Below are 72,089 nucleotides of genomic sequence, written 5' to 3' on the forward strand. Positions count from 1 at the left end.
AAATAGTGCCCAGCATTCAAGAGCCACCCACTGAGTGGGAGAATCTATTCACCCAATACCCATCAGACAAAGGGCTAATTTCCAAAATATACAAGGCACTGACAGAAATTTACAAGAAAAAAACATCTAATCCCATCAAAAAATGGGGAGAAGAAATGAACAGACACTTTGACAAAGAAGAAATACAAATGGCCAAAAGACACATGAAGAAATGCTCCACATCACTAATCATCAGAGAGATGCAAATCAAAACAACAATGAGATACCACCTCACACCACAGACAATGGCACACATCACAAAGAATGAGAACAAACAGTGCTGGCGGGGATGTGGAGAGAAAGGAACCCTTATCCACTGCTGGTGGGAATGCCGTCTAGTTCAACCTTTATGGAAAGCAATATGGAGATTCCTCCAAAAACTGGAAATCGAGCTCCCATAAGATCCAGCTATACCACTCCTAGGAATATACCCTAAGAACACAAAAATACAATACAAAAATCCCTTCCTTACACCTATATTCATTGCAGCACTATTTACCATAGCAAGACTCTGGAAACAACCAAGATGCCCTTCAACAGACGAATGGCTAAAGAAACTGTGGTACATATACACAATGGAATATTATGCAGCTGTCAGGAGGGATGAAGTCATGAAATTTTCCTATACATGGATGTACACAGAATCTATTATGCTGAGTGAAATAAGTCAGAGAGAGAGAGAGAGAAAAACGCAGAATGGTCTCACTCATCTATGGGTTTTAAGAAAAATGAAAGACATTCTTGCAATAATAAATTTCAGACACAAAAGAGAAAAGAGCTGGAAGTTCCAGCTCACCTCAGGAAGCTCACCACAAAGAGTGATGAGTTTAGTTAGAGAAATAACTACATTTTGAACTGTCCTAATATTGAGAATGTATGAGGGAAATGTAGAGCCTGTTTAGGGCACAGGCGGGGGTTGGGTGGGGAGGAGGGAGATTTGGGACTTGGGTGATGGGAATGTTGCACTGGTGATGGGTGGTGTTCCTTTTATGACTGAAACCCAAATACAATCATGTATGTAATCAAGGTGTTTAAATAAAAAAAAATAAATTAGACACAGAGCAAGAGTATATAAATAGAAGATAATAATTAAATAATAATTTATTACAATACTGTTGCAACAACATAATTATGTAAAATTATGATAATAAAATATAATATCAATTAAAAAAAAAAGAAAATTATAGGGGGGGCGAGGTGGCGCTAGAGGTAAGGTGTCTGCCTTGCAAGCCCTAGCCAAGGAAGGACCGTGGTTCAATCCCCCGGCATCCCATATGGTCCCCCCAAGTCAGGGGCAATTTCTGAGCCCTTTGCCAGGAGTAACCCCTGAGCATCAAACGGGTGTGGCCCGAAAAACAAAACAAAACAAAGCAAAACAAAGATTTGTTTGGGGCCGGAGAGAGCATGGAGGTATGGCGTTTGCCTTTCATGCAGAAAGTCATCAGTTCGAATCCCGGCGTCTCATATGGTCCCTCATGCCTGCCAGGAGCAATTTCTGAGCTTGGAGCCAGGAGTAACCCCTGAGCACTGCCGGGTGTGACCCAAAAACCACAAAAAAACAAACAAAAAAAAGAAAGAAAGAAGGAAGGAAGGAAGGAAGGAAGGAAGGAAGGAAGGAAGGAAGGAAGGAAGGAAGGAGGGAGGGAGGAGGGAGGGAGGGAGGATGGAAAGAAGAAAGAAAGAAAGAAAGAAAGAAAGAAAGAAAGAAAGAAAGAAAGAAAGAAAGAAAGAAAGAAAGAAAGAAAGAAAGAAAGAAAGAAAGAAAGAAAGAAAGAAAGAAAGAAAGAAAGAAAGAAAGGAAGAAAGGAAGGAAGGAAGGAAGGAAGGAAGAAAGGAAGGAAGGAAGGAAGGAAGGAGGGAAGGAGGAAGGAGGGAAGGAAGGAAGGAGGGAAGGAAAGAAAGAAGAAAGAAAGAAAGAAAGAAAGAAAGAAAGAAAGAAAGAAAGAAAGAAAGAAAGAGAGAGAGAGAGGAAGGAAGGAAGGAAGGAAGGAAGGAAGGAAGGAAAGGAAGGAAGGAAGGAAAGAAAGGAAGGGAAGGAAGGAAGGGAAGGAAGGAAGAAAGAAAGAAGAAGGAAGGAAGGAAGAAAGAAAAAAGAAAGAGAAGGAAAGAAAGAAAGAGAAAGAAAGAAAAGAAAGATAAAAAGAAAGAAAGAAAGAAAGAAGAGAAAGAAATAAAAAGAAAGAAAGAAGAAAGAAAGAAGAAAGAAAGAAAGAAAGAAAGAAAGAAAGAAAGAAAGGAAGGAAGGAAGGAAGGAAGGAAGGAAGGAAGAAAGAAAGGAAGGAAGGAAGGAAGGAGGAAGGAGGGAAGGAAGGAAGGAGGGAAGGAAGGAGGGAAGGAAGGAGGGAAGGAAGGAGGGAAGGAAGGAGGGAGGCGGGAGGGAGGGAGGAAGGAAAGAAGAAAGAAAGAAAGAAAGAAAGAAAGAAAGAAAGAAGAAAGAAAGAAAGAAAGAAAGAAAGAAAGAAAGAGAGAGAGAGGAAGGAAGGAAGGAAGGAAGGAAGGAAGGAAAGGAAGGAACGAAAGAAAGGAAGGGAAGGAAGGAAGGGAAGGAAGGAAGAAAGAAAGAAGAAGGAAGGAAGGAAGAAAGAAAAAAGAAAGAGAAGGAAAGAAAGAAAGAGAAAGAAAGAAAAGAAAGATAAAAAGAAAGAAAGAAAGAAAGAAGAGAAAGAAATAAAAAGAAAGAAAGAAGAAAGAAAGAAAGAAAGAAAGAAAGAAAGAAAGAAAGAAAGAAAGAAAGAAAGAAAGAAAGAAAGAAAGAAAGAAAGAAAGAAAGAAAGAAAGAAAGAAAGAAAGAAAAAGAAAGAAAATTGTATAGGGGTCTTTGGGAAGGCAGGAACCAACAACAAACAGGGCTCATAAGCAAGATGCCTGGCTTAATCTAACATCTGCTTTGCTTATATGTGCATTGAAGGAATATGGAAATATGCTTTGAATAGGCAAGCTGAAAATGAATAAATTGTATGCCTGTCCCATACTCAGGTCTCCAAGTCTCTCTGTCTTGCAGGCTCTCATCACTGAGTCTTAATAAACCTTTCTGTCCTCTTTACTCTGTCCTCTTTTCTACACAGCAACTGGCCACCTAACATTTGGAGGTCCCACCAAGACTGCTGGGCCACTTTGTCATGCACCTGTTAGCTCTGTCTATCTCTGTTCTGGCTTGCATAAGGACTGTTTGGGTAAGTGAATGAGTGAATGCTTAACAATCTGAGTAAGCTCCAATATTGTTTCCCATTCATATATATGCTCCTCTGTCTCCGTATCTCTGTCCTCTGTTCTGCGTGGCAACTGGCTACCTAACAATAGGTTGAATCTTCACAACTTCACAGGTCAGTCAAATTCATGTGTGTTTAGGTTTGCAGATAAGATAGAATGTTCCAGAGTGGCCACCTCAGTCTACAGCCTACCCTTCTGTTATCTAAGGAGAGAGCATACAAGGTCAAGAAATACCCAATGGACAAACCATCTCACTGCCCCTGAGATGGACCTTCTTTGTGTTGACCTGGGAGTTAGACCATACAGAGAACACAATCAGGTAGGTACTAAAAATGAGTTTCAGAGAAAAAAACAAGATGTGCTCTGGAAGGAGTTAGCTGAGATATGTCTGGAAAGGGGTTGGTTGAATCTGTACCCCACCCACCACAACCATTCAGGACTCAAATGATCAACACCATCACCATCAGCCCCTACTAACGACAAGACTGAGGCTCCAAATAAAGATAATCTAGGATCTAGCTCCCAGTCCTGACCCACATTCTCAGGAGATAATTTAATGGTGTTTAGGTCTGAATCTAAATGCAGAAGGTCACTAGACTCAAATTTCTCTCTCCTGTTTGTTTGTTTGTTTGTTTGGGGCCACACCCAGTGATGCTTAGGAGTTATTCCTGGCTATGTGCTCATAAATTGCTCCTGGCTAGGGTGACCATATGGGACGCCAGGGATCAAACCAGGTCTGTCCTGGATCTGCCATGTGCAAGGCAAACGCTCTACCACTATCACTCCAGCCCCAAATTTTTCTCTTCTGAATAAGTATTTACTTACAGAGAAAGCCCCAAGCTAGGGTGTTAGAGGCCGGAGTCAAAGGATGAGACCACACAATTGAAGTAAAGTAAAACAAAACTTTAATTGTCAGCCACAAGCCCCAAACTGACCAGTCAGGGCCATCTCTCAGAGGAGAGATGACCTGCCAAGGTCACATGACAATTAATATAGGGAGATGAGGAGGTTCTAGCTTCTGATAATCTTTAAGACAATTGGCTGTTGTCTAGAGTACCTTCCTACCACTCCCTCGTGTCCTTTCCAGATAGACTACCTGGCCAGGTAGCTTGGGGCAGTGTTAAAAGAAACTTCAGCTTGAGAAAGACAAGCCTAATATGTGGCCCCTTACAAAATAGCATCCCTCCTTGTTCAGAACCCAGGGCCCCACATTCTCTCCTCTTCTTATGGACCTGAGTCAAATCCTTGACTCTCCTTGAGATTCTTTGGTACCCATCCCTGCTTATGGACACATACTGGGACCTTAGCACAAGCATCTTAACTGTACCACATAATAAATAATAAAGTAGATTAGAAAATTAATTATGCAAGGACCTACTAAGAGCATCATAAAAATAATAAACAGTGGCCTAGTCAGGGAAGTTATCCAGGGTGATTGAATGAAACACTATTCATACCAAGAGGTGAAATCTTTCTGCTCCTGCAATCTGGCCTTCAACTGATGCAGCATTCCCCTAGATGACCCCTGATCTGTTCCCCTTGGGCCATACACCGTCCACTTTGTTTTAAGAACCTTAAGTCCAAACTCCTCCTGTTCTGCAGGGCCATTTCTATTAAGATGTCCCAAAGTGCTCTAAATGTATGCACAATCAACAATCTTTGGCAATTTCTGAGGAAGTCTGATCCTAGGCTCTATGCTACTCCATGCTTGATAGTGGGGCTTACACTGGCACCTTATGCAGTATAAATTGCTGGCTTGCTCCCCTTATTTGCCGTAACTGATGTTTCCCTACTAGGAAATAAGTCTGAATGCATTGTATTAAAAATCCTACTAGTCCTATTTGGGCTAAGATATCTCTGGTTTTCTGTAAAGTAAACAGCACTCCCAAAACTCCACCTGAGATCGTCAGCCTTAGCCTTGGGGTCAGGCTCTCCCAGTGCTGCTAGATGACTTCCCTGACATATTCCTACACCCTGCAGTGAAAGCCCACCACTCCGGCATATTTTATTTTATATATTTAAAATAATATCTTTAGGAGCCGAAGCAATAGCACAGTGGTAGGGTGTTTGCCTTATAAGTGGCTCACCCAGGACAGACCTGGGTTCTATCCCTGGCATTCCATATGGTCCCCCAAGCCAGGAGTGATTTCTGAGTGCATAGCCATGAGGCCTGAGTGCCACCAGGTGTGGCCCCAAACCTCAAAAAACAACAACTTTAATATCTTTATTGAAGAACCATGATTACAAACATGTTTGTAGCAGGGTTTCAGTCATAAAAAAGAACACTTCCCTTCACCAGCACATTTCCACCACCAATGCCCCCATCTCCCTCTTCCCTAACCCCTGCCTATATTCAGTAGAATTCTACTTCTACTCACTTCTACTACTTTTTTTTTTTTTGGTTTTTTGTTTTTGTTTTTGGGTCACACCCGGTGGTGTTCAGGGGTTACTCCTGGCTGTCTGCTCAGAAATAGCTCCTGGCAGGCATGGGGGGACCATATGGGACACCGGGATTTGAACCAACCACCTTTGGTCCTGGATCGGCTGCTTGCAAGGCAAACACCGCTGTGCTATCTCTCCGGGCCCACTTCTACTACTTCTACTTCTACTTCTCTCACTCATTGTCATGAGTTATTAGTGTAGTTTTTGTTTTTGTTTTTTTTTTTTTTTTTTTGGTTTTTGGGCCACATCTGGCGATGCTCAGGGGTTACTCCTGGCTGTCTGCTCAGAAATAGTTCCTGGCAGGCACGGGGGACCATATTTGAACCAACCACCTTTGGTTCTGGATCGGTTGCTTGCAAGGCACATGCCGCTGTGCTATCTCTCTGGGCCCTAGTGTAGTTATTTCTCTAACTGCACTGACCATTCTTTGTGGTAAGTTTTCTCTCTTCTGGACATGCATAAAATGAGAATGCTCTCAGGGCAACTTCCCTATTCCAAGACCCATAATTATGGGGTGGTATCCACTTTTTTTCTTAACGCTTACACCTTGGTAGCAGGAGATCTTGTAGAGCATAATCAGAAACACCAAACACATCGCATAAGTCAAAATTTAGGGGAGGGATCCCCGGAGTAACAATTTGACCTATAAACCCTTCATCCACAGTCTGGGTAAGAGTCCAAGTATAGTCTACAAGCAAATCAGGTGTCTATTCTTGCCTGTCGTTTCGCAATCACTGCCTTCAGCAGGAAGATCAGGACAATCTGCATTATGTCCTGGTTCTGAGGGCTGAGTCAGTCAAATCTGCAGGGGGTCCTTTTCATTCAGGCTGTGACTCTCCACCACATGGAACAAGGAGGTTCCTGTATCTTCTTCAATCCAGCAATTTATACAGCTATTGGGGTGGAGAGAACAATATAGGACCCTAAAATCCAGTCTCTAGAGAGACAACTGAGAATTATTGCCTTTCCTGGTCAGACAGAAATGCCTCCTACACCTGGTGCGAATCCTTTTACCCTCAACATTACCACAATCTTTGCTTCTTTTTTCCTTTCACCACCCATCCTCTTTAAATGTTAGTGTCTAGTTCATTCTTTCCACTTGCCCAGACCTCTGAGGTAGATAGGCAGTATGTCAATGGCCTTGGCTAGTTGAGTTCCCACAGCCCCTCTTGCCTTTATTCCACTGGCAGCTTTCCTGACTTCCTGTTTCACATTTTCCCAAGAGATTTTTATCACCTTAGAAGCCATTATAGGAGAGTGTAGGCGAAGGCCCATCTTCTGTAATTTCTGTAACTTCAGGCTGGCAAAGGACTGCAGGCTCTAGCAAAAGACAGGGTGAAATCTCATGCTACCTCAGCTCTTAATGAGAGACCAAGAAATTGACCAGTTCAGGCTTGCAGTTATAAACATCTGAAAAAAAATTTTTTTTAAGGGCCGGAGAGATAGCACAGTGGTAGGGTGTTTGCCTTGCATGAAGCCGATCCAGGTCAAATTTGGGTTTGATTCCCAGCATCTCATATGATCCCATGAGCCTGCCAGGAGCGACTTCTGAGCACAGAGCCAGGAATAACCCTGAGCACGTCGGGTGTGGCCCCAAAGCAAACAAACAAAAAAAAAAAGATTTTTTAAAAATAAATACAAATTCAATGACTATTTTTTTCAGATTTTAAATAATATCTTTAAGCACCATGACTGAAAAGGTTGGATAAATTAGAGGAATATCATTTAAAACAATCAGGCCCTGGAGCAGTAAATGGTCTTCTCTATCCTTAGGATGACAGAGCAGTAGAAAATGTGCCTTCTGGGATGGTGACAGAAGTTAAAGCAACATATCATCATGGCATTATACCTGTTTCCTTAAGCATTTGATCATCTGTATGAGGTCATGTTGCTAGTCCTTCTCAGGATAAGCTCTCCTGGTTCTGTATAGGCGTTGCTGGGAGAGGAGACTGAGGATTCCCACTAGGTTCAATAACAGCACATCTACTTTCCCCATTGTTCTGCTCAACCTAAGTTCTCCCTAGTAAAGTTCTGGCAAGACTAATGGTCGCATGTACAGCTTTCAGTTCCTTATGAGCAGCCAACTGCATCCAGTAAGTACAATTTCATATAGGTTACCCAAAAGGAGTAGGCTTTAAGTTAAGTTCACTAGAATGCATTTAATTCATTCAGATACAGAAAAATAGTTTTTCTCTCCAACTTTACAGTGAACCTTGCCAGATGGCTGAATCAACTTGGCTTGTTTCTTTGCATAAAACTTGAAAGACTGGAGAAATCTCTGTTTGGGGCACCCCATTATTTACTGGAAATTTCTGGAGATTTCTGGAATTTCTGGAGATTGGTCAAGAACACTGCAGGAGGTTTACCAATAAAGGCATTGATACTTTACCTGTCATGTCAGGATTTCCCAGGCATGGCCAATGTAAAGATGTGAAGGTCAGGTCAACATGATGAGCCAAAGGTGACCTTGGGCCTCTCACCCTCTGTAGGAGAGTCCTGGAGGGAGTCTGTCCCATCTCTCTCCAGGGTTGCGAGAAATTCTGATCTCCAGAATTTTTCTCAATGCTGAGAGCAGGGCCCAGACTATGGCCAATTGCTGTAGATATAGATATTCCTAGATGATATCCAATTCTTCTAGGCCAATCCACCTCTATTGTCTCTCTGAGGTTAGCAGAGTAATAGTAACAGTACTGGATCTGCTTGTCACTTAACCTCAATCCCTTTCAACTACTGTATTTTCTGGTGTATAAGACAACTGGGCATATACGATGACCCCCCTACTTTTCCTGTTAAAATACAGGATTTGGGCTATATTCGCCTTATAAAACTACCACTCTTTTAATACACACCTAATGGAAATTAAAAAACGTAAGAGAAAAACAGTAGAACCCTCAAAGGTTAACAGTATATGTTTAATAAAGCTAGACTTTGGAGTGCCAACAATTACTTTACATTTATCATTTGTAGTGAGTGACTGTGATTTTTTTTATTGTGATCTACATTGAGAGCAGGGAGAGGGGACTCCTCCAAGAGCAGCTGGCTGGGTGCAGTGATTAATAGGACCGTTAGAGGGAGACAAAGTGCCTCCTCTGTATCCCATAAAAGCTGAATAGAAAGCCAGAACACCAGAAATCCACCATACTAACGATGACACCCGGCAGCTGGGTGGGATGCAGCTCTCGGTAACTCAGCTCCTCTGTGTGCCCTGAAAGATTAATCAGGACAAGCAGAGGATTGAGTGATGATGCTTGGCAGGTGGGTGGGATGTGGCAGTGAGAGGGGAGTGGACCACTCATCCCTGAAGCTGGAGTAAGATTCAGCATGCCATATACTAATGTATAAGACGAACCCCAACTTTTAAGAAGTTTTTCATGGGTTAAAAAGTCGTCTTATACATTGAAAAATATGGTATGTTTCCCTGAAAGAGAGCTCTGGGGTCCTCTAGCTGATCTTTAAGATTTCTGCATAAAGGGCCCGGAGATAGCACAGTGGCGTTTGCCTTGCAAGCAGCCGATCCAGGACCAAAGGTGGTTGGTTCGAATCCCGGTGTCCCATATGGTCCCCCGTGCCTGCCAGGAGCTATTTCTGAGCAGATAGCCAGGTGTAACCCCTGAGTACCGCCGGGTGTGGCCCAAAAACCAAAAAAAAAAAAAAAGATTTCTGCATAAAGACTTCTGCATAACCCGGGTTGGTTAAAAAAAAAAAAAAAAGAGTAATCCCCACTACAGAGAAAAAAAAACTTCCTGCCTATATTTATGCATAACAAAATAAAGCTATACATCATCAAAAATATTGAAGATGCCAAGAAAAAATAAAATGCAATGTTTCACAATTTACAGAACAATCATTATGCATATAATTTTAAATCCTATCTGGAAAAATCTTGATTTCCTATCATTTTTAAAGGTCCAATTTTATAAATGCACTGTAACATGAGTCTTGAGCATCTAAACTCCTTTTCCATAGAATTCTTTATAGAAAAACATTAGATCATTTCTAATTTAGACACATACTAATAATAATCCAGTTTGACCATACAGTTTTTTTCTATCACAACCCTCAAACCTTCTGCACATTCCTTTACTTGGTTCTTTTTTTAAACTTTCCTCCATTCCAATTTGCAACCAACAGATTACACTCTCACAGAATTATCTCCACTTTTTCCAACATTCATAACTCCATCATTATTTTTTTTGCATAAAACACATCTACAATCCTTTTTTTTTATTTAGGGGGGGTGTTTGGGGGCAACACTCAGCAGTGCTCAGGGGTTACTCCTGTGCTCAGAAATTGTTCTGTGCTCAAAAATTGCTCCTGGCAGGCTTGGGGACCCTATAGGATGCTGGGGATTGAACCCGAGTTCATCCCAGGTCGGCCACATGCAAGGCAAACTCCCTACTGCTGTGCTATCACTCTGACCCTTCACTCCTTTTTCTAACCTTCTCATCTCTCTTCATCCTCCGATGAGTGGTCTTGCTGCCCTGGCTGTCACAGGCACTGGAGAGGGCCATTCCTGGCTCTGTACTTCAGCCTCTTTCCATGCCTTTTTTGTATCCTCTCCTGCCCCAGGCATGCTCTCTTCCCGAGTTAGCAACCTAGAAGTCTTAGCAGCACTAAGGCTCTAGGAGGGAGACTTGAAACTGCCCACGGTCAATTTGGAACCAAATTGCTAAACAATCTTACACCTAGCAGGAGCAAATTGCCCTTTATAATGCTTATTAAAGATCTTTAAATTAGTTCTATAAATTTCCCATTTTGTGATATTCACAATCAAGGACCATTAAGATTTTCACACTATCTTAAACTCAACATTACGTTTGATGTGGCAAAATTAACATGGAATTAAATTACCTTAACAATATCATGCACTCACAAGATTAACAATATTGTCTAAAAAGGCCAACCACAATAATTTGCAACATTTCCAGAATGAATTTTTCATTCCTAGAAAACTCTAATGTTAGAGAAAGTTTCTCCAGTTGAAAGTTAATATGGCCCATATTTTTTTCAGGCATACTCATTGGAGCACACAGACAATGCTCTTCATGTAAGTCCCAATCTCCACTGGACTACACTCTGTATTCCTCCCACTTCTCCCCTCCACCAGTTCAGCTCCATTGTGTCAAAGATTGAATCCATGGCCAATAGCTCTAGTTCTTTTGTTTTCAGGTCATGCCTAGAAAGCCCCATGTGAGAAAGTTGGGAGAAATCCTATATAAACCAACCTGGAACAAATGAGACACACAAACGTGTGCTGCTGGTCATTGTACGTGTTATCTCTTTTCTCCCTCCCTCCCTGCCTCTCTGGTCTGATAAATCCCACAAATGACTGTTTTTCTTGCTCACAGTCCTAGAACTCCCCAGCTACTCCTAGGGTGGCCTGAGGTAGAGTGGAAGATTCCCTTTTTGAGTCTACTGCTTTTCTCCTTCCCACCTCACATATGCCACAGGGACTCCTCGTCGGCATCAGATCTATACCACAAAAATTAAGAGTTCTGGAACAATGTATAATAAAAGGCCTTCTTGATTCTAAAAATCCTTTATTCTATTCTATCCCCCATTTCTAGTGTGAAATAAAGCAAGCAAAGGGAGTAGGTGCATCACCACTGGAGTTTGAGTGTGTGGGTTTCCGAGAGGTTCAGCTCAGATAGCAGCTGCTGCAACATTCACCGCCAAACCAGCCCAACTACCCCGTGGGCATTGAGACTGGCTTTTTCCTGAACGGTCAAAATCTATTAGTGGAGTTCAGTTTTGGTGGCCAGAGCAGCTGCAAGGCAGGTATCCTTGTTTGTAATTCATTAAATAATTTGTATAATTATTTAACCAACCTAACCTTTTCTTCCTTCCCCTTCTTTTCCTTACTCATTAAAGAATCCTAATATATAACATATCTAATGCAGAGCATACCTAAAATCCATCCAAACTAGTAACTGCAGCCTGCCCAGCTAAGACCTGAGCAAACCAGTTTGACAGAGGAAAATTCAATAGCCTACTATTATCACAGCTAGGGTGACAACAGAGGAAGTCCTCTCTAGCACAGCAATTCAAGGCCAGGATGAAATGAAAAGGGGAAGTGGAGAAAAACTTTGGGATTACAAAGTCTTAGAAAATTGTGCTGCTGGGGCTGGAGCAATGGCACAGGGGGAGGGCATTTGCCTTGCACGTGGCCGACCTGGGATGAACCTAGGTTCGATTCCCAGAATCCCACATGATCCCCTGAGCCTGCCAGGAGCGATTTCTGAGCACAGATCCAGGAGTAACCCGAGTGCTGCTGGGTGTGTCCCCTCAAAAAAAACAACAACAACAACAACAACAAAATAAACCCCACTAATGTTAAAAAATAAAAATAAGTAAAAAAAGAAAATCATGCTCTTGCTTATATGTGTGGTTGAAGGATAGTGTGAGAAAAAGCTTTCTTTTAGCTTATTTAGAGGAAGTGAGGACTTTCTATCATTTATGGTCAACCAAGATGGTTCAAGGATTCCATGTAGTGTTAGGAATGTAACTAGAATTGGCAGGATGCCACCCTTGTCCATCTTCTAAACCGTTTCCTCAGTTCTGCCAACATGGTCAGTGAGGACTTTTCTCTAAGCTGAGAAGCAAGATTAGGCACACAGTTGGTACCTAATAAAAACTTACTGAGTGAAGAAATCAACAAGAGGCCAGAGCGACAGCACGGCGGTAGGGTGTTTGCTTTGCACACGGCCGAACCAGGACAGATCTTGGTTCGATCCCTGGCACCCCAAATGTTCTCCCAAGTAAGGAATGATTTCTGAGCACATAGCCAGAAGTAATTCCTGAGCATCACCAGATGTGGCCCAAAAAACCTTAAAAAAAATCAACAAATTACTGGGCAAATCTATTGTCTATTACCTTTGATAAATAACAGAAATTAAAGGTGAGAAGATGTGATATGGATGCAGTTCCTGACAGTGCTCACTCCAGACTTTTTAGGCAGTCAGAATGAGTAACATCACAGAGGTGACTTCCTTTAATCAAGAAGCAGTTACTGGGAACTTCCTATGTGCCATGGATCACGTGGCTTTGGACAACATATATATTAGACCATAGACACCAATTATATAAATAATAATCAACCTAATGTCATGTAGGGAGAACTACAACTGCAATTAGAATTTAAAGAGAGAGGATTAGGGCAGGAACATCTAGGAAGTATTGACGTGGGACTTGGTCTTGATGCAGATATGGATGTGTATTCACTGAACACTGATACCATCGGAGACATAGAGCTATTTCCCAAGGATCTCCTGAGCCCTCTTTCTCCCAGAATCAGCATAGCAGGTGAGAGGACCATGGGCATTAAGGGACTTCACAAAGAGAATGATTCTGAGTTGGTAACAGGTTTGAGCCTGAGCACAGTGGTTGCTGCCAGGCTGTAACCTAGACATATAAATGTGCTGCTTCAAATGTTCCATCAAGAGAAGTAACTGGGGAGTGCTAATCCTAAGTGAAACCGTCTTGATTACAAAAGAAACGACAACACATATCATTTAACTGCTGAATCTTACAAGAAACACAAGTTGGCTTTAAAGTTCCCTGCCTATAATGCCACAATCTAAGCAGTTAATCTTATTTTAACTGAATGACATGTTCCTTACAGCATATAAGAAGATAATGTGTGGGATTATTGAAAGGAAAGATAAATTAAACCAGGTATGGGCATCATGTTGATTTTTTTTTAACTGTTTGATATAACCCGGTATTTTTCAAGTCAGATCTAATATACACTCATTTAGCAAAAATTAAACAGATGGGACTATTGCCCAGAAAAAGTGTTAAGTAGGACTTAAGATGCTGGTTTTAATGGCAGCAATCCAGGAAACTCAACATTGACTCAGCCTGAAATTTTCATGCCCCACTTAAATTAGAGTATCTCTATATGGTAAGACAGCATGACTCTCTTTCCATTAAATCATTTTACTTTACTTTTGCCATTCTAACTTTTCATAGGCAACAAGGCTTTTCTCCGGTATCTTAAATAACCTATCAAGGTGAGCAGTTACAGAGGTATCTTCCAACACAATGTGAGATAGTCCAGGGATATATTTTGTCATCTCATGTTTTCCTCAAACAAGTATTATTCTTTTTTTGTTTGTTTGTTCTTGGGTCATACTAGGCAGTGCTGAGGGGTTACTCCTGGCTGTATGCTCAGAAATCGTTCCTGGCAGGCTCAGGGGACCATATGGGATGCCAAGATTCAAATCACCATCCTTCTGCATGAAAGGCAAACACCCTACCTCCATGCTATCTCTCCGGGGCCCAAACAAGTATTATTCTAACTCCAAACACAACTCATTAAATTTTTTTTTAATTTTATGACTTCGTCTCTCCTGATGGCTGCATAATATAATATTGTGTATATGTACCACAGTTTCTTTATCCATTCATCTGTTGAAGGGCATCTTGGTTGTTTCCAGAGTCTGGATATTACTGTAAATAGTGCTGCAATGAATACAGGTGTGCAGAAGGTACAAGAGCAAAGTACTGGCCAGAAAAATAGTACATACAGGATAAGGTGCTTACTTTGCACATAGCTGACACTATGATTCCCAGCACCGTGTATGTTCCCCTGATCACAGATGGAAATAACCCACGAGCATGGAACCAAAATAGCCCAATCCTGGTCTAGGGTTCTATGATCAGATGACCACTAAGATTTCTTTCTGGCACACTTATACTGTCTGAGAACATGGTACCTGAGCACATGTTGTCCACATCTCCCCTCTTGACATGTGTACTTTCCTACTGTCACAATGGGTTGTATACTGGGGTTCTCTCTGGCTCTAGAGAAGCCCACACTCTCTTCTGAATGCATTACTAGTTACTCTCTCTTTCTTATCCTCTCCTTCCTCTTCCTCTACTTATAAATAAAATCTGTTTTTACTTAAAAAGAAAAAAAATTCTGTCAATAATATATATGTACTTGAAACATACTATTTAGTTTTAAATTTCCTAGGTTACTATTACATTTTTGCTTTCACAGTTCATTGTGGGTTATGTCTATTATGTATGTAATATAACATCTTTGGTCCCAACTATAACATCGTTCTAAGGTTCACTTTGTAAGAAACATACTAGTTCAAACTAGAGCATAACCTTAAGAAAAAACTTAGAAAATAGTGGTCCCCTCTGAAATAATATTTATCAACTACACTCTACTGTCTACTGACATAAGAGTTATACTTGAGGGGCCCGGAGAGATAGCACAGCGGTGTTTGCCTTGCAAGCAGCCGATCCCGCACCAAAGGTGGTTGGTTCAAATCCCGGTGTCCCACCCCGTGCCTGCCAGGAGCTATTTCTGAGCAGACAGCTAGGAGTAACCCCTGAGCAAAAAAAAAAAAAAAAAAAAGAGTTATACTTGAAGATATGATTATATTTTGATTTCTCAAGTACAACAGTAAGTAAATAGCCCAAAAGTACATTTTTTATTTACAACAAAATTATAATTTACATTTAAATTCAGTACTTAAAAAACTGAAAGATGATATCAAATAACACCTGCAGTTTTTTAAATGTATTTATAAGTCAAATATGGTACTGTAATCTCCTTAAGCTATTTTATTTATTTCAAAGTACCAAAAAAAAGCCTACAGATGTTCTTTTTTTTGGCAGGGAGGCACACCCAGTAGTGCTCAGGTTACTCCTGGCTCTGTGTTCAGAAATCAACCCTGGCAGTCTGGGGAGACCATATGGGATGCTGGGAATCGAACCCAGTTCTGTCCCTGGTTGGCCTTGTGCAAGGCAAAACACCCTATAGCTGTGCCATCTCTCCAGCTCCCCTACAGATGTTCTTGTGCAAATACATATAAGCTTGGTCTCAGAACTAAGACCTAGGCAAAGAATTTTTCAATTGACTGAAAAAGAAATATACTTTAGTGTAGTGCTTAATACTTATTTTTTAAATCTATTGTTGTTGCTGCTTCTAAAGAGCACGAGTGGCAGAAAAATAGTAACACCTACCTTTTCTTTTTTAAAGTGCTTATTAGGAAACATATCCCAAAACAAAGGTTTTTAAAAATGCATAATATTGAAAGGTGCTCCAGAGTTACTACTTACAGAATCAAAGATTTCTTTTTTTTTGTTTTTGTTTTTGGGTCACACCCGGCAGCACTCAGGAGTTACTCCTGGCTCTATGCTCAGAAATTGCTCCTGGCAGGCTTGAGGGACCATATGGGATGCCGGGATTTGAACCACCGTCCTGCATGCAAGGCAAACGGTTTACCTCCATGCCATCTCTCCAGCGCCCAGAATCAAAGATTTCATCTTCTAACTTTTTACATGTAAACTAATTTTTATCTGTATTACTGAAAGATTGCTTTCAATGTCCTCAACCACATGCTTCAAATCAAGATAGTGTTATTAGTATCAGAGGCATGAACAAGTGATAGGAGAACAAACCCCAGTACATTTTGAGCAGATCATAGCAGATTAGAAAAATGCTACATATCCAAGGATGAGCCTCTGCTTTCACTTTGAGTATATGGTAAACATAAAGAGAAAACAAACACTTCATCTCTTGAGCATTACATAGTCTATAAAGAGATTCAAACTCTGATACCCTTTCACCAAACTCTTGTTTCTATATAGAGTAACCTTCACCTTCTGAATATTGAAAACAAATGATTTCCATCACAAAAGCTAGGGAAAAAATAGATAAAAAATTCTTAACACTGAAAACCCAAAAAATAAAACTGGACAATTTGGAACAAAGCTTTTACTTAACACAGAATTAATACAAACATTTTGAAACAGAATTTGTTTTCTGAGTAAAATATCTGATTTCATTTCAAGTCTATCACTTTAATCTAAGTAACAGGAAAAATAAGCTTCATCTAATCACATTCTCACTAATAGCCCTGCTTTGAACCATTCAGCAGCTATACCATGAGTATCGTCCAGGGCCCTATCTCTCTATGAAGCTTAAGTTTGTTCATTCCTCCTCACTCTCCCAGAAATCTTCACATATCCATGGGAAAAAAATTGCTATTTAAAATAAAGCCACAATTTATAGTGTGCCATGTTATATTTGCTTGAAGGTAGTAATAAATTATAAATTTCCAAATAAATTAATGTAACTCACAATGCATATCCTTGATATAAAATGGATCCATCTTGCCCTGAATATAAAGCAGTCCAATGATTTCCAACAACTTATGAGATATGGACAAAAATAATGTGTAAGGTATTATTTATAAAAGTCAAGTAAGAAACCAGTTACCATATCTCTTTTACAAAGATAATGTAATGTGCCTTATGATTCTAAAAATTGTTGGGGAGGCTTAAAATTACCAGTTCAAAAGTGATTTTTAAGGAAGCTAGAGATTGAATTGTGTATTTTATGTAACATCACATATTATATATGCAACAATAATACTGTAATGGTACTTTAATCTTTGGGAGCTGCTACTTTTTTGGCAAGTATGTTTATATTTCAAAGACTACTATAACTGATTCATTTTAAAATATTACTTTTCAAAACTTTTCTATTTTAGATATACATTCATAAAGAAATATTAGAAGTCTCAAACTGTAGCAATATGACTACCAAAAAACTGTTCTTTTATCTTATGTGGAGGAACAAATACACTTTAAAATAGACGATATCTCGATGCCTGGAATTAAAAATACCAAATCCTTAAAAGTGAAGTGGAAAGAAAAATGAAAATGGAAAACTCTTCTTAAAAAACAAATCCAAAGTCCATTTTAAGAACTTGATGTGTCAAATAATCACAGTTTGTTTTCTTTTGGACTGAGCTGTGTCTTCCATCATTCATATATGCTGTTACATTTCCAATTTTGTAGGATTCAGTTTGAATTTTCTTGAATGCTTGCAAAGCTGGTACTGGACTTGAGTCGTTTAGCTGGGTAAATAAAAATTATTTAAATAAAAATTAGTTTAACTCAAAATTAATTTTCTAAACATGAATAATTTTATCTAAACTGTGCTTCTTATGTAAACGATAGTATTTATGCTTGAATATAAATAGATTCAGTTTTGTTCTGTTTTGTTTTGGGTCCACACCTGGTGGAACTCAGGGGTTATTCCTGGCTCTGCATACAGAAGTCACTCCTGGAAGCCTCGAGAAACCATATGGGATGCTGAGGATTGAACCCGGTTAACTGAGTGCAAGGCAAGCACCCTGCCTGCTACACCATTAAATTAATTTTTTAAATCAATATATAAGTTTATCAAAAACCCTAACTTTATTGGAAGCTGCCTCTCAAAAAGAAAAAAATAACTAAATTAAGTTACTCTTCCTGGGTGGAGAGAGAGTACAAGGGTTAAAGGCCTTGCTTTAAGTGTGTGGTGGACCCAGTTAGATGGGTACTTAATGGCCCAAAACATCACTGGGATATGACTCTCTAGAAACAGAGCATGTTGCAAGGCCCAAGCTGTATCTCCTTTTTAGACTTGTAAGAGTTGTTGGGAGTTCCTAGTCACTAGGCTGCCTAAACTGCTTGAAAGGCAAAAAAAAAATTATGATGATGATGGGTTGCAAATGAGTTCAAAATTAGGCTCTTGAGAAAGACAGGCTCTGCCTGTGAAGTGAAAGGAATTACATAACTCAAGTTGGGACCATAGTGACATATCAAATAGGTCAATTTCAATAGTGACTAAATGCCATAAAAGAAAGATGATAAGGGGGCCAGAGCGATAGCAAAGAGGTAGAGTGTTTGCTTTGCATGCGGCTGTCCCGGGCTGGACCTGGGTTCAGACTCCAGCATCCCATATCATTCCATGAGCCTGCCAGGAGCGATTTCTGAGCACAGAGCCAGGAGTAACCTTTGAGCACCACTGGGTGTGGCCCAAAATACAAAAAAAAAATACTTAAGAATATTTAAAGGGTGTATGGTACCGGAGAGAGAGTACAGCAGAAGAGCACATACCTTGCATGTAGCTGACTGAGGTTCAATCCTTGTCATCCCATATGGCTCCCCAAGCTCGCAAGGAATAACCTGTGAGCACTGCCAGTTATAGACCAAAAAAGTCAAAAGAAAAAAAACTGGGAGGGATTGGGCTACACCCAACAGTGCTCAGAGGTTACTCCTGGCAAGCTTGGGGAGCCATATTGGATGATGAGGAATCAAACCACGGTCAGCTCCATGCAAGACAAACATCCTACTCTGTTTGCTTTTGTTCTGGCCCCAGAAAAAAAAAATTTTTAAGGATGTAAAAATATAAATTGTTTTGGGGGGGCCAGAGCAGTAGCACAGTAGTAGGGCATTTGCCTTGCATGCAAGCTGACCCAGGACAGATCTGGGTTGGATCCCCGGCATCCCATATGGTCCCCCAAGCCAGGAACGATTTCTGAGTGCATAAACAGGAGTAACCCCTGATTGTCACTCAATGTGGCCCAAAAACAAAACAAAACTAAATTGTGGGAATGCCATAAAATTTCTCTTTGTTAAATAATTTTGACTTAAAAGCTAGGTGGTAAGGAATCGACCAAAGGAAGGTAGGAAGATTAAGTATAAGAACAGTGAAATGGAGGTATTCAGGGCCAGAGAAATGGCTCAAAGGGTTGGAGTGCTCTGCATGTGAGAGTCCCATATTCAATCTCTGGTAACATGAATGTGACTGCCAAACACTAAGCTATGAGCAGCCCCTAAACAGCATTGTCCCAAATATATGGAAAAAAAATTTAAAAAGAGAAGAAAAGAATTAAGAGCAGGTTATCTCTCCAGCAGGGGCTGGAGAGATAGCATGGAGGTAAAGTGTTTGCCTTGTATGCAGAAATTCAGTAGTTCGAATCCCAGCATCCCATATGGTCCCTCGAGCCTGCCAGGAGCGATTTCTGAGCATAGAGCCAAGAGTAACTCCTGAGCTCTGCCGGGTGTGACCCCCCCAAAAAAAACAAAAAACAAAAACAAAAAAAAAGAATTAAGAGCAGGCAAGAAATTTGAGAGGTGCTATGAGAAGAGCAAAGTGCCTCCCAACAACATGATGAACAAAGAGAAATGGAAGTAATGAGTTTAGAAAGGGAGATGAGGATCAAATTACATACAATTTGGAGAGCAATCCTCAGAGTAGGTTTGGAAATTATTCTAAATATAACAGGAACACATAAAAGTTTCAAGTGGGAGAAGAGCATGCAAAAATAATCTTTACATAAAAAATTACTCTAGGTGGGCTGAAGCGATAGCACAGCAGGTAGGGCATTTGCTTGCACCTGGCTGATCCTGGTTCGATCCCCAGCATCCCAGATGCTGCCAACGGTGATCTCTGAGCACAAAGCCAGGAAGAGACCACTATGTCAATGATAGTGGAAATGATAACTATGGACAAGAACTAAGTGCTGAAAGGAGATAGATATATGCATGACACCCCTTCCGTAACAATATTACAAAAACACAGTATCTAAACAAAAAAAAGGAAGACAGAAAAAGAGAGCAGAAAAATATCTGCCAGAGGCAGTAGGGGGTGGGTTGGTGGGAAGGAAACAGGAACATTGGTAGCAAAAAGTGTGCACTACAGAAAGGCAAGATGTTGACATGGTATGACTAAAACTCAATCATGAACACTTATCTTACAGTGATTCAACCAAAAATATACCCCCCCCAAAAAAAAAGAAAAAAAAAAAAAAGAGATGACGCCGGAGTGATAGCACAGCACGCCTTACGTGCAGCCAACATAGACGGGCCTCAGTTCGAATCCCAGCATCCCATATGGTCCCCCAAGCCTGCAGGGAGCGACTTCTGAGCACAGAGCCAGGAGTAACCCCTGAGTGTCACTGGCTGTGACTCAAAAACTAACAAAAAAAAAAAAAAAAGAATTAAGGAAACAAAACAAACCTCCCTCTACATTTCTCCCATTAGGAGGCATAATTGTAGATATGGAAGCAGTAAGCTGTTTTAAGGGAAGAAACTTCAAGTTCTCAGAATACAGTACATTTTGTTATTGCTGTTGTCATTGTTTTAAGACCAGACCTGGCAATGCTCAAGGCTAACTTTTGGCTTTGAGTTCAAGGATCACTCCGGCAGGCTCAAGGGAACATATAGGATGCCAGCAGGGATCGAACCTGGGTCAGCTATGTACAGGGTAAGTGCCCTCCCACTTTTATTCTCCTTCCAGTCCAGAATACATCATGTTTAAAATAAGTCTCTAAGCATTAAGTGAGGTTTTTACTGAAATAAAAACAACTCTAGGCAGAAACTTACGAAGAATGAGTTTGCGCTTCTTTTGCTCCGAGTGAAGATAGCTACTCAGATAGAAGACCACAGGCAAGAAGAGAATGAACACAGATACAGCAATGACAGGAACTGTGTCATGGCAGAGGGCTGAGCAGTTGAAGGTCCGACTCCAAAGCTTTCGAGTAATGTTCATCTGGAAAAGTGGCAGATCATGTTATCCTATTCTACACTTTACTTTTCAGTTATTTTGTTAATAAGAGTCACTAAAATTTAAACTTAATATATAGGGGTGGAAACATAGTACAGTAGGTTGGGCACTTCCTTGTATGTGCCAGACCTGGGTTTGATCCCCAGACTCCCACATGGTCTACAAGCCCCGCTAGGAATAATTCCTAACTGCAGAGTCAGGAATGACTCCAGAACATTGCCAAGTATGTTCCAAAAACTACAAAGAAAAAAAAATTTTTTTTTGTGGTATTTGGGTCACACCCGGCAGTGCTCAGGGGTTATTCCTGGCTCCAGGCTCAGAAATTGCTCCTGGCAGGCACAGGGGACCATATGGGACGCCGGGATTCGAACCGATGACCTCCTGCATGAAAGGCAAACGGCTTACCTCCATGCTATCTCTCCGGCCCCGCAAAGAAAAAAAATTTTTTTTTTTTTTTTTTGGTTTTTGGGCCACACCCGGTAACGCTCAGGGGTTACTCCTGGCTATGCGCTCAGAAGTTGCTCCTGGCTTGGGGGACCATATGGGACACCGGGGGATCGAACCGCGGTCCATCTAAGGCTAGCGCAGGCAAGGCAGGCACCTTACCTCTAGCGCCACCGCCCGGCCCCGCAAAGAAAATTTTTGTTTGTTTGTTTTTTGTTTTTGGATCACACCAGCAGCACTCGGGTTATTCCTGGCAGGCTCGGGGGACCATATGGGATGCCAGGATTTGAACCACTGTCCTTTTGCATGCAAGGTAAACACCCTACCTCCATGCTATCTCTCCATTCCCCCCCCCAATTTTTTTAATTAAAAAAAAATCCTAATTTGGGGCTGGAGCAATAGCGCAGCAGTAGGGCATTTGTCTTTCATGCAGCTGATCCAGGGCGGACCTTGGTTCAATCTCCGGTGTCCCATATGGTCCCCCAAGCCAGGAGCAATTTCTGAGTGCATAGCCAGGAGTAATCCCTGAGCGTCACGGTTGTGGCCCAAAAATCCAAAAAAAAAAAAAAAAGAAAAGAAAAAAATCCTAATTTACATTAAAAAAGACTATTGAGAGTTAAGAACCATTTCTTCTGCCAGAAAAATAAGTTGGTTAAACATTAATCATTTTATAAACTTACACCAATATAGCAGGCTCATACGCATCTACCTTTAATAGACCTAGAGAAAGCTTACTTCAATAAGAATATAGTTTTGGGCTGGAGCAATAATACAGCAAGTAGGATGTTCGCGTTCACCTAGCATGTAGTCAACTCAAGTTCTATTCCTAGTATCCCAGATAGTCCCCTAAGCTTACCAGGAGGAAGTTCTGAGTGCAGAGCCAGGAATAATCTCTGAGCACTGCCAGGTGTGGCCCAAAAAGACCCTCCCTCCCAAAAAAAAAAGAATACATTGAGTTTATGCTTCACTAAAAAAATTCCAAGTTGATATGTCACTTAATTGTGGAACTCCTTTCATAATGTACATTTTATATCAAATCATTACATCATACACGCTAACTAAATGCATTACCATTTTTGCCAATGTCAGCCTCAGTAAAACTAGGAAGAAAGAACATGCAAATCAACTATGCAAACTATATAATTTTCACATATTATCTATAAAATCTCACTGGGTTTGTTGCAATGTTTTTAAAATGAAAATTAAAATATCAATTTTACAGAGGTTCTAATTCTGTGACTGATTCTCTGAGCTATTACGAAAGACTCAAATTTCTAGAAAACCAGCTTTAAGTAAAGATTTCCTATCAAGTGATGGGAAATAGAATGTTTTATTTATAAGTGTATACTAGGACTGTTAATATTAATAATGCAACACCTCACCTTTATTAAGCTGATTTCTGTCAAATAGGCTGTAATAAGGTGACTACCAAACTTAATGTAGAAAACGGTATTTTTCTAGATTTTGTATGAGGTATGGCTTGTAAAATGATGCCCTGTATGTTATATTTTTTTGTTTTTGTTTGTTTGGGGGCAATACTTAGCAGTGCTTAGGGTTTACTCCTACTCAAGAATCACTCCTGGCTCAAGGGACTATATGGGATACCAGGGTAAGCTGCATACAAGGCAAATGCCATATGTACTCTATTGCCTTAGCCTCTATATGTTACATTTTTCATGTCACAAGATATCCTAATACAGGCAAGTCACTTTGATTTCCTCTGAAATCCAACTATGCCACAGAAGTAATATTCTTCAAATGAAGTAGACTTGGGGCTGGGCTGCATGTTCTGCATGCAAGAGCTCCAGGCTTGACTTCTGGTATCTATTGTTCCTATAGACTGCAAGGAGTGACCCTAAAGTACTGTGCCAGATGTATATAGTACCTGCTAAAAGACAAGAGCCTGCTAAAAGACAAGAACCATTCTAGACATTAGGAATAAAAGGTAAAAAAGCAAACACCGATCTTTGTGATGCATTCATTTTAAGTACTTTTAATCAACTTGAACATTACTGATTTGCTATAGTTCACTTGAAGCTCCTACTCATATCCATCATTCTCAATCATTGAATTAGCTGATTTTGATCTCACATTCTCTACCTTTAGTCAGTAATTTGTTTCATGCCACACCTCAATATTCAGGCATGAAATTCCCATAGAGAAAAGATGTGATTTCCATCTAGAAATGTCCCCTGTAAAGGCAGGTTATAAAATAGATTTTTTTTTTAATTTTTCAGGCACACCCGGTGATGCTCAGGGGTTACTCCTGGCTATGCGCTCAGAAATCACTCTTGGCTTAGGGGACCATATGGGACTCCAGGGGATCGAACCATGATCTGTCCTAGGCTAGTGTGCACAAGGCAGATGCCTTACCGCTTGCGCCACCACTCCAGACCCATAAAATAGATTTTTAAAAGAACTTTTCTGTTGACAATTCTATCAAAACAGATTACTACGGGCCTACTATGAGCCAGTACTTATTATTACAAAATAAATATGTGGTTCCTTGTCCTCATACACTTACACTCTGGATGTATATGAATTCAAATACATAGCATAGATAGAATATAAAATATATCAAACATTTTTTATTTGTTTTGTTTGGAGGCTACACCCAGAAATACTTGGAATTGCTCTAAAATAAGATGCTGGAATCAAATCTGGAGCTCTTATGATTACAAATCATGTGCTTGAACCTCTGAGCCATCTCCCCAGTACTAGGGCAAATATTTCAGTAAGAGGAATCTGGATTAAAGATATATATAAAAATTACAAATCATAATAGGTGTAAAGAAATAATTACAGTAATAGGGTAAGAAGTGATAGAGGAATAGCTTCCAGAAATACATGCTACCAAAATCTAGACTTCTAGAATTAGCAACAAGTATACTGGAGACTGATATGCTAATATGTAGCAAAAGTCCATCCCTTTGAAAATAATGTTTCATTAGATAATTATATTATCAAAAACATTTTTTTTAAAGGAAGGCCTAGACAGGGCTGGAACAATAGCATAGCAAGCTGAATACTTGTCTTGTATGTAGCTAACCTAGGTTTAATTTCTGGCACCCAATATGGTCCCCTGAATCTGCCAGGAGTGATCCCTGAGCAGAGAGCCAGGAGTAAGGTTTAAGTACCCCTAGGTACAGCTCCAGAACAAAACCAATCAACCAACCAACCAGCCACAATAAAAAATGCATATGAAAGGATGCCTGGAAAGTGGTGAACCCTGAGTACTAAAAGTGTGGTCCCCACAATAGTAACTACTGAAATAAACAAAATACCTGTTTAACTTCCTTTTGGAACTTATTTCACTAAACATTTCTAAACTCTCAAGCTTGATGACTTTACAACTAGTTGTTTATATCTGAAGGCAATAAGTGCACAGGCTGGTATACTCTAAAAGGATACTTACTACTACTGAAGGTACATTCAACAACACTGGAACAAAGTACTTACTGCATCTTCCACATCAATGCATAAGTGTGTGCTGAACTCAGCTTTCTTCTCACGTTCATTCATTTTTTGCATTTCATTGTACAGATTACTGAGAGATTTGTATGTTTCAAGACAATTTTTGCAGACTGAATTATTTCTTAATGGCAGAAGGCTGTGTGAATTCCCCTAAAGGTTTAAAGCACAAGTAATATAAACAATAAATAATAAAACAAACAATAAATACAATAATACAAACAATAAATAAATAATAAAAACTGTGTCTGTTTAAAGTAAACAGAGGACCGGAGCAATAATTGGTGGTACTGGATATTACTAAAATTGGATATTGGTATTACAAATCATCCTGAGTCCTTTGGCCCCTTTATTATCTCCATCTACACTTTAAATACTATCCATACCTTGTGACTCCCAAGTCTATGTATACTCAGCCTATGTTTCTCCCTTGAACTCCAATATCACTCATAAAACCAATCTCAATTTGAATGTTTAATGGGAATTTTTCATATAGCATGTGCAAAACAGAATTGTTAATCCCCACTCCCTATAACCAGCTTTCCCCTTGATCCCACTCTCTCAGATACCCGGACCAAAAGACCTAGAGTGCTTTTGTTCTCTTTCCTCCAGCCACTGGCTTCTCTCAAAGTTATCCAAGTGATCAGCAAGGTTTATAGATATATTTATTAATTATGTCCGAAATCTCTATTTGTTTCTCTAATACTGCAGCCCATAACTTTTGCCTTTCTGTGAACCAAAATTTGTTACTTCAACCCCTAGCCACTTCAACTGAGCTTCTGCACAAGGAAGCCAAACTGATATTTTGAGTATGATAACATGACCCATTCCTGCTTTAAGTGTCCTTTTCTTATGCTTAGAATTCATTCCATACTCCTTGTTTTGGTCCACAAGGTTCTCCAGAAGCTCAGTCTATCAACCCAATCTTCTTCACATTTGCTCCTGGGCTCAGTACAAGGGGAACTCCTTCCTCCTCTTTGCACATATCAAGTTTGTTCTCCTCTCAGTATCCTTGTCTCTGTAGGAAATACTCTTCCTGGATCATCTCCATATCCACTTATTCAGAGAGCACTCCCTACAGCAACACATTCCCTTTCTAGGACTTATTTTATTTATTTGCCATTAGTCCCACCCTTATAGGACATAAGTTCAGAAAAACAGGAATCATATGTCTTGTTTGTTGCAATTTCTGAAGTAGCCAGCACATATGCAATGCCCAATAAATACTTGCTGAATGAATTTGTGAATGGCTATGGCCTGCCTCTAAGAAAGCTCCAAAAAAACTTGAACAGAAATTTTTCTTCCAGTTCTTCCAGCCAGCACAATCATCTTACAATACTATCCACAGGAAGTATTAGGAAGATATAAGTAACAATGGAAAAATTTTTTTAAATCCTTAGTCCCATAAAAACAAAACAACAAAATTACTCAAAGGGAAGACATTAAGCCAAGAAATCAGGACAAATGCCTTTATGAAAAAGAATCGATTCAGCAAAATGGAGAGTGTTTTTCAAGACATTGGGCTTTGACCAGAGAGATAGTAGAGCAGACAGGGTGTTCGCCTTGCACACTTTAAACATGGGTTTCAGCCTGGTACAATATATGGTCCCTTGAGTCTCACCAGGAATGACACTTGAGCATTAAGGCATAGTTCCCACCAGTTTTTGTTTGTTTTTTTTTTGTTTTTGTTTTTGGCCCACACCTGGCAGTACTCAGGGATTATTCCTCGCTCCAAATTCAGCAATTATTATTGGCGGTGCTTGGGGGACCATATGGGATGCCAGGGATTGAACCGAGGTCTGCAACATTCAAGGCAAATGCCCAACCCACTGTGCTATAACTCCAGAACACACACACCCCAATTTTTTTAATTTAGTCTCTAGTGTGGCATTAGGAGTCCTAGGTCACTGACACCACAGGCTCAGTTAGTGCTGGGAGTAGTGGATCTCCACTCTGCCCTCTCTACTCTGCCTCTCTAGCAAGTTCCAGTTCACCATTAGATAAGTTGAGCTAGCATCCAGGTGTGAGCAGAGGAACCTTTCATGAGCGGAGTATCTTGCTAGCTGCCAAAGAGGAGAGAGAAAGGGGGCATCTCATGCCTCTAGGACGCAAACATCACCCTTGGAACTTTACTATCTCTACAACTCTGCCTTATATTAAGTGCTATTTGACAATAGCATTCATCTGCCTTTTCCACTGCATCCCAGCATCTGAGACTTATTCAAGGACCTGGCAGGAACAACTTCCACAGGACCTCCATAAGAGGTCGACTAGTAATTTCCCATCTTTCTACACCTACACATTATAGCAGTCTGTGGGCTGCTGGTTGAAGACGACTGTTTTGAAATGTAAGAAAACCAAGTGATATGTCAAAACACCCAGAACTTACTTTCCAAAGCAGGGGTCTTCAAACTACGGCCCGTGGGCCACATATTGTATTTATTCCCATTTTGTTTCTTCACTTCTAAATAAGATATATGCAGTGTGCATAGAAATTTGTTCATAATTTTTGTTTTTACTATAATCTGGCCCTCCAACAGTCTGAAGGACAGTGAACTGGCCCCCTGTTTAAAAAGTTTGAGGACCCCTGTTCCAAAGCTTCAGTAAAAAGTAAAATATAGGGTGCACACTTGAGCACTATATGAAATACATGTATCGAGAAGAAACTTTTTAAAAAGGCTGATAACTATTGAAACCTAGATAGCAGATCTGAGTCTTCATTTTATTATTCTTCAACTTCTTTGCAAGTTTAAAATAAAAAAAATTTTAATATGGGGCTAGAGTGATAGCAAGTGGTAGGGTGTTTGTCTTGCTGACCAACCCAGGACGGACCAAGTTCAATCTTCAGCATCCCCTACGATCCTGCAAGCCTGCCAGGAGCGATTTCTGAGCACAGTGCCAGAAGTAACCCTTGAACAATCCTGGGTGTTGCCCAAAACAAAAACAAAAGATTTTAAAAGAAGATTTCATAACCAATATCCCAAGTGTCCTTCCTCCCCACCCCACACTGGCCTGTACTCTAGACAGACTTTCTACTTCCCTCGTTCAGTCACATTTTGTTATGATAGTTCTCAATGTAATTATTTCTGTGACTGCACTAAACGATCCCTGTGGTGATCCCTATTGGGAATGTTGCACTGGTGAAGGATTTATATATGTATATGTATATATTTAAAAATAAAAAAAAAAGGTAAGGCCTCCCAATTCTTACCACAGGCTGTGTTCTTTACACTGACTATATAAAGGAGGAGGTACAGTAAATGCACCCCATATACACCTCAACTCAAGCTCCTTGCCTGGTCTGTATTGTGAATTGGGGGACAAAAATAAAATAAAATAAAGTAAGATTTCATTTGTTAGAGGGAGAGGGAGACAGGGAGAAGGAGGGGGCTCTTTAAAAATATAGAGAAAAATAGTAAGATTAGGTCACCTCTTTTTGGTCTGTTTTGGGGCCACACCCACCAGTGCTCTTTTTGGTCTGTTTTGGGGCCACACCCACCAGTGCTCAGCGGTTACACCTGGCTCTGCACTCAGAAATCACTCTTGGCAGGCTGGGGAAACCATATGGGATGTCAGGGATCAAACCCGTCAGTAAGGCAAAAACACCCTATTGGCTATGCTATTGCTCTGGCCCCCAAGCCTACCACTTTTTTAAAAAATATCCCGAGAGACCAGAGCAATAGTGCCTTGGGTAGGATGCTTGTCTTATAAGCAGCTGACCTGAGTTTGATGCCTGCAACCCCAAGCCCACCAGGACAAAGTCAAGTGTAAGCCCTGAGGAGTGCCAGGTGTAGACAAAACAAAAGCAGAAAGTCTTCAAAAAGTGACACTATAAAAAATAAAGCTTAAAACTAGCATATATTTAATAGTAGTGACACACTAAGTATATGTGAAGAATATTTACAGGAGCCAGGCAGATAACTCAGGGACATATATCTGGCAATGAACAAGGCCTGATACTTATCTGGGGTGCTGGTGGCCTCCAGTAGAACTGCATCATTAAAACCAAGCTTTTTTAAATTAACCTTTATGTTGATTAAGGGGTGCCCCAAACTTGATGATCCTGAAGGACTATGTGGTACCAGGGATCAAAACCGGTACTCCAATATGCAAAGCATGTGCTCCAGTCCTCTGAGCCATCTCCCCTGCCCCAAGACCTAGGACAGCAAGGCACACATTCTACCACTGGAGTCACATCCTCACCATAGATTTCCAAAGTTTGCCCTGATTTTCAGAGCTAAACCATCAGACCTGATTGGCTGAGTGACAGAAAGTAGCCCCAATCACTTAATTTCCCAGTGGTTACTTACAAAAGAATAAGAAAATAGCAAGTTCACACTTAACACAGTAAGTAAAAAACAAAACAAAACAGCACTTTCTAGAGCAAAAAAAAAACTCTTGCAAACTAATAGACTCCTGACAAGAAATTCAGATGCAGTGAAAAGAAGCAATAAATAGCACCAAGGATATATACTCAACTAGTATTTTAGAAAAGGATCTCTCACCTACAACAAAAGGTAGAAAGTTTTTTGTTGTTGTTGTTTTGTTTGGGTTTGGTTTTTGGGTCACACCCGGCAGTGCTCAGGTGGGGGGGACCATATGGGATGGCAGGATTTGAACCACCACAGTCCTTCTGCATGTCAGGCAAATGCCTTACCTCCCTTACCTCCATGCTCTCTCTTCGGCCCCAAAAGGTAGGAAGTTTTAACAAAGAGAACAGGGACACAGAGGAATGGACCCAGGAGACACATTATCTCAAGCAAAAAAACTTTAGCATAAGGAGAGAAAGGAGCAAACTGGGCAGGGCTAGAAACACACACAATTAGGAATATTTTTTTGGTGGGGGCCCACACCTAGCCAGCTTTGTTCAAGGATTAACTATCAGCTCTACACTCAGGAACCACTCTTGGTGGTGTTCAGGGGATAATATGGGATGACGCAGATCAAACCCAAGTAGGCGGAATCAACCCAGATAGAATATCCAAGCCTGCCAGAGTGCTCCTTGAGCAAAGAGCCAGAAATAAGCCCTAAGCACAGTGAGATGTCCCCCTCTCACCTTCTCTATGCCTCATATTTTGTAGTAAAACAAATGTGGTAAAAGATGGTTAAATGTAAGGTCAAGATACAGCTTACTGGGTTAAGAATATGCTTTGCATGCAGGAGTCCAGGGATACCAGCCCTGGCACTAAACTGTTCTACTAGCACATCCAGGAGCAATTTCTGAGTACAAAGTGTGAGTAGCTACACACACAAGATTTAATTATAGAAAGCAAGCCAGGGATGTAATTTAGCAACAGAACAACTGCTTTGTACTTAGGAGACCCTAGGTATGATTCCTGGGACTACAAAAACAAAATGTATAGGAAAAAAACATCATAAAGTATTAAAATAAACCACAGGGGGAAATTTAAAAATAATTTCAAGGGGCAACTGAGAAAATATAAGGTACTTGTTTAAGGGCCAGAGAGATAGAAGAGTGGGTAGGGAATGCCTTGCATGCAACTGACACAGGTTTGGTCTCTAGCACCCCATCTGGATTCCTGAGCACTACCAGGAGTGATCCCTGACCTGGAACACAGAGTTAAGAGTAATCCCTGAGCAGTGCTGGATATGGTTTTAAAACAACAGCAACAACAATACATGAAACTTGCCTTTCATGCACCTGATCCCTGTCCACTCCCCAGAATCCTCAAGTGACAACTAACTTTAAAAATTGATTTTAGGGCCTGGAGAGATAGCACAGCGGCGTTTGCCTTGCAAGCAGCCGATCCAGGACCAAAGGTGGTTGGTTCGAATCCCGGTGTCCCATATGGTCCCCCGTGCCTGCCAGGAGCTATTTCTGAGCAGAAGCCAGGAGTAACCCCTGAGCAATGCCGGGTGTGGCCCAAAAACAAAAACAAAAAAAATTGATTTTAGGGCCAGAGAGATAGCATGGAGGTAAGGCATTTGCCTTTCATGCAGAAGGTCATTGGTTCGAATCCCGGCATCCCATATGGTCCCCCGAGCCTGCCAGGAGCTATTTCTGAGCGTGGAGCCAGGAGTAACACCTGAGTGCTACCGGGTTTGACCCAAAAAGAAAATTGATTTTAAGGGGGTTGACTGGGGTAGAGTCCTTGTCTTGCATGTAGTGGACCCAGGTTCAATTCGCAGTACCACATATGATCTCCCAAGCCCCATCAGGAATGACCTCTGAGCAAGACATGAGCAAGCGATAAGCACTGCCAGATGTGACCCAAAAATACAAACAAAAACTTCAAAGTGGAAAACAGTTTTCTAAGGTGACACAAAATTCAAAAACTCTGAGGGAAAAAATACTTTGATAAATCTAATAGCATAAACATTAGATTTTTCTTAATAACAAAAACACAGCGAGAAGACAAACAACTAGGAAGAATAATTGCAATCATCATCCCAGGAAAATGCTAGTTTCTTAAAATACATTTATCAGAAGGCAATTCCCTTCCACCCTATTTTTTAGAGGAACAATTTGGAGCCATTCCTGACAGCTGCTCAGGAGAGCTGTTATTTTACTTTGCTTTTAATTTTTTTGGTCATACCTATATGTGTTCAGAGCTTAATCCTAGCTCTGTACTTCAAAGTCACTCCTGGTGGAGTTCTGGAAACTGCTGAGTCAGCTGTATGTAAGGCTAGTGTCCTACCTAATGTACTATTTCTTCCTCCAGCTCCCACTCTCATCTGTGCTCTCTCTCCAACCCTGAAGGCAGAGCTCTCTGAGTTCCCTAGTATGTAGGTTTGGTAAATACTATATACAAAAATTACCATTTGAAGTTTACAAAGCATACCATTGTTTCCACAAAAATAAGACATCCTCTGAAAATAAGATTGACTTACAGGTTTCCTTCTGAATGAAATATAAGGCATCCCCTGAAAATAAAGCCCTGCTAGGCTCTGCTGGAAAGAATATTAATTTTTTGTAAACTGGTTGCTAGGACCACCCAGACTGGCGTCTGTAGGATTCAGTTTGTCTGGTTTGTATTGACAACTACTGTACTACCATACCATATAAAGGTAATGAATCTCCCTTATTTTCATTTAAAAATATGTGTGTACTGTATTCTTCTTCATAAAGAAAATAAGACATCCCCTGAAAATAAGACCTAGGGCATCTTTGGGAGCAAAAATTAATATAAGACACTGTCGTATTTTTGGGGAAACAAAGTCCACTAAAATTCTGAAGTTCTATAACCAAGTATTTCACAACCCTAGCACTAAACCCTTCTTAGGTACCACCTTATCTTGGAAAACATATTTTGGGACATCCTCAGAAAATTGTTTTTATTATTTCCATGGAAATTCTTAATTTTGTGTTGTCACATTTACTTAAAGAGTAAAGTATAGGGGCTGGAGAGATAGCACAGTGGTAGGGCATTTGCAGTCAATCCAAGATGGAAAGTGGTTTGAATCCTGGCGTTCCATATAGTCCCCCCGAGCCTGACAGGAACGATTTCTGACTGCAGAGCCAGAAGTATCCCGAGTGCCACCGGCTGTGACCCAAAAAGAAAAAAGAGTAAATTATACATGCCTATAAGCAAAACCTATTTTCAGCTTCTTGTGCCGATCTCTTACATGTTGATAAGAAAAAATTAAAGCCATAATTTTACCAGCATTCCAACTGCTTGTTAATAAGTTTCAAATCTAATGTTTTATCAGAGTTCCAATCTCCACCCTCATCAACAACAACAGTAGGGGTCAGGAGTGGAGAAAAATCAAAACCAAAAAGGTAGGTTTCTTTAAAAGTCTTTTATATACTGGGGCCGGAGCGATAGCACAGTGGTAAGGCATTTGTCTTGCATGCAACTGATCCGGGACAGCTCCGCGTTTAATCCCCGGGACCCCATATGGTCCCCCAAGCCTGCCAGGAGTGATTTCTAAGTCAGGAGGAAGTAACCTGAGTACCACTGGGTGTGGCTCAAAAACAAAACAAAACAAAAGTCTTTTATATTATTATCCAGTATTCAAAGTTATCATATCATATTAAACACTTTGACTATTTGTTTATTTCTGGACCACATCCAGTGATAATCAGCACTTACTCGGGGACTTTGCATTCAGGGACAACTGGCTATGATCAGAAAACCAAATGTGGCACAAAGGATTGAACCCACATGCAAGCAAGGCAGGCACCTTTCCCACTGTACCATCTCTCTGCCCTAGTAAATATCTTTTAAAGTAAGTAATATGTGCTTAAGCAATTATGAAGAGATATTTAGAAAAAAATAAGCTTCCCCTGGGCATAATAGTACCTCATTCCAAAACTTCTTGCATAATACAAAAGGAAAGGTTATGATACAGCATTTTAAATAACTGAAGGCCCTATAAATATATGCATACTCATTATCTGACTGGCTCCTTACTACGAAATACTTGTAAGTAGATCTTTACTATTCCACTTAAGAGAAAACTGAAGTTTTGAATGATTTACTTAAGAGTTAAATAAATGGAACGTAGGAGCAAAGTCCAAATTTACTAACTCTTTCACATTGTATAAAAAAATAACACTAATGACATATACAAATTGAATTATTATTCATCTGCACAAGGCAACATTTTAATTTCAAACATAAAAAAATACCTGAAGATTATTTTCAAAGCAGGTCAAGGTGTGATTAAATAGAGTGAGGAAGTAAATCGTTCTATTTGATAAGTCATCACTTGTGTTCGTTAAACAATCTGTCAAAAAAAAAGTATATTAATATGTCTCAAGCAGCAATGCTATGTCACCTCTTAAGTTGTATCTTTGGTTTCACACTATGATTCCTTATTCAATCAGTGTAAAGGTACACATAAGATTGTTTTTCAAACACACAAAGCTTATACCTTTGGTTTTGTATTTTTTTTTAAATCATGATCATTTCTTTCTTTTTTTTTTTTTTGCCACACCCAGTGATGCTCAGGGGTTACTCCTGACTATGCACTCAGGAATCGCTCCTGGCTTGAGGGACCTATGGGACACCAGGAAATCGAACCGCGGTTCACCCTAGGTTAGTGCATGCAAGGCAAACACCCTACTGCTTGTGCCACCACTCTGGCCCCATTTCTTTTCTTTTCTTTTGGTTAATTTAAGAATTTACATCTCAAGTGGCTCTCCCCCCCAATCATGAGAAACTAAGAATGTCAAATGCTAAGACCCTCAGACAAACATGGGATAACACAAAGACAGCCCACTAGGCCGGAGCACAGTGGGTAGGATGTTTGCCTTGCATGCGACTGAGCAGGAACTGAACAGTGTTTGATCCCTGGCATTCCATAAGGTTCCCCCATCCCCCCACCCAGAGCAATTTCTGAGCACAGGACCAGGAGTACCCCTGAGCACCACCAGGTGTGGCCCAAAAACCAAAGGGAAAAAACCAAAAACCAGACACTACCACAACAGGCCTCTCATCCAGATGTGTGGGTACAAATCTTTCCCAGCAGGCCCTTCTCACAGAGAAGGAGAGAAAAAGAAAAAGACAGTATAGATAGGATGGTGTCAGAAACTCCCATATACTCCACAAGAATAAAACTTACAACCCAGTTCATGAAAATCTTATACTATACTCCCCTCTCTTTATAAAACGAATTCACCAAATTAAAATTGACTTTTTTGTTTGGTTTGGTTTGATTTGGTTTGGTTTGGAGCAGAAGTCACTCCTGGCTCTGAGTTCATGGAAATCCCTGGAAGAACTCAGGAGACCATCTGAGATGCTGAGAATTAAACCCAAATTAGCTGTTGTATAGAACAAGCTCCCTAAGATTATACTATCTTTCCAACCACTAACAGTTGACTTTCGATGATGTCAAGAGCATAATTATAAACATGTTATCAATACCTCTCAGGCTTCGGCATGACTCCCTACATTCATTTTCCTAGATTTCTGTTATGTTTCCTCCTTTAATGTGTCATATTTGGTATATTTTTGTGTCTCTTCTATTTTTTCAAAGGGGTCATTCAGTGCTTCCAATAGTTTCCTTTTTTTCTTAAAAAAAATTTTTTTATTTACTCACTGAGATGTACAAAACTATTAATAGCAGTTTCAGGAACTCGAATCTTCTACTCCACACCCCTAACTAGTGTCAATATTCCTCTGGGTTATCTTTGTTCATTTCTCTTTCCTAATCTATTGAGAATTGGAACTGGAGAAATAAGATAGTGAGAAATTTGCCTAAATATTCAATAAAGCAGCTTCAAGAGAAGCCTGGAAACAAAATTATCTATCCAGTCCTATCATCAGATACTTATTAATCAGTGAAAACCCAGCATAAAACACCAACATGATTTATTCATTTCAAAGAAAATATCTCCCAGATAAATAGAAAATTGTGTCTATGACTTCTGCAAGAAGTTCACTTGCTGCAGCTTCATAGTGAAACATTACATTTAGAAGTCCAAACTTCTAGGAACTCAAGAGAGTACAGTGGATAGGACACTTGCCTTGCACACAGCTCACCCAAGTTCAATCCCTGGCATCAACATACATCCCCAAGCACTGCTAGAAGTGATTTCTGAGTGAAAAGCCAGGAGTAACCCTTAGTTATTGCCATGTGTTGCCCCAAAACAAAAATAAATCCAAAACAAAAACAAAAAAAGTCCAGATTTCTTTCTTCTTCTTCTTCTTTTTTTTTGTTTTGGTTTTTGGTTTTTGGGCCACACCCAGCGTTGCTCAGGAGTTACTCCTGGCTGTCTGCTCAGAAATAGCTCCTGGCAGGCACGGGGGACCATATGGGACACCGGGATTCGAACCAACCACCTTTGGTCCTGGATCAGCTACTTGCAAGGCAAACGCCGCTGTGCTATCTCTCCGGGCCCTTCTTTCTTTTGTAATCTATATTCAACAGACTTCTTTCTTCTGTTATAATCTATATTCATTGAGTAGAACTTGCATTGATCATTGAACCTAATTTATTCTAGGATTCCTCCTTATTCTTTCTGTCCGAATAAGCTTTGAAACTAAACAATGCCAAGCACCAGTCATGTTTCTTTTATCCTTTTGGTTTGTTTTGGGGGAGCCACACCCAGTGGCACTTAGGGGTTACTTCTGGCTCTATGCTCAGAAATCATTCCTGGCAGGCTCGGGTGACCATATGGGATGCCAGGGAGTGAACCTAGGTCTGTCAGGGGTTGGCTGCGTGCAAGGCAAATGTTCTCCCACTGTACAATTGCTCCGGCCCTGGACACGTTTTTGTTTTTCTTTTTAGCCACACCTGGCAGTGCTCAGGGGTTATTCATAGCTCTGCATTCAGGAAACACTCCTGGCAGGCTTGGGGGACCATATGGGATGCTGGAGATCAAACCCAGGTCAGCCACATACAAGGCAAACGCCCTAACCACTGTGCTATCACTCAGCCCGATATATGCTTCTTAAAAGAAAACGTTCATTTGTCGCAAGTCTCTTTTTTTTTTAACTTGATTGATTGATTGATTGGTTGGCTGTTGGACCACACCCAGCAGTGCTCAGGCATGACTCCTGGCTCAGCACTCAGAAATCACCTCTAGCAGGCTGAGGGACCAAATGGGATGCCAGGAATAGAACCAGGTCCCTCCCAGGTTGGCCACATGCAAGGCAAATGCTGTGCTATCTCTCTGGCCCAAAGGGTTCTCCTTTCTCAAGTAAAAAGAAGAGGAATCTTCACAACTCCCACCAACAGAGAAGGCTGTCACAGATGGTCTGCTTAATAAACCTTATCATGCAAACCATGTCAGCCACACTTTGCTGGGTCACCTTTCCATAACTTCTCTCCTCCATCCAGAGCCCTACATATCCCAAGCAGAATTAATTTTCTGTTTTGTGTATGGCTTTTCTCTCTTTTATTGCATTGCCTGGAACTGACTCCAAAGTTCATACATTAAAGGCATGCTATCTACCACTGAGACACCAATCTGGTCCATGTATTTCTCTTCTTAATCTGTCTTTGGCTGGTCTGATTTACTGGAGAGCATAAAAACAAGGAAGCCTTCAGTTCTATTCAGCACCTCACAAGGGCCCCTTTAAAGGCTGACCTGCACCTGGTATCCATGGGCCAGATGGACAAGCCTGTTTCTAGTCATCCCCTTGCAGAATGCATGCCCTCTACAATCCTTGCATTTCTCTCTTCTCCAGAATGTTAGACCCATTCTGACTTGTCATTTGAAATCTGAAGGAGCCCCTATAAATTAGGAATTAGGAATTTGAGAAAGTGATATATATATAAAATTTCCTTTCTAATTTCCCCAATGTTTACTGTGCTTATGCAAAAATAAACACAATCTTGTCACAACTGTCCCCCATTTTTGTGTTTTTTCTTTTAATTTTATTTATAGGGGCTTCTAGATAGGGGCTTCTGCCTTTTACATAGACCTTAGACCTTGAATCATTTTGTTCTGCCTCATATTTCTATATCTTTCTACAAATAAAGAAAAGAAAGGGAAAAAAATGTAGATGGGACCCAGGGGCCAAATGGTCTCAAGAGCATTAAGTTAAAAAAAAAATCTAACTACCCAAGCCATAGTCAATGACAATATAATTAAGAGACCCAAACAGTAACAAGCTAAACACAAAATAGACCAGTTACACTAGTAATTTAGGGGACTAAGTGGGGACATATGGGCATGCTGGGAACTATGGTGGAGGGAGGTCAACACTAGTAATGGGAACGGCCCTAATTCACTATCACTATAGGCCTGAAATACAACTGTAAAGACTTGTAATTCACAATGGTCTCAATAAAAAAAAAAAAAAAAAAAGATTCTGAATAAGCAAAGCTACCCTGAGGAAAAGAATAAAGGGGTTACATCCTCAACATCAAACTACACAAAGCCACCAGAATCAGAATGGTACTAAAATAAAAAAATATGTAAGGATCAAAGGAAAAGAACTGAAACCTATAAGCAACATTAAACATATAAGAAATTAATTTATAATCAAAAGTCAAGAGCATAAAATGGTGGAATAAAGTCTCTGCTCTAAATGATGCTGAAAAAACTGGGTCACCACATACAAAAAATTAGTATTTCACACCATGCAAAAAGGTCAACTCAGGATTGCCTGGTATGGTCCAAATCCCAGCCCCTCAATTTTTTGGTTTTGTTTTGGGGCCACCTCTGAGGGTGCTCAGGGCTTGTCCCTGTCTCTGTGTTCTGGGTAGGATCACTTCTGGCAGTATTCAGGAGACCATATGTTGTGCTGGGAATCAAATCCTGGTTGGTTGTGTGCAACCTACCTATGTTATTATCTCTCTAACACCCTCCAGAAAAATGTTTGAGTCCTTAAAAAAATGAAAAAAATCTGGGTCAGATCGATAATAAAGAGGGCAGGGCACTGCTTCCCTTGCCTGCAGCTGATCTGAGATCAACCCTGGCATCATACATGGTCCCCTGAGCCCACAGGTAGAGCCAGGAGTAAACCAATAGCACAGGCAGGTATGCGGTCCCCCAAAAAGAAAAAGGCAAACAAATGCACATATTACATTCATTTTAAAGTGTTTAATATTTATTTATATTCTATCTGGGGCTATTCCCAACAGTGTTCAAAGAATACTCTGAACTTGGTGTTCAGGGGATCATGCAGCGCTAAGGATCAACCTAGATCTCCTGCATGAAAAGAATGTGCTTCTGTTTGTTTTTTCCCTGCCTCACCCCAATTATTATTATTATTTTTAAATATATGGGGCCATGTGCTGCATTAATAGTTCAACATGCCCTGTGGACAAGAAAGAGGCCTGAGTTAAACTCCTGGCAGTTCACGGTCCCCCAAAAAACACCCAATTAGACCCCCAATCACTGAGCAGGGAGCATCTCCTGTGCACCTCTGGGTATGGCTCAAATTTTTTTAATAATGAAAACAAATTTGGGGACATAGAAATGTTTAGCAGGGAAATAGAAATAGAAATGCATAGAAATTCAGCTAAACTGGGTTCAATTTCTAGCATTCCATATGGTCCCCCAAATCTGACAGGATTAATTCCTGAGTGAAGCACACTACACTGACAAGCATAAACCCTGAGCATTGTTAAGTGAGGCTACAAAAAAAAAAAGAGAGAAAAAGAGATCTAAGTCCCTTTTAATCATGCTTTATTATTATTACTAACTAATCCTAAATTATTTTATTCATGAGATAATGCACAAAGAAAAACACAAATACAAATATGTAGGATATTGGGCTAACAAGATTAAACAGATTTACCTATATACTTGAGTATAAGCTGAGTTTTTCCGGCACAACATTTGTGTGGAAAACCCGAACTCAGCTCATACTCGGGTCCTATAGGTAGGTACCCGGGTCATACTCGAGTCATTCGGTACACACGCAGAGAATCAAATACACGTAGTCTGTCATATTCTGCCATCTGCTGGAGGGGGCGGTGCTTCAGCTCAGTCCACAAGTCCCGGCTAAACTGAACTGGATGCCACTGAACTATTTAACCCACAATATTCTGCGCTTTGTGTGAGACCAACAGCAGTGACGATGATATTTGCGAACTCAGTGATGATGACAATGTCTATGCTGATACCCTCCTATCAGATACAGCTGAAACTGTTTGGATATACAGATGAGGAGGAGGAGGAATCCAGTTCTAAAGTATTTTAACCTTTTTTTTTTTTTTTTTTTTTTTTTTTTTGGTTTTTGGGCCACACCCGGTAATGCTCAGGGGTTACTCCTGGCTATGTGCTCAGAAGTCACTCCTGGCTTGGGGAACCATATGGGACGCCGGGGGATCGAACCGCAGTCCATCCAAGGCTAGCGCAGGCAAGCCAGGCACCTTACCTCTAGTGCCACCGCCTGGCCACATATTTTAGCCTTTGTGTTGGCTTGATTACCTGTTAAGCTATGGTTTTCTGCACTTTATTTCAAGTTTTAAAGTTATTGTTGCTAGTTTATAGTTTTTCTTTAGTAAGATATATTGAAAAACTTTTAACCTACTGATTCCTCAATTATTGTAATTTTTGTGTGTATATATGTGTTGCATTATAGCCCTTCGGATGGGCTTGGATGGTGGCGGATGGTGAATGGAGGGGCCTTTCTCTGCCATCCCAGGCGTGGCTCCAAACCCCTCCAGCTGGCAGGTATTTGGGTTCAGGAGAGGGGAAGGCAGAAAACTCTCAGGCAGCTTTCAGGTTATACTATTTTTATTTTAGGCCCTGACCAACATGTGTGGCCTATGTCATAACCATTTACACATGCTATTCTCAGCTTGCCCTGTGTCTTAGCTTCTTTCAGCCATTTTTCTTCTGCCATTTTTCTGTTACAGCCTCCTCCCAATTTCTTCTCAATCCAAAATTCCTTTGCCCTTCTGGCCAAGCCTTTTGTTATCTACCAAAGATCCCTCCCAAAAATGGGAGGCCTATTAGTAGGTAAGGTTACAGAAAGAATGGTCGGTAGGGTAACAATCTATATATATGTATATATATATTTTATATTTTTGACCACACTCAGTAATGCTCAGGGGTTACTCCTGGCTATGTGCTCAGAAATCACTCCTGGCTTGGGGGACCATATGGGACGCTGGAGGAGCAAACCTTGGTCCGTCCTAGGCTAGCGTGTGCAAGGCAAACACCTTACCACTTGCACCACCACTCTGGCCCTGTACTTACATTTCTGAAATTTACCAGTAGCTACTGCATTTTCCACCTAGGCTTATATTCAAGTCACTAAGTTTTCCCAGTTTTTTAGGGTAAAATTAGGGGGGATTGGCTTATACTTGAGTATATATGATAAGCTTCTGAAATAAACATGCTGTAGGAAAGTAGAGGAAATATGCTTGGAGGAAGAAGCCTTACACCCAGCAGTACTAAGAAGCCATGTCTAGCAGTGCACATGGGGACCATATGAGATGCCTGGATTTGAACCAGGGTGACAGCTGCAGCTACATGTTAAGCAAGTATCTAAACCTTTGTACTCTCTACCCAAAAGGGAATATAATTTTATCCATAGATGTATAGGTATACATCTGTGCTATAACAAGCCATATTAGGGAATACAGGATATAATACAGAAATAAATGGGTGTGTGTGTCTCTCTACTATCTACAAATGAATATAGGAGAGCAATAGTTACTTCTCTACACAAAAAAGTAACTAAAATAGTTTGGTTTTATAGTGTCATGGATGGGACTCACCAGGGCCTTATACATACAAGGCAAGTGTACTGCTGAGTTAGTTGCATTCTCAGTCAATAACAGATATATTTCATTGCTTTACTTATTTTTTATATTGTTGCTATTGTTTTTCAGGATTGGGGGTTGGGAGCAGATCCAGCAGTACTCAGGGCTTATTCTGGCTCTGCATTCAGGGATCACTCCTAGCTTAGTTTGGGGGACTATATGGGGTGCCAGGAATTGAACAAGGGTAAACCACATGCAACCTAAGTGCTGTACTATGCTTCAGTCCCTCCAAAATATTTATTTATAAAAAACTAACTTCTGGGGCTGGAGAGATAGCACAGCAGTAGGGTGTTTGTCTTGCATGCAGCCGATCCAGGATGGATGGTGGTTCCAATACCTGCATCCCATATGGTCCCCCAGGCCTGCCAGGAGCGATTTCTGAGCATAGAGCCAGAAGTAACCCGAGTGCTGCCGTATGCGACCCAAAAACCAAAAAAAGAAAAGAAAAACTAATTTCTATTGGACCAGGAAATAGCTCAAAGGGTGAAAGCACATGCCCTGCATAATTCAATCCCTGGCACTGAGAGAGTTCTCTGAGCATTACTGGGTGTGGTCTAATACCCCAAAACGAAAGCAACTTAACTTATAAAATCATTATGAAAAATAAAAATTATTTACATAGGAAGCTACTTTGAACACAAAAGAACTTAATCTTTTATTTTACTGGCAGACATTCCTTTTCAATTCTAATAATTTAAAAATTGAATAAAAATCTAATGAAGACTGGTCATCTTCTTAAGCACTGCATTAATGCAATACCACCAAAAAATTTAATAATCACTAGACAGTAGTATTATAAAGTAAAAGACGTTCATTTGTACTAATAGGGTTCTTCATTATTAAAAAGCTTTAACTTTCTACTTCAAAACAAAGGAACTCCAGTAAAATTCCCCTTTTATCCTTTTACAAAAAATGGAGAGCATAAGGTTATGCACACTGAAAAACTATATATTTTAGAAATTAGTAAGTTAAGGAATATTAGTAATAATAAAGCTTCCTATAAGCACAAAGTGAAGTGGTCATTATGAATTTTTCTCATTTCAGATAATCAATGCTGCCTCATCAAGGACAGATTAGCATAGCTTTTTTCTCTGGCATCAGTTGAAGAGGCCTTCTTAAAGGTGTTAAGCATTCAAGTTGAAACCTTACATAAATCTACCAATTTTAAAAAAAAATCTACCAAATTATCACAGTAAGAACTATGCATCTTTAAATAAAACATGTATCATCCATTAGGAGTTTGTATAGATCTCTGCTTTTCAGACTAGTTTTATGGAAAACACTAATAGTCTACTGAAAAACAGTCAAAAATATGTAATAAATGGTTGGAATTTTATACCTGAGCAATACAATTAAATTTAATAAATAGGAACATTAAGACATTTAAAATTCTAAGATAGAAATAAGCAAGTCTAGGGCCGGAGAAATAGCACAGTGGTAGGTAGGGCAGGCATGCCTTGCACGCAGCCAACTCAGGATAGACCAGAATGGACAGTGGTTTAAATCCCAGCATCCCATATGGTCCCCCGAGCCTGCAAGGGGTGATTTGTGAGCGAAGAGTCAGAAATAACCACTGAGCACCTCCAGGTGTGACCCCAAAACAAAACAAAAAACAAACAAAAAAGCAAGTCTAATTCTTAATCTATTTCCATATATGTCGAATACAAAAAAGAAAGACTCTTATTAATTAACCTCTGGCTAAGTTGGTTTTTTCAGTGCTGGAGATCAAACCCAGCACCTCACACATGTTGAGGCACAAAATCCACTGTTTTTATTCCTGAGCCACATCCCTGGCTCTCATCATTAAGTTTACTTACAATTTTTTAAAGAATCAAGACATAGCAAGCAAATGGTGGTATGACTTTCTAAAATATGAAATAAGGATTATTTTGTGCTAAAGGTACTTGAAAAAGAGCAAATATAGAGGTTTTCTCTGAACTTCCTATCTGCTAAAGAAACAATAAGTCACAAATCCCTCCCCCAAGCATTTAATTAGCCAGAAAAAACAAAATGAGATGAGACTAAGATGAGACACTATACCCAAACTGACTCTGCCATGATAACATTTCCCAAAAAAAATTTTTTTTAAATTAGAGGAGATGTTTTCTGGTCAAATATAAAAAGGAGATTAATCTTTCCTAAAAATTATTTCATATCCCTTAATTGGGCTACATTTCTCTTCCCTTATTAAGATGGCAGTAAGTTATCAAACCGAAATTGCTTTTTTTTTTAACATTTTTTGGGGGAAGAAGGCTCACTTTTTTTCCAGTGATTCCCAGATGCTATGAAATTAAAAATAAATATATTTGGATGCCTTTTATCCTATTAATCTACCAGTTTATTTTCTTTTTTTGTTTTTTTTGGGCCACACCTGTTGACGCTCAGGGGGTTACTCCTGGCTATGCGCTCAGAAATCACTCCTGGCTTCAGGGACCATATGGGACGCCGGGGGATAGAACTGCGGTCTGTCCTAGGCTAGCGCTTGCAAGGCAGACACCTCACCTCTAGTGCCACCACTCCAGCCCCTTCTACCAGTTTATTTTCTATCAACTAGTGAACCTAGAATAAAAATCCTTCTCAAGATGTTACTTTTCCTTTGATAAATCAGAATGCATCACTATAAAACTGATATTTTATACTTTTATGTTCACAAATTATTATCCAGCTGACTAGCGAAATGGGTTGCTCATAAAGAAAGTTTTGAAGTACACAAAAACAAATGTGTCAACTATTCTGAGACATAGCTTAATAAAACACAGTATTTCATACTGTATACTAAAAACAAGAACCAAAACAGGATACCACCAGCATCATGGCCAATTCAGCCCAAGGTTTGATAATTCCTTGGCCTGTAAATCAGCTCTAGTCCCTCACAAATATAATATGGAGAAACAAAGAATAGGTTGGATAATCGTCCATGGTTAAGAATATATTTGTGAGGCTGGAGCAATAGTGCAGTGGTAGGGTATTTGCCTTGCACCTAGCTGACCCAGAACGAACCTGGATTTGATCCCCATACTCCTAACTGGTCCTACCAGCCAGTAGCCATTTCTGAGCACATAGCCAGAAGTAGCCCCTGAGCATCACAGGGTGTGGCCCAAAAACAAAACAAACAAAAAAAGAATACATTTGTAGAGGGTTGGAGAGATAGTACAACGATAGGGCATTTGCCTTGCACACAGCCAACCAAGGACAGATGGTGATTTGATTCCCGGCATTCCATATGGTTCCCTGAGCCTGACAGCGGTGATTTCTGAGCACAGAGCCAGGTGTGGCCCACCCAAAAAATGTTTTTAAAAAATTAGAGGAGTTGGGGTGGGAGCAATAGCACATGGTAGGGTGTTTGCCTTGTATGTGGCCAACACAGGATGGTTCGATTCCCAGCATCCCAAATGGTCCCCCGAGCCTGCCAGGCGCGATTTCTGAGCGCAGAGCCAGGAGTAACCCCTGAGTGCCGACAGGTGTGACCCAAAAACCAAAAAAGAAAAATAGAGGAGTTGTTTTCTGGTCAAATATAAAGAGAGCAAAGCAAAAATCCAAAGAAAATTAAGCATTTCACTCCAACATGAATAATCAAGGAACTATAATAGCAACAAAGGATTATAATAATTTTCCAATAAACTAAATCCAAAGACAGGGAGATTGATTTGGAGAAAAGGAATTCAAAACAACTGTTCTAAGGAAAATCAATGAACTAGAAGTAAATAAAGACAATTCTACAAAATCAGGAAAACAATACACAAACAAAAATGAGAAAGTGACAAAGTAAAATAATAACAAATTCTAAAGCTAAAAATTCAAAGCATGACCTAAAAAAGTACAGCGCAGAACATCTATCTCAAACTGGAAAGAAACTTTTTGTTTGTTTGTTTGTTTGTTCGTTTGGGGGCCACACCTGGTGAGGCTCAGGGCTCTTAGCTCAGAAATCGCTCCTGACTCGGAGGGACTATATGGGATGGCAAGGGATCGAACCTCGGTTCGTCCTAGGTCAGCCGCATGCAAGGCAGACACCCTACTGCTACACCACTGCTCCAGCCCTAGAAGGAATCTTTTTCTTTTTCTTTTTTTTTTTTTTTCAGTTTTTGGACCACACCGCATTGCTCAGGGGTCACTCCTGGCTGACTGCTCAGAAATAGCTCCTGGCAGGCACGGGGGACCATATGGGACACCGGGATTCGAACCAACCACCTTTGGTCCTGGATCGGCTGCTTACAAGGCAAATGCCGCTGTGCTATCTCTCCAGGCCCCTTTTCTTTTTTTTTTATAATTTTTTTTTTTGTCTTTGGGTCATATCCGGCGTTGCTCAGGGGTTACTCCTGGCTGTCTGCTCAGAAATAGCTCCTGGCAGGCATGGGGGACCATATGGGACACCGGGATTCGAACCAACCACCTTTGGTCCTGGATTGGCTGCTTGCAAGGCAAATGCCGCTGTGCTATCTCTCCGGGCCCAGAAGGAATCTTTTCTAAGGATTTACTTTTTGGTTTAGTTCATCTGAAGAACACTCTCTGAGAAGACTCCTTGAATGTCTTTTCCTTTGCAGTACAGTATGAAATATTAAATACCTACTCTCTAAACTCTGTCTCCATTAATTTGAATTATCTGATCATATGAAGAGATTTGATAGTAACCTTCTATTAAAAATAACTTATTTGGTGGGGAATTGAATATTAAATGTGTATGATAAATTTTTAAATACTAGATTTTATGACCATTTCTTAATAATCAGGTGGTCTAAGCAAAATGAAGAAAGTTGGCTAGGTCTTCAGGAGTTATTTCTAGTGGTGCTCAGGGGACCATGATATCAGGATCAAACCCAAGATAAACCATGCAGATGATGCATTCCAGTCATTAGCCCAGCTCTGAAAATACTTTAAAATTAAAATAGTGAGGGCCAGAAAATTTGCTTAATGGGCTGGAGCAGATGTTCTGTATATAATATACAAAATCCAAGTTCAATCCTTGGCACCACATATATCCGCCAAGCACCAAGCTGAGAGGAGGCCCTGAGTACCACTGAATGTGACTCAATAATATATTTTAATTTAAAAATAATAAGTAGGGCCAGAGAGACAGTACAGTGGGTAAGGCACTTACCTGGCATAGACCTGGGTTCAATCCCCAGCATCCCATATGTCCCCCAAGCCTTTCAGGAGTGATTCATCTTTCAGGAGTGATTCCTGAGTTCAAACCCAAGAGTAGCCCCTGAGCACCACAGGGTGTGGCCAAAAAGATGATGAATAACAAAAATAAAATAGTGGTTTTATTGTTATAATATTGTTCAAACAAATTATTTTTAATGCAAAATAAAAACAAATCTGTGAAACTGACAGAACAGATGTTATTACTCCTACTAATGTCATTTGATATATTATAATAAACATGATTATTAGTAAACAGCTAACAGTTTTTGGACATTGATGCTACATGCTAAACTGAAATCTCTATACAACTGAATTTATTTAATCCTTTTTTTTTTTCAGTATACCTACTGTGTTCCTCAGGCTTACTCCTGGCTCTGTGCTCAAAGGTCACTTTTGACTGGCTAAATGAGCAGCCGAACTAGGATCAACCACAGCCACATGCAAGGTCAAGTGTCTGCCTTTAATCCTTAAAACAATCATTTATGGTACCATCAATTTTTATAGATAAGGAAAGTGAAGTTATGCAAACAAAATTTTGTCCTCAAAGTCTGAGAGCTGGTAAGTAGCAGAGCTTAGAACTAAACCCAGACCCATCAGACTACAAAGCTCCTGTTGATGACACCTAAACATTTCTACCTTTTAGTATCTGCCCACAAAATTCTCACCAATTAACTATCATATGGAACTTAGTGGTAAAAACACCATCTAGGGGCTGGAGCAATAGCACAGTAGGTAGGGCATTTGCCATACACATGTCTGACCCAAATTCAATCCCTAGTATCCCAGATAGTCCCCAAGCATACCTGGAGTGATTTCTGATCACAGAGCTCAAAGTAACCCTTGAGCACCATCGAGTGTGACCCCAAAAGCAAGCAAGCAAACAAATATCATCAAGTTGCAAAGATTCTACAATTAAGGAAAATAAATTCTGACATCTGGACGACTAGATCATAACTGAGCCATGAAAATTAAAGTATTACTTACTTGCACAATTTGCATTCTCCCACGTGGAATTGAAAAACTCAGACAAAATCAAAACTATCTGCATTCTATCTGACATTAAGAGACTTCTGTCACAATTATGACTCACTGAAGTATTCTGTAACAACAAAATAAAACGATGTTTTAGTATTTTGAGACCACTCAAAAATGTTTAAGCTAAAAACCTCATTAATAATTCAATTTTAGTATATTTAATATTTCTCTAGTCCAGGGGTCTCAAACTCAATTTACCTGGGGGGCCGCAGGAGGCAAAGTCGGGGTGATCCTTGAGTGCAAAGTCAGCAGTAATTCTTGAACATTGGGGGGTGTGACTCAAACAACTAAAACAAAACAAAACAAAAAAAGATTCCTCTAGGGCAGGGTCACAAAATGTTGTATGGAGGGCCGGAAACAGCCTGCAGGCCACGAGTTTGAGACCCCTGCTCTGGATATAATCAGATAATGATGTCATGTGTAATAAGACACTAGCAGTTTACATGTACTGGCACCAGGCTCACTTGCAAAGAAAGAAAATATTACCTTTTTTTTAAATGAAATCTTTCCTTGTTTTTTGTCAGTAGAACTCCTTAGACCCACAACGTATTATGCATGTCAAATTGCTCTCCATAAGAAAAAAACAGAAAGCTATACACCAAAATATTTCCTTCCTTCCTTCCTTCCTTCCTTCCTTCCTTCCTTCCTTCCTTCCTTCCTTCCTTCCTTCCTTCCTTCCTTCCTTCCTCCCTCCCTCCCTCCCTCCCTCCTTCCCTCCCTCCCTCCTTCCCTCCCTCTCACCATCACTATCACCACACTCTGGCCAACATAGTGCTTATTTGTTAATAATGGAAATACAAACTTTTTATACTTGTCTTTCTTATACTGTCTAAATTTATCTACAATCAACATATATTGTTTATAGCTATTTTAATCTGGAAGGTAAATCATAAAACATTTCATTTTCCAAGTCATTTTAATATCTTAGAATCTTAGAATCTACAAGAAAAGGTACATATTCAGTTTGTATCCAGATATAAGAATATAGTTTACACAAATTACTTTTATTTTTGGTAGATCATTAAATTTTACTTTTTATATTAATAACAGTATCTTTATTCAAGCACCATGGTTACAAACATGTTTGTAGTTGAGTTTCAGTCATAAGAAGTACACCCCCCTTCACCATCTTTAATCATGAAAAGTCACACTACGCAACCAATAAATTCACAATAAATCCAAGTTCCTGGTTATTTGATCCTTATATATTTCCTTTCCTTTGTACCAGAAGCAAGCAACTAAGTCCTACTGTTTATAATCTTATACTTACTTAACTCCTACTATTTACCAAGCAGTATAAGAATCCTGGATGCAGCTAGAGAAACGGAAGATAAAGCAGCTGAACCTCCTGCTTATAGCCAAACACAGCCAAGCATGGCATATGATCCCCTGAGCACCAGCAGGGGTCATTCCTGAGCCAAGAACAGTCTCCAAGCACTAGATGTGCCCCAACAATTCTCCCCCAATCTCCATCCTGTCAAAATAATGTAAGAATCCTGGATGACCTAGGAGAATGCTCAAAGGCCTGAAGTACACACTTAGTGGGTTTCATCTGCAGCACCACATTGCTAAATACCAAGTGACCCTAGAATATCAAGTCAGGAGTACAACAATAAAAATTTTGAAGTTTGAGAGCCAGAGAGATGACTCCAAGAACTAAACTATATACTTTGCATGTAGGTGGTCTGGGTTCAAGCTCCCTTTGTCCCCAAGCAACACCAAGAATAAAACCACATAGGGATTTTTAAGGATTTAAGACATTCTATAAAATATGCCACCCAAACTGGAGCTCTTAGAAGCCTTTACATCAGGGGTCTCAAATTCGCGGCCCGCAGGCTGTTTGCAGCCCTCCATACAACATATTGTGGCCTGCGGCCAGCCTTCAACTATCGCAGTATTCACTATTATTCGCTTACCGAATAATCGCAATAAAAATCGCATTAGTAAGAAATTGTAAAATCCCTTATGTGGCCCTGCCTCACCCCGACTTTGCCTCCTGCGGCCCCCAGGTAAGTTGAGTTTGAGACCCCTGCTTTACATGGAGAAAAGGAAACTAGTATGACAAATAATGAGAGAGACTGGAAGAACTGTTGGTGTGTGAGAAGATAGAGGGAAGGATAGAATCTTTGCTTTAAGATATTTCTGAAGTAGGGGCCGGAGAGATAGCATGAAAGTAAGGCGTTTGCCTTGCATACAGAAGGACAGTAGTTCGAATCTCAGCATCCCATATGGTACCCCGTGCCTGCCAGGAGCAATTTCTGAGCCAGGAATAACCCCTGAGTGCTGCTGGTGGGACCCAAAAAACAAACAAACAAACAAACAAGATATTTCTGAAGTTCATTATGGCTAAGTTTTACTTAATTAAAAGATGCACCTACAGAATGCAGAGGCCAGAGAAATAGTACAGGAGCCAGAGAAATAGTACAGTGGGTAGGACACTTGCATTGCATGCAGCTGACCTGGATTTGATCCCTAATATTCCATTTGGTCCCACAACCACCACCAGGATTGATTCCTGAGCGCAAAACAGAATGTTGGGTATTCCAGGTATGGCCCAACAACAAAAAAAAAAAAAGAGAAGAAAAAAGATACACCATTTATTTATGTACCTACATAAATAATTCTATTTAAAACGTGAATTAAGGGCCGAAGAGGTGGCGCTAGAGGTAAGGTGTCTGCCTTGCAAGCACCAGCCAAGGAAGAACCGTGGTTCGATCCCCCACATCCCATATGGTCTCCCCAAGCCAGGGGCAATTTCTGAGCGCTTAGCCAGGAGTAACCCCTGAGCATCAAACGGGTGTGGCCAAAACAAAACAAAACAAAACAAAAAACAGTGAATTAAATGACACATTTTAAAGTCCCTTTTTGCTTTCAGAGCATTTTCATCCAAGAAAGACAATTTCTAATACAGCTTTTATTTTTTAAGTCTTATTTTTCAATGAAGACAACTTTTACAGCTTTAATTTTTTTCTTTAAATATTCTTTATGGGTTTGGTTTGGTTTAGTTTTAGCCTTATCTGATGATATTCAGGGCTTCTGGCTCAGCGCTCAAGGATCACTCTTGGCATGGGGGACCACTTGGGATACAGAGATAAATCACATGTTGGCTAAGAACAAAGCTAGAACTTACTGGGTTGTTTTTTTTGTTTGTTTTTTGTTTTTTAAGGTGAAAGGCGGTATCTCTTCAATCTCCAGTTACAATGTCTTAAATAGCTTATGGCCTGAGGTCTCAGACAATCCTGGGTCACTCACTAGTTGGCAATCTCAGGGAGCTGAGGTCACCTTTATAAGATTCTATTTCATAATTATGAATTTATAGTTGTTGGGATAATTTTAAAAAATGTTGGGGTTTTTTTGGGGGGGAGGTCACACCTGGCAGCACTTAGGGGTTACTCCTGGCTCTATGCTCAGAAATCACTCCTGGCAGGCTCGGGGGACCATATAGGATGCCAGGATTCGAACCAGTGACCTTCTGCATGCAAGGGAAATGCCTTACCTCCATGCTATCTCTCTGGCCCCAATTTAAAAAAAATTTTTTAATTGATTATTTATCACAGTGCCTGGTAATAGAAGATGACATAGGCTACTTCTAACCTTCTTACTACCAACTTTAAGCACTCTAAATTGTATATGTGATCAGTAACTCAAATTGCAAAAGGCTAGTTTTTTGTTTAAAAATCAATACAGTTCAGAGAATATAGAGATTCAATATGTGGAATAATTTAATTGAGGAAGACATCAGTGTAGGAGGGGTAAATTAAGAGTTTATAAAAGTAGTGGGATTTAAACTAAGCACTATTCTGAGAAAGCGAGGAGAATCCTAAAATGGAAGAATAAAATCAAGCAGTGAGCATGGAAATGATTATCTGGTACTGGGAAGTAACCAACAGACACAGCTAGCTATAGTGGGGATGGCCTCTGAAAGTAGAGGCCTCAGAGGAAGAAGTTAGCACAAGGTAGTGAAGGGTGTCAAGGATCATGAACAGTGGAAAACCTTCACAAATTTGTGGAGACTGAAAATAAAAAGCAGTGAACACAGGTCTGGGTCAGGATGTGAGGAGTCAAGGAGACTAATCAGAAAAGGCCTATAGTTCAAGAACTGTCAAAAAGGAGCTGGAGAGATAGCACAGCGGTGTTTGCCTTACAAGCAGCCTATCCAGGTCCTAAGGTGGTTGGTTCGAATCCTGGCGTCCCATAGGGTCCCCCGTGCCTGCCAGGCGCTATTTCTGAGCAGATAGCCAGGCGTAACCCCTGAGTGCTGCTAGGTGTAGCCCAAAAACCAAAAAAAAAAAAAAACAAAAAAACAAAAAAAAATAAAACTGTCAAATAATGGTGGCAACCATGAAAATACAAAGAAAGTAAAAAATAATCCCAAAATAATAACCCAAAAGGTGATGGTTCTAAATGCCACACCTGAGGGCTGGGAAGTAGCTCAGCAGGTACTTACCTTGCATGTGAGACCTGAGTTTGATGCCAACCATCACCACCACCACCACCACCACCACCACCACCACCACCACCACCACCACCACCACCACCACCCCATACACACACAGCAAATAAATCAGGTTCAAAACTAACTTCTGACCTGTCAAAACAGCTCCCTCCTCCTTCCACTTTTACTAACAGGAACTTAATTAAGCTGCTCATCATTAGAACCCAAGAAATCATTTTCTTTCCTTCACCTCACCCTACATTCAACAAACTACTAGCCTACCTCCTAAATACCTCAGAAATCAACCCATTTTTCCCAATAAAATGACTCAAAGTGCCAAATCACCACGATCTCTCCTACCACTGCAAGAGTCCCCTTAAATCATCTTCTCAAACCTGTTCTTCTCCTCCCCTCCCATTTCCTTGGCACTGCCTTCAGATGACATTTAAAGGCATAGTAACCATGTGATTCTAAAGACTTAACTACTACCTTAATGCATTAAAATCAAAAATATGGGAACAGGAGATAGTACAGAGAATATATAGATAGTATATACTAGTACATACTAACATAGTATGCCTCGCTTGCCTGGTATGCATTCAACCTGGATTTGATTCCTGACATCACATGGTCCCCACAAATGTTAAGGGCAAAATCTTGGAGACCCCAAACACCACCAAATATACCCAAGTACTGTAAGGCCTGAGCAGCAAACATCCCATCTTCAGGCCACTGCGCTGAATTAAAGGCCCAGATGGCTAAAAATTACTAATCGGGCCCCCAAACCTCCTAAGCTCACTTGAGTCCTCCTCCTTAAATGAAGTAAATAAATAAAAGTCTATGTGAAAATGCCCTACTGCTGTGCTATTGCTCCAGCCCCTCCACCCATCTAATTCTTTCTGTCCGCCACCAAAACCAGCCTGCCATTTTGACAGACACATTTTGAAGTTTTGTTTGGATCTCATGTTTTTAGTAATGTTGACTATGTAGTTTGGTTATATAATTATACCTTGACCCTGTTATTTCCTTTACTTATTTCTCAATATTTTGTCTTCTGGTCCAGTTTTCTTTTCTTCCCTGGGTTCGAACTCTGGCATCCCATATGGTCTCTGAATCTGCCAGGATCAACTTCTGAGCACAGAGCCTGGAGTAACTCTTGAGCGCCGCCAGGTGTGGCCCAAAACCAAAACCAAAAATCAAAAGACTGGTGGAGGAAATATGAAAATGGTGGTTGAATTTATGCTTATACACTGTATATCTAAAACTTAATTATCAATATCTTTGTAATTCATGTTTAATAAAGATAATGAAAAGAAAAACAAGCCAGCTAATGGATGTATCAACAAACCAGCCTCTGAAACCTTACAAATTTGTTTTTAATATAGTATTTGTATAAGTAGAGTACACAATTGTAATAAATAAATACAAATATGTTTGATGCTAAGCATAAAAAAAATGTCTATGTGAAAACAGGTTATTCCTGGAAACGCTCAGAGAACCATAAGGGATGCTGGAGATCGAACCCAGGTCAGCTGCCCTAGTCTTCTTATAAAATACAAAACTCTTACAGAACACAAAAATTCCAGAATATGACTATTCTTGTGATGAATTTACTTTCAAACGACCAAGAAATACAGATTATTTAACAAAATATAACAAAATGAGTAAAAGTCACAAGCTGGGTTTTTTTCTTATTGGATGTCACTCACATTCAAATCCAGGCCCTCAGACATGCAAGGGCAATGTTCTGAGATTCATCTCTAGACTCACCAACTTTATTGATTTATATCTTGGTTTGGGGGCAACCTGCAGTAGTGTTTGATCATTATCTATGGTGCTTGTGGGTCCATATAGTTCAGGGACTGAACATAGGCTTCCCATATGCAAAGCATGTTTTAGCTTATTGAGCCATTTCTCTAGCCCCTAGAGAAAAACAGGTTGATTAACCCTGGCATCCTGAGCACGCCAGGAATAAGCCCTGATCACCAACTCATATTATGAAACAGTAATAACCTTGAAATCAAAAACTGACAAGAACAGAAAAAATAGACACTATACACAAAAAGCTTGTAAATAAAATATTAGAAAGGAAATTATCTTAGGGGCCAGAGAGATAGCCTGGAGGTAGGACATTTGCCTTACATTCAGAAGGACAGTGGTTCAAATCCTGGCATCCCATATGGTCCCCTGTGCCTGACAGGAGCGATTTCTGAGCATAGTCAGGAGTAACCCCTGAGCACTGCCGGGTGTGACCCCAAATCCAAAAACAAAAAAAAAAGAAAAAAGAAAAAAAATTTTTCTTTTTTTTTTTGTGGGGGTGTGGGTGGGTCACACCCAGCAGCGCTCAGTGATTACTTCTGGCTCTATGCTCAGAAATCGCCCCTGGCAGGCACAGGGGACCATATGGGATGCCGGGATTCAAACCACTGTCCTTCTGCATGAAAGGCAAACACCTTACCTCCATGCTATCTCTCCGGCCCCAGAAAATTATCTTAAAATATATCGCAGTCAAATAGTATCTACTCCAAAATAATCAACAATTTAACGGAAGCCAGAGATAGTAAAGTATTTGCTTTGCATGCAGACCACCTAGGTTCAATCTCTGGCACCAAGTATGTTTCCTAAATGCTGCCAGGAATCTCTGAGCAAAAACTTAGAAGTAAGCCCTAAGCAATGCAGGGTGTGTTCCCTCCATCTCTGCAAAAATAAAATCAAAGACAAATATACACCCTCCATTTACCAAAAATAAATAAATAAAAGGAAGCCAAAACAAGACTCAACTACACATAAGTTTCTACTTTGTCCAATCGACTGTGATTTGTGAAGTCATTCCAGTCACATCTTCATGAGACTGCTTGTCCTCTCCATACGAGAACATCCGGTTCCCCACATAATGCTGGGCCTTTGCTTCCTCTCTCAGGCAGTTCCCCCAACCACAACACTAATTCTTTCCTGTTCTCTCCCTTATGAAGTTCCTACAAATAAAGACCATTAAAAAGCTTTCAGGGGACCTAAGAGATGGTACAGTGAGTAAGTCACGTCCCTTGCATTCAATCAACCCAAGTTTGAATCCAGGCCCCACATATAGTCTCATATAGACCTGAGCTCCACCAAGTATGGCTCACAAATATAAAGGGGGAGAGGAAATGGGACAGAGCAATAGTACAGTGGGGAAGGCACTAGTCCTGCACACAACCAACCAGGGTTTTAACCCCGGTATCCCAGATAGTCCTTAGAGCTGGCCAGAAATGATTCCTGAGCACAGAACCAATAAGCCCTGATCTCCAGTGAGTGTGGCCTCCCATATAGTAAAAAGTTCACAGAATACCAGGAAGGGCTGATTGACATATCCTCAAATCTAGTTCCCGTTCACTGGAAGCTACTACCACATGCCAGTTTTGTTCTTTATAATTTCTTTATTTAAACACCAGTTACAAAATTGTTCATGATTTGAATTTCTATCATAGAATGTACACTACCCTTCATCAGTGCATTTTCCCACACTAATGTCCCCATTTCCCTTTCACCCCCCTACTCCCTACCCCCCACCCACCTTGGACAGGCATTTAACTTCTCTCTCTCTCTCTCTCTCTCTCTCTCTCTCTCTCTCTCTCTCTCTCTCTCCTTATGACACTATGGTTTGCACTGTTATTAATGAAAGGGTACCATGCATATCACTTTAATCCCCTTTCAATACCCAGTTCTTGTTCAGAGTAATCATTTCCAATTATTGTTGTCATAGTGATCCTTTCTCTACCCTAACTGCATTAACTGCTCTTTGTGGCAAGCTTCCTGCTATGGACTGCTCCTCCTGGCCCTCATCTAATTTTACTCAGCATAATAATCTCCATATCCATCCATGTATGAACAAATTTCATCACTTCATTTTTTTCTAACTGTTGCATAGTATTCCATTGTGTAGATATACCACAGTTTCTATAGTCACTCATCTGTCTGGGGACTTGGCTTCTTTCCAGATTCTGGCTATTGTAAATAGTACTGCAACGAACATAGGAATGTAGAGGGCTTTTCTTCATGGTGTTTTGGGGTTCCTAGATTATATCCCTAGGAGTGTGGCATTGCTAGATCATATGGGAACTCAATTTCTAGGTTTTTTGTTGTTTTTTTTTTTGTGATTTTTGGGTCACACCCGGCAGTGCTCAGGGGTTATTCCTGGCTCCAGGCTCAGAAATTGCTCCTGGCAGGCACGGGGGACCATATGGGACGCCGGGATTCGAACCGATGACCTCCTGCATGAAAGGCAAACACCTTACCTCCATGCTATCTCTCCGGCCCCTCAATTTCTAGTTTTTTGAGAAATAGTCATATTGTTTTCCAATAAGGCTGAAACAAGTCTACATTCCCACCATCCAAAAATGGGGAGAAGAAATGAACAGGCATTTCCACAAAGAAGAAATACAGATGGCCAAAAAGGCACATGAAAAAATGTTCCACATCACTAACCATCTGGAAGATGCAAATCAAAATAACAATGAGGTACCTTCTTATGCCACAGAGACTGGAACATCACAAAAAACAAGAACAATCAGTGCTGGAGGGAATGTGGGGAGAAAGAAACTCTCATTCACTGCCAGTGCGAATGCCATGTAATCTAGCCTTTCTGTAAAACAATATGGAGATTCCTCAAAAAACTGGAAATTGAGCTCCAATACGATCCAGCAATACCACTCCTACGAAAATATCCTAGGAATACAAAAACACAATACAAAAATGCCTTCTGCACACCTATAATCATTGCAGCACTATTTACAATAGCCAGAATCCTGTAAATAACCCAGATGTCTGACAATAGGTGAATGGCTAAAGGAACTGTGGTACATATACACAATGGAATACTATGCAGCTGTCAGGAAAATTGAAATCATGAAATGTTCCTATACATGGATGGACATGGAAATTATTATGTTGAGTGAAATAAATCAGAGGGAAGAAAGCTAGACAGACCAAGTCTCACTTATCTGTAAGATTTAAGAAAAATAAAAGACATTATTGTAATAATCCCCAGAGACAAAAGAGATGAGATATGAAGCCCTGGATATGAAACTGGATATGAAGCCCTCATGATGAGGGCTCATGATATGAAGCTTACCACAAACTGGTGAGTGCAGTTAGAGAAATAACTACACTGACAACTCTCATGACAATGGTTGTGAATGAGAGAAATAGAATGCCTGTCTAGAGGACAGGCAGAGCATGGGAGAGGAGAGAGATGGGGGCATTGGTGGTAAGAAAGTTGCACTGGTGAAAGGGGGTGTTCTTTTTATAACTGAAACCCAACTCCAAACATGTTACAACTACAAATATGTTTATAATCATGGTGCTTAAATAGATATTATTTAAAAAAAATAAGGAAATGGTTGTTCTCCCTTTTATAGAAAAAGAAACTGATGGGACGGAAAATCATGAACCCAGGGTCACAGGATGAAAAAGGGGTTGGTCTGAAATACTCTGGATGCAAAAGCAAGCTCTCGCTTCCAAACGCCAGTGCACAAACCCCTGGGGCTTGAGGAACGGGTTGGGGTTCTTCCTGGGAAGGAACTCCATCCAGGTGAACACTGGAAGAAGCTGCTGCAGGGCCGGAGGAGGAGGATGTGCAGTTTAAGGAGGGGAAGAAAATAAGGAGTAAGTAGGGAAGGAAGAATTCAGAGTTTTCCAGGGAGTCCCTGGAAAACGAATGGAATCTCTCTGCAACGCAGGAGGGTGTCCAACAGCTGCAGCAGAACCTGAACCCCCTGTCAAAAATGGAAAGAGCTGCTCCCTTTGGGGCTGGCCTAAACTCCAGACCCGGAGGACGCTGCAACCTCCTCGAGCCCTGAGCCAGCCTCCTCCGTCCCGACCAGGGCCGGGCGGCGCGTGTCCTCCACCCACCTCCACGGCCCGGCTGATGTTGTCCATCTTGCCGACGACCTGCTGGAAGAGGGGGAAGCACGCCTGGCAGATGCGCACGGGCCGGGCGCTGCGCACCAGACAGCCCGTCAGCTCGGCGCTGCTCCGGGCGAAGTCCAGCAGCAGCTCCCGGCACGCGGGGTCCAGGTCCGGCAGGTCCGGCGGCAGCGTCCCCGGCGCGCCCGGCCCCAGCGACACGGCCAGGTCCTCGGCGTCCAGGAGCCGCTGCTTCCCACGGCGCGGCGCGGCCAGCCCACAGCGCGCTGCTGCGGCCCCCGAGAGCGCGCCCAGCACCGGCTCCGGACCACAGCAGCGGCAGCACGAGCGCCAGCGGAGACCACTTCGGCCACCACGCGCCCGCCCGCTGCGGACCCATCGCGGGGCTCGCCCACCCGCCGCCGGGACGCTCCAGGGCGCCCGCCCGCTGTGGCCCCCGCCCGCCCAGCGGCTTCCGGCTTCCGCGGGCTCAGGCCGCGAGCCGAGTCACGAGGGGCTGACGTCACGATCACGCCCCCCCCCCCGGCGCGTGCCACGCCCCCGCACCGCCTCATTGGCTGCCGGGGCCGGCAGCCTGCGCGCATGCGCGAGCGGGTAAGCAAGCACACACGTTTGCAGTCACACTCCTATTCATACTTACACTCTCTTTTCTCCCACTCTCCCTCTCCTCTTTCTCTCCTCTCTTTCTTCTCTCCTCTTTCCTCTCCTTTCTCTCCTCTCTCCTCTTTCTCTTCTCTCCTCTTTCTCCTCTCTCCTCCCTCCCTACACTCTCTCCTCTTTCTCTCCTCTCCTCTTTCCTCTCTCTCCTCTCCCTCCTCTTTCCTTTTTCTCCTCTTTCTCTTCTTTCTCTCCTCTCCTCTTTCCTCTCTCTCCTCTCCCTCCTCTTCCTTTCTCTCCTCTCTCCTCTTTCTCTCCTCTCTTTCCTCTTCTCTCTCTTCTCTCTCCTCTCCTCTCTCCTCTCGCCTCTTTTCTCTCTTACTCTCTCTCCTTTCTCTCCTCTCTTCTCTTCCTCTCCTCTCCTCTTTCTGTCCTCTCTCCCTCCTCTCTCTTCTTTCCTCGCCTCTCCTCTTTTCTCTCTCTCCTCTTTCTCTCCTCTCCTCTTTCCTCTCTCTTCTCTCTTCTCTCCTTTTTCCCTCTTCTCTCTTCTTTCCTCTCTTCTTTCCTCCTCTTCTCTCTCCTTTCTTCTCTCCTCTTCTCTTTCCTCTCTCTCTTCTCTCTCTCCTCTTTCCTCTCCACTCTCTTTCCTCTCCTCTTCCCCCCCACTCTCTCTCTCATATTCACATTCACCCTCACACACAGTCCTACTTTCAATAGTTAAATCTCTGTAGCCTAGGCCTCAATCGCCCTCCTCCTGTTTTCTAGAAGTCTCAGGATTTCATCCTGCTGAAGGACCTTTGGCCTTTGAAGTGAGAAGAACAAGCTAGTAGACCAGAAACCTGCTTGCATACTCCTTTTACTATTTTTTCTTATTTACTATACATAAGCCTATTTTTATTCATCCTATTTGGAAACACAGTGATGGTTGCTGGCTATATTTTTATTTTTATTTCCCATTTATGTTTATTGAGGATAGACATAGGTTTGGACTAATTTCTATTGTTTTACTTTATATGACTTCCCCCATATTATCGTTGTTCATGGTGAGTACTTAGGGACCATGTGGCACCTAGAAGTGACCCCAGGCCTCCATGCAAATCATGTGTTTAGCATTTTGAGTCAGCTTTTTGACCCTCTCTATGCTTTTTTTTACATTACTGTGTTTTTACTTATTACCTCTTTGTTTAAATAAAAGTATATTGTTTTCTTCCAATGGTCATTATTAATTTTTTTTTGTTTTTTGGGCCACACCCGGCGGTGCTCAGGGGTCACTCCTGGCTGTCGCTCAGAAATAGCTCCTGGCAGGCACAGGGGACCATATGGGACGCCGGGATTCGAACCAACCACCTTAGGTCCTGGATCAGCTGCTTGCAAGGCAAACACCGCTTTGCTATCTCTCCGGCCCACGTTATTAATTATTTATAATAATATCTTTAACCCTAAAATCTCCACCCAACCAGTCCATCTAACTACATGAATGTTGTCAGATAGACTTCAGGGTGATGGAAATTTTATACCTGTGCTTACTAATACAGTAGCCTCCTGTTGCTAGTGAGGCTGAGGAACTATAGTTTTTTTTCTAGGGGCATCCAGATGTTGCTGGGGATGGAACCCCAATCCCACATGTGCTTCAGCCCTTTGAGCTATAAGGTAGAAAATAGTTCCCTATTTGTTAGAGATGGAAGCAGTTTCCAGGATGCAGCACTTTGAGTGCAAATCCATGAAAAATCTTGAGCAAACTACCTCATCCCAGACTCCTATTCTCTCTCACATCCCAGGCAATCACAGAAGAGTATGATACCATTGAACTGTAAAGTAAACTGAAGACCAAGACCTGTAAAACAATTTGCTGATAAGTATCTGACCAAGAAAAAGTCTTCTTGGCTCTCAGTGACACTCAGGGATTACTCCTGGCTATTCGCTCAGACATCACTCCTGGTTTGGGGGACCATATGGGATGCCGAGGGGTCAAACCGTGGTCCGTCTTAGTATATCACGTGCAAGGCAAATGCCCTACTGCTTGCGCCACCACTCTGGCCCCTACACTTAAAGATTTTAAAGAATTTATGAGGACACTGTTGCATTAAATAATTAAAGATGGGGCTGGATGGAAGTGGATGCCATCCCAGGCCACGTGGCTCCGCAACCCCCAACCAGCCGGTGGGTCCCAGGCCCAGGTGAACGGCGGAATCAGACTCACTCACAGGCAGGCATCAGGAAGCATCAACTTTATTCATGCCCTATTCACCACATGTGTGTGGCCTACTCATAACCTTTCAAGCATAGCTATACTTCGCTAGCCCTGCATCTTAATTCCTTTCAGCCATCTTTCCTTTGGGCTCCATGCTGGTCAAAAGACCAGAACGCAGAGACCCAAAAGCCCGAGAGCGCAGCAGGGCAGACTCCTAATCCCCTGGCTCAAGGGTTTATCTACCTATTCCAAGACCCCTCCCAGGAATGGGCAGGGTCTTGCAGGTAAGGTCACACCTAATATTCAGTTCCCAAGACCCCTCCCAGAAATGGGCGGGTCTCAGATAGGTTCACTTAAATTCAGGGTGGAGTTACATTTCCCCCCTTTCTGAAATATAAAGACCCTTTTGTAATTCTGACTCCACCTTTAGCCAAAGGTGGGCTAATATTTTTATGCACCAACATAATAAAGTGAAAATTAATATACCAGCCCTTTTCAAAAACATAACATTTCTGCAAAATATACTATACACCTGTAACTTAAAATTTTCTTTATGCTTTTCTACCAAGCACTATTCTGGAACTTTCATGTTCCTATACTTTTAAACTATATTGGGGGAACTTTTTTGTTCCTATTAACCTTCCCTACACACAAGTACTACAGCATAAATGCATAACATACATTTTAAAAACAGGCTAAGTACATTAAAATACACACAGTAAAACATTTTGTTTTGGTTTTTTTTTTTTTTGGTTTTTGGGTCACACCAGGCAGTGCTCAGGGGTTATTCCTGGCTCCAGGCTCAGAAATTGCTCCTGGCAGGCACGGGGGACCATATGGGACACCGGGATTCGAACCGATGACCTCCTGCATGAAAGGCAAACACTTTACCTCCATGCTATCTCTCCGGCCCCTCAGTAAAACATTTTGCAATTGAAAATATTGACTATGAAAGACAACAGTTTTGTTTAAATAATAAAGAAAATGACTTAAGACAAAGATGCAGGCGGTTAGAAATTAGATCTTTTGGGCCCGGAGAGATAGCACAGGCAGGTGTTTGCCTTGGCAAGCAAGCCGATAACAGGACCAAAGGTGGGTTGGTTCGAATCCCGGTGTCCCATATGGTCCCCCGTGCCTGCCAGGAGCTATTTCTGAGCAGACAGCCAGGAGTAACCCCTGAGCACTGCCGGGTGTGACCCAAAAACTAAAAAAAAAAAAAAAAAAAAAAAAAGAAATTAGATGTTTTTGTTGGGCTAAGCTGTATTACCTCCCCCTTTTTTTTTTTTTTTTTTTTTTTTTTTTTTTTACTTGAGAACCCTGACTGCTGCAAACCATTTTTCACAAGACCACGGTGAGAGATAAAAATGTGCCCTGGACCTTATCCACCACCACCACCACCACCACCACCACCACCCCGCCCAGACTATCTCAAAAGACTCAATGGAAATATCTACATTTTCTTTTTATGTTTACTTCCTTAATAGTTATAACTCTTAGTGTTTATTTGCACATTTAAAGGTAGCCCCCCCCCTTTTTATCTTTTTCTAATATTTTTCTTTTCTTTTTTTTGGGGGGGGACTGTTTTGGTTTTGCTTAGCAGGAAATACTAGTAGAATTTCTTGGCTTGGGTATAGAACTCAGGTCAAAACCAGACCGCAGAGACTGTATAGCTTGTTATTTTTAGTCCTAAATGCAGCAATAATATAATCTGGAATCGTTTTTTTTTTTTTTTTTTTTCCTGCATAGGCACACTAAAATGGGAAATCTTATGAATAGAAACTAGTTCTTATCTAAGAGGGATAATTACTCAGGAATTTTATAATGCAGGGGTGACTTTCACCCTGAACAATTGTCATGACTTAGACCTCGCGTGATTGGACATTGACCATCCAATTTCGATCCCTGGATCCCAACTTTAAACTGGCACAGTTCCGTGCACCAGCACCAGGAATCAAACTCCCCCCCCCCCAGGGAAAGCCTTAATACTGCTCTGTCACCAACTTGTGCCAGGGTAGATTCATATGACACCCTGATGACAAGGAAGCAGCAACAACTCAATCTAAGGGCAAGTTGCCTTACCGCACTATCTAATAGTGAAAAGAAATCAGAAAACCCTCTGTCATAGGATCTGTGCAAAAAACAAGATCACTAATTAAAGAAGACTGGGTATGACAACCTCAAATGAGCAGAACTTTTCCTAGGACCATAAAGAAAAACCTTGGGGTTTAGACAACTAACATACCTGGAGCCTATAGTCAGTCCCATGACAGTTGTGCTTCAAGGGTAGAGATACCCTATATTTCTTTTTCTGTTTGTTTGTTTGGGTCACACCCAGCAGCACTCAGGCGTTTCTCCTGACTCTATGCTCAGAAATGGTTCTTAGCAGGCTCAGGGGACCATATGGGATGCCAGGATTCGAACCACTGACCTTCTGCATGCAAGGCAAACACCTTACCGCCATGCTATCTCTCCAGCCCCAAGATACCCTATATTTCTTAGCCAAGGAAATTTTCTTTCTAATTTCCCCAAATGTTTACTGTACCCATACAAAACAAACAAACAAACAACAAAAAACACTTTCCACAGGGGCCGGAGAGATAGCATGGAGGTAAGGCATTTGCCTTTCATGTAGAAGGTCATTGGTTCGAATCCCAGCATTCTGGTCTCCCGAGCCTGCCAGGAGCCATTTCTGAGCCTGAAGCCAGGAGTAACCCTTGAGCACTGCCGGGTGTGACCCCCCCCCAGAAAAAAACACTTGCCACATCTGCCCCCTTTATTTTTTCTTTCCATTTAATTTATATTTATAGCTTCTAGATAGGAGTCCTCACCTTTTTTCTAAAGAACCATAGAAGATGAATCATCTGGTACTGCCTCATATTTATATGTCTCCCTATAAACTGAGAAAAGGAAAAAAAACGTGAATGGGACCCAGGTGCCAAATGGTCCCAGAAGAATAGAGTGGAAATAAAAATCAGTCAGCCCTAAATACCCAAACCAACATCAATGACAGTAGAATCAACAGACCCAGATTTTAACAAGCTATACACAAAAAATGGACCTGTTATGCTAGCAGTCTAGGGGGCTAAGGGTGGAGGTACAGGATGCATGCTGGGAACTAGGGTTGTTTTGATTTGCATCTCCCTGTTAATTTGGTGATTTGAAGCATTTGTGTGTGTGTGTGCCTTTTGGCCATCTGTATTTCTTCTTTGAGGAAATGTCTGTTCACTTCTTTTCCCCATTTTCTGTTGGGGTTAGATGTTTTTTCCTTGTAAAGTTCAGTGTATTGTATATCCTAGATATTAACCCCTTATCTGATGGGTATTGGGTGAATAGTTTCTTCCACTCCATGAGTAGCTTTTGTATATGTAAATGATTTTGTATCTGTAAATGCTGGTGAAGTCAGATCCCAAGATGTAGAAGTCACTGGTGAGGTCAGAATCTGGGTAAGTAGAGTATTCACAATGAAGCATCTACCAGCCACTTCAGGAGAGTAACTCAGTTTATTGTAGGTGGAAATGAATATTTATATTAGAAGAGACTAGAATGTGGACTCTGTCAACCAATCAGGTAGGATTTGAGAGGGGATTAAAACAGGATTTGTGCTTCTGTCTTTAGGGAAGACAGGGTAAGGTGATTGGGGAAAGCAGAGAGTGTGATCTGGGTGTTAAAACAGGGTGTATATTTAAGGTTATTAGCTACTTTTACAGTTTGCCTTGCACATCCGATATGGTCCCCAGAGCCTGCCAGGAGTCATTTCTGAGCACAGATCCAAGAGTAACCCCTGAGCACAGTTGGGTGAGGCCCATAAATCAAAAGTAGGGTATAAACCTCTGTGTAAAGGGATGAAGGTCAGTAGAATCAACATCACTGATGTACAAACTCTCTTCCCCTACAAGTCCTCTTCCAGGAATTTGCAAAATTAATATAAAATTGCTTTGTGGGGGGAGTTTGGGGATCTTTTTGGGTTTGTTTTGTTTTGGTTTGGTTACTCCTGGCTCTATGCTCAGAAATCGCTCCTGGCAGGCTCGGGACCATATGGGATGCTGGGATTCGAACCACTGACCTTCTGCATACAAAGCAAATGTCTTACCTCCATGCTATCTCTCCGGCCCTGGGTTTTTGGTTTTGGGGTCACACCCGGCGGCGCTCGGGGGTTACTCCTGGCTCTGCACTCAGAAATCGCTCCTGGCAGGCATGGGGGACCATATGAAATGCCGGGATTAGAATCACCATCCGTTCTGGATCAGCTGCTTGCAAGGCAAACACCCTACCGCTGTGCTATCTCTCCGGCCCCTAAAATTGCTTTTTAATATTTTTTAATTGTAAATGAATGACCTGGCAACTCTGCTGTCTCTATTTTGGTGGCACAGTTTCTGGCTGCACCCCAACCCAAGTATGTATAAGCAGTATCCCCAAAATGGAATGCAATCCCTGCAAGTACCATAACTAGCAAGATGTGTAAGTGCACAAGCCAGAAAGTGTAAACCCTGGCAAGCATATGTGTGAGCCTCACAGTAACTCCCAGTGTGTATCCTAACCCTAATTTGTGTGCCACAGCTAAGAGTGTATCCCTAACAAATCATTTTGCAAGAAGCACAACTTCAGGAGTGTGGGCAAGCTCTAAACCTAATGTGTGACCCCGGTGGACATTACAACTAGCTTTGTAGGAGAACGACAGCTTAAAAATAAAGGGATTTCTGGGGCTGGAAAGATAGCATGGAGGTAAGGCATTTGCCTTTCATGCAGAAGGTCATTGGTTTGAATCATGGCATCCCATATGGTCCCCCGAGCCTGCCAAAAACAATTTCTGAGCATGGAGCCAGGAGTAACTCCTGAGCGCTGCCAGGTGTGCCCCCCCCAAAAATAATAATAAATAAATAAATAAAAAATAAAGGGATTTCTCATGGTCAGAGAAGGGAGTTACAAATATTAAAGTATTTGTATTTTAATATAAATACTGAGGAGAGAATATAGGAGGAAATTCTTGTATGCAGCCAATCCTGGTTTGAATCCCAGGTGCTTCATAAGGATCCCCTGAGTACCACCATCAGTGACCCATGAACATAAACCTATGTACATAGATCCCATAACTTAGGCTGGGATCATTTTACTATACCAAAAAGTACAGATGATAAAGATATGTTAAGAGAGTGCAAAGACCACCTTGAATAGACACCCACATTGCTCCCGCCACTAGTGAGAGTGACTGTAGAGCACCAAGCTAGGAGTTTAGGCCCCTAAACACTGAGTTGGGTATGGCCCCCAAACAAACAAGCATAAAGTTTGTAGTTTGAAAAAAGAATAATATAATTGTTTTGGGTAGTGAATAGGCAAGTCTTAGATGAGTATAATGGAAGTGCAGACAATATTAAGTGCCTGGTTCAGCTTTGTAGGCAGGATTTTAAGGGCTGATCAGTTGGCCTAATTATGTGTTCTCATCAGCAATTATCAGCTGCTTAGGTAAAAGTGTAGAATAGCATAAAAGTTGCACGTAAAATGATTGGGGTGTTGCTGAAACCGGGTGATAAGAAGGGAAAGCACTATTACAGTTTTTGATCTTCTTCATAAGCAGTTTCCTATACCTTCCTGCTCCCCAAATATTCCACAGAGTCACGAGGAACTCACATTTTATCTCTGATAATCCCCTTCCTCTATATCTCCACTCAAGGCCTTCATCCTCTTCACACTAACAAAAGCTGGCTGTGCCTTGAGCTTCAGGCACAGCCTGAAGTGAGTTTGAGCTTCAGGGCCTTTGAAGAATTCCCCTAAGCCTCCTCAAGAACAGCTCCAAAATAAGACCAACAAGAGAGATCAGGCATAATTATTATTACTTTGATCAGCTTTACACATTGCAGTTCTTCAAAGTATTTTTTTCTTAAGATTCCATGAAAAAGGGGCCGGCAAGATGGCGTTAGAGGTAAGATGTCTGCCTTACAATAGCTAGCCAAGGAAGGACCCCAGTTCAATCCCCCAGCATCCCATATGGTTCCCCCAAGCCAGGGGCAATTTCTGAGCACTTAGCCAGGAGTAACCCCTGAGCATCAAATGGATGTGGCCCAAAAAACAAAAACAAAAAAAAAATATTCCATGAAAAAAAATTTTACAGAGACCGGAGAGATAGCATGGAGGTAGGGCATTTGCCTTGCATGCAGAAGGACGGTGGTTCAAATCCCAGCATCCCATATGGTCCCCCAAGCCTGCCAGGGGCGATTTCTGAGCATACAGCCAGGAGTAAACTCTCAGCGCTGCCAGGTGTGACCCAAAAACCAAAAAAAAAAAAAAAAAGTTTTTTTACAGGGGCTGGAGAGATGGTGCAGTGGATAGGACATTTGCCTTGCATATGCCAACCAGGTTTGATCCTCAGCAACCTATGGTTCTGCTGAGACTACCAGGAGTAACACTTGAGTGCAGAGCCAGGAGTAACCCATGAGCACCACTGAGTGTGACCCAAAAACCAAAACAAAACAAAAATAATTTTATGTTTGTTTCTTTGTTTGGGGGCCACACTTGATGTTGCTCACAGCTTATTCTTGACACTGCACTCAGGTATCACTTCTGGTAATGCTCAGAGAACCAAATGGTATACCAGGAATTGAACTTTGGTTTTGCCATATAAAAGGCAAATAATTGCCCTACCCACTGGACTGTATTGCTCCAGCCCAGAAAAAGACTTTTAAAACCATTGCTTTCAGGGCCCGGAGAGATAGCACAGTGGCATTTGCCTTGCAAGCAGCCAATCCAGGACCAAAGGTGGTTGGTTCGAATCCCGGTGTCCCATATGGTCCCCCATGCCTGCCAGGAGCTATTTCTGAGCAGATAGCCAGGAGTAACCCCTGAGCACCGCCGGGTGTGGCCCAAAAACCAAAAAACAAACAAACAAACAAAAAAGCAACATTGCTTTGTTTTTGTTTTATCCTACTTTGCAGTGTGCTAGTGGCTGCTTGCTCAGTCCAGAAGTAATTTCCATCCAGTGCCACCATCCTGTATTGATATATGGGGAAGATAACGTGGCTTTTTTAGTTAATTGGTCTTTGGAATAAATTGAATCCATGTAGAGACTATTATGGACTTTCTACTAGGAAAAAACAACTTTGGGGTTCTCTGTCTTGGAAGGAGTAGGGTAAGGAAAATAATTTGCCTGCAGCAGGTGAATGAACCAAATATTTATGACAGTTGTGGTAATCATTATTAGCTTTCAATGAATAGTTCCAGTTTTATTCTGTGCCTGTAGTAGGACTGCATTTTTATAAGTCCTTAAAGTTAGACTAGCCATTTACCCCCATATGACCAGTGAAACATCAGCTAGAGGCCAGGGCCATCTCCATTCAGCCAAGCTTGGAATGGGCCAAAGTGGAAGCTGTAATGTTGGTAACAGATTCTGTCTCTTCTCAAAGCAAATATCTCCCTAAGTACTGGATGACTTGATGCAGGCAGCCTCTTCAAGGCCTGTTCAGTCAGGGAGCAATAACTGTAACCCCTCACTGCAGTGATGGTCTAAGAGCCTAGTTTCAGGAGTTTAGGAACAACACCAAATACAAAACTGGCTGTCTGCTTCTTGTCATACTCTTTCATTCTAAAACTCTAACTTGCTTAGAAATGAGCTCACTGTGTTTGTCATATAGCTCTTCCTCACTCCTTATAGCCAAAAGATTCCAGGAGTAATTTATCAGTAAGGGGATTTATCAATATGTTCTATCACCTCACATCACCAATCTGTCCTGTGCTATTTCCTGTGGGGTGGTAATTGCAAGAAGTTTCCCTTTCCTCTACCCCAGTAATTTTTTCTCTTATAAAACCTCAAGGTTCGAGACATTGATTGCAAATTCACTAGCAAGTTTTCAACCAGCATGATTCCTAGTCATGTCTTACTTTTCTGGACTAGGAATGTTTTTACTCTAGTTTTCTGGGATTCTGCTCTTGAATTCTCATGTAAGCCTAGTCTAAATTCTATATATTCTTAAGGTTTTCCTCTTTTTCTTAGCCTCTTTCCTCTAAGTTGCATTTTTCTCTGTAATGTCTGGTGTATCTTTTATGTTCATCATAGCACTATTTACAATATCCAGGATCTGGAAGCAACCCAGGTGCCCAACAACAGATGAATGGCTAAAGAAACAGTGGTATATCTACACAATAGAATACTATGCGGTCATTAGGAAAGATGAAGTCATGAAATTTGCTCATATATGAATGGACATGGAGAGTATTATGCTAAGTGAATGAGTCAGAGGGAGAGAGATAAACATAGAATGATCTAAATCATCTGTGGGATATAAGGAAAATAAAAGTGTGCGATGACATTCAGAGACAATAGAGATGAGGATTAAGAGGGCCAGTTCATGATAAACAGCTTGCCACAAAAAGCAGAGAGTGCAGTTAGAGAAGGGACATGCATGAACCCTTTCATTAACAGTACTGCAAACAATGTCAAAAATGAAAGGAGAACGAGAGAAGTAGAGCGAGATATAGTGTGTGTGTGTGTGTGTGTGTGTATGTGTGTGAGTGTGAGAGTGTGAAGTAAAATACCTACCCCAAAGGCAGGCAGGGGAGAGCTGGTGGGAGAGCTGGTGGGAGGGAAGAGGGCATCAGGGAAGGTGAGAGGGAAACTGTTGACACTGGTGAAGATTGTTATATATTGTATGACTGTAACTCAATCATTAACAACTTTATCTGTGAAAAAAACTCTAATATGAACAACTTTGTAACCATGGTGTTTAAATTAAAAAAAAACTAGAAAAAAACCTGGTGAACTTGGCTGTCTGCTAGTTAAAATATACTACAAAGGTAAATGGAAATCCAGTGCCCATGAACATGGCTCTCTTTTGTGGGGTGAGGTGGGAAGTCGGGGCCGTGTCTGACTATGCTCAGTGATTACTCCTGGATTCATGCTCAGTGATCACTCCTGGAGAAGCTCCAACAACTATATGTGGTCCCAGAGATAACATCTGGATCAGCCACATGCAAGGAAAGAGCCTTTCCCACTATATTATTGCTCCAGCACTTGATATATTTTAAAATAATTATTTGTGCAAAACAAATAAAAAGAAATACCTAGGATGTTCTTCAGCATATGTATCTTATCAATGATCAATTTTATCACTAAATCCATTTCCTAACATAAAGGGTAAATCTGTTGTAAATTACTTACCTTATGCACGGTGCTATTTCTCTAAAAGCCAGAATTTACGGTTCCAGAAATCAAGGGGTGAAATGAGGGTGGCACCACTCATTATTACTCCCTGTGACCCACTAACAAAAATTTTGCTTTCTATTCCTGAGACCTTATGTTCTGGCTGGCCTGAAGGTCTTAGTCCAAAGAGAAGAAAGCTTCCACCAGAAGACAGAACAATGATTTCATTGAACTTGAAGTTAAGACTGCAGCCCAGCCACGTTGGGCTCCCCATTCATCTGAATCAACAGGCAAAGAACGGAGTCACTGTGCTGACTCGAGTGAGTGATCCTAGCTACTGAGGAAAAATTGGACTACTGTTTCCCAATGGAGGTAAGGAAGAATATGTTTGGAATACAGGAGATCCCTTAGTAATATGCTGCACCATAATCAAGGGCAATAGAAAATTATAGCAGAATCCAGGTAGGATAACTAATAACCCAAGGAATGAGATTTGTGTTACTTTGTAAGGAGTGACTTATTCTGTAAGTAAGGAACCACAGTCATCTGAGGTGCTTCCCGAAGGCAAAGGGAATTGAGAATTAGTGGTGAAAGATGGTAGTAATAAATATCAGTTATAATCATGTGATTAATTATAGGAATGAGTATTCTAACCATTTTGAGAATTTATTTTTATTTTTTAACATAGGTATTTCCCCTCTGTTATTCTCTTATATGACATATGATGTTTTACTTTATATCATAATATTTTGTATCATTAATTTTACACCATAGTATTTAAATTATGGAATATCAAAGAAAAGGAACATGGTTTTTGTTGAATGATAATTGTATCATATTAGGATAGAATTATTGCCTATTATTATCTTCGTTTAGAGATTTAGTTTGGTTTCAAGAAATGCTTTCAGATGCCAAGTTGTCAAGGGATAGATTTCTGTTGGGTTTTTGTATTTTGATTTTGGAGCCATATTCTTTGGTGCTCAAGCAAGTGTTAGTCCCAGATCTGAGCTCAGACCATATCCATGTGATGCCAAGGATTGAAAGCCTGGGCCTCCTGCATACAAAGCATGCACTTGTACAATGAGCTTACTTTTCAGGCAAAGGATAGATTTGTGATAGCTAAGTTTATAGATATCAACTTGACTGAAATAAGAGGTACTTAGACATCATTCTAGGTATGTGTGTTAATATTGAGATAAGCCAACCTTTGAATTGACACTGAGAAGGCAGATCTGCCTTTCTATTCTTATTTTGGTGGACGATTACCACCAGTTGAAGACCTTAACAGTATAAGAAGATTGAGAGGCTGGAGCAATAGCACAGTGGTAGACCATTTGCCTTGCACATGGCCAACACAGGACAGACCCCGGTTCAATTCCAGGCATCCATATGGTCCCCTAAGCCTGCCAGGATTGATTCTGAGTCCAGAGCCAGGAGTAAGCCCTGAGCACCACTGGGTGTGATACACACCCCCCCAAAAATATAAGAAGATTGAGCAAACAGGAATTCCTGATCCATATCCACTTTGAGCTAACATTCTGATTTTTTTCCCTTCTGCCTTTGAACTTAGACTGAAATATCAACTCATCTTATGCCTTAAACTAAATGTCTTTCAGCTTAAACTTATTGTATCAATTCCTGGTTGCCAGGAATTCAAATTCTATAATTATAATTCGGCTATAATTATATAATATATAGTTATATATAAAAGACTATATATGATATATAATATATATAAGAAACTATAATTATATATTAACTTTTCTAGACTCTCAGCTTGCAGGTTGCAAATCTGGGACCTCTCAATCTCTGAAAGTATGGAAAGAAATGCCTTATATCAGTATCTCTTTCTCTTTCTACAGATAGATCGATCTGATTTTTCTGAAGATCCTGCCCCTAATTATCAATATATTTATGAGAAATGTAAATGTAATTACATCATTTTTACCAATATTGTTAGAAGGCCAGAGAGATAGTACGGTAGGCAGGATGCTTCCTTGCATGCAGCTGGTTCAGGTTTTATCCCTGACACCACATATAGTTTCCTGAGCACCATCTGAACATAGAGCCAGGAGAAATCCCTGAGCACCATTGAGTGTGCCAAAAAAGTGAAAAATAATAGATAAATCTATTTAGGGGCTGGAGTTACAGAACAGTGAGTAAGGTACTTGCCTTGCATGCAGCTGACCCAGGTTCAATCTCTAGCATCCCAAATGGTCCCTCAAGCCTGCCAGGCATAATTCCTGAGTACAGAGTCAGGAATAAACCCTGTGACATAAAAGCCAAAAAAATCTTATTAGAACCAGAGAGACAGTACATGAATGAAGGCATTTGCTCTGCACATGTCTGATCCTAGTTTGATCCCCAGCACCACCTATGGTCCCTTGAGTATTGCCAGGAGTGATCACTGAGCACAGTTAGGTGTGCACGGTTAGCCTTGAGCACTTCCAGTTGTGCCCTCCAAGAAAAATGTTAAATGTTTGGTACTTACTATAAACCAAAGGTGTATTTAATGTTTATCTTGACAGTTTCCCCTGTATTTTATATATTTATT

General features: G+C 41.0%; 1 protein-coding gene and 1 non-coding gene across 2 annotated transcripts; one reads left to right on the top strand and one right to left on the bottom strand.

The window, feature by feature from the left end:
- Positions 1–16,408: 16,408 nt before the first annotated feature.
- On the bottom strand, positions 16,409–58,204 carry OSTM1 (osteoclastogenesis associated transmembrane protein 1). The gene is made up of 7 exons (XM_049772603.1): positions 57,962–58,204; positions 57,606–57,920; positions 47,231–47,345; positions 33,561–33,658; positions 24,956–25,120; positions 20,872–21,037; positions 16,409–17,573 (listed from the first exon to the last, which is right to left on the bottom strand). Exons 1-7 carry the CDS (start codon positions 58,202–58,204, stop codon positions 17,518–17,520), a joined length of 1,158 nt encoding a protein of 385 aa, XP_049628560.1. The 3' UTR covers positions 16,409–17,517.
- LOC126007942 (small nucleolar RNA SNORA51) lies at positions 28,162–28,293 on the top strand. The gene has a single exon (XR_007495409.1). It is a non-coding gene; the product is annotated as a small nucleolar RNA SNORA51 (small nucleolar RNA).
- Positions 58,205–72,089: the final 13,885 nt, after the last annotated feature.

This window comes from Suncus etruscus, chromosome 4, assembly GCF_024139225.1.
Source record: "Suncus etruscus isolate mSunEtr1 chromosome 4, mSunEtr1.pri.cur, whole genome shotgun sequence".
NCBI classification, from domain to species: domain Eukaryota; kingdom Metazoa; phylum Chordata; class Mammalia; order Eulipotyphla; family Soricidae; genus Suncus; species Suncus etruscus.

Excerpts from the sequence above, each read along its gene's own strand:
- OSTM1 (XM_049772603.1), bottom strand. The coding sequence starts at position 58,204 with ATGCGCGCAGGCTGCCGGCCCCGGCAGCCAATGAGGCGGTGCGGGGGC. Across the intron at positions 21,038-24,955 it reads GCATTGATGTGGAAGATGCA|ATGAACATTACTCGAAAGCT; the intron begins GTAAGTACTTTG and ends CCACTTTTCCAG. Across the intron at positions 17,574-20,871 it reads GAAGCGCAAACTCATTCTTC|CTAAACGACTCAAGTCCAGT; the intron begins GTAAGTTTCTGC and ends TTATTTACCCAG.